The 72089-nt window shown below is 48.1% G+C and overlaps 1 protein-coding gene across 1 annotated transcript; it reads left to right on the top strand.

Moving 5' to 3' along the window:
- Positions 1-47433: 47433 nt before the first annotated feature.
- On the top strand, positions 47434-63113 carry LOC137417264 (HEAT repeat-containing protein 1; the record flags this gene model as incomplete). The annotated part of the gene is made up of 11 exons (XM_078769321.1): positions 47434-47671; positions 48033-48154; positions 49557-49685; positions 50034-50273; positions 54041-54161; positions 56181-56392; positions 56503-56555; positions 56743-56866; positions 60591-60734; positions 61791-62095; positions 62963-63113. Coding segments are annotated over exons 1-11 (1785 nt in total), but the record flags the coding sequence as incomplete, so codon positions are not given.
- Between the last annotated feature and the right edge of the window lie 8976 nt (positions 63114-72089).

Raw genomic sequence — 72089 nt, 5'->3', positions numbered from 1 at the left:
TCTGCCGTGGACTACCGGGTGCCACCGCTGGAGCCGCCTGCCACGGTCCAGGTCCCGCCAGGCGCCGATCCACCAGCCTCCGGACCATGCTCTCCAGGTCAGGGCCCCCTTCGGGGGCGGGCCCCCTAGGGGGGCCGCCACCCATCACGGGCCCTACCTGACGCACCGCCACTGCGTGGCGCTCGCCTCCCCGGGCCAGGGGCCTCACTGCTTCCCAACGGGCTGCAGCGTCGGCCGCCTGACTCATGGTCTGCGGGCGCCACATGGCGAGCTGTTGTCGGAGCTCCAGATCCGGAAGAGCCTGGATAAAGTGATCCAGCGCCAGGCTTTCCTGGGAACTCGCTGCCATGTCCGCGTGTGCAATCCCTACTGCGCGGCGAATGTCATGGGCAATCTCCCCGATGGTCTCCTGGGGCTTGCGTTTGCGCTGAGCAAGCTGAGCTTTAACAAGCTCGCTTTGCTGTTCAATGCCGAATCTGTTAATTAAGGCCGCACGGAGAGCTGACAGGGTGAGAGCACCCGGTGGTAAAGCTGTCAGCACCTCCGCCGCCGCACCGCGCAGTGCTCCCACAAGATGTACTCCACCTTCGTCCGGATTCCAACCGTTGCCTTTACACACGTATTCAAATTGCGCCAGATACGCCCTCAGAGCACTCTTGCCGTCATACGGTGCGAGTGGGACCTTGTGGGTGCCCGAAGGCCGGACCCCGTGCGTCACTCCTTGCGGGATCAGCGCGGGACTGAACCGTTCGGGCTCCCACAGTAAACTATTCCCGGGGGGCTCCCGCACATCCCCCATCCCACCAAACATTACCCCTCTTGGGGTCGATGCCTGGGTTGCCCTTCCGCAACCCGCTACCCATTCCATACCCGCACACCCTTGCTCACGAATACTCCTCTCACTCCCCATAGTCGGACCTCCTTGCACACCTCCTCGATCCATACACTCCGGACCAGTCATACACCTCACCATTGGTCCCTCACGAACACCCGGGTCTTCACCAACCCCCAAGCCGACCGAATCTCCCCTCACACCATATACATTTCCGAGTATATCACCACTCACCTCGGCACCTCGTCTTCGCACCTCCTCCGCCACCTGCAAACTCGTTATTTGGTTAGTGAGCACATCATCAGGATTTGAGCACAGACCTTGTACGTATTCCATCACTTCCTCCTTTATCTCCCTCTTAGTTTCCCTCCGTCTCTTCTTAATTTCACTCACCCCCTCTTCCACAGCCTCTAACTTTTGCTTCACCTCTTTCATTTCCCGGTGCGCCCCCTCAATTTCTTCCTCTAAGGCCACCTTGATAGTTTCTATGTGTGTCCTTACCTCCAGTTCTTTCGTCTCCATTGCCTCTGTCACCTCGTCCAACCTCGCTGTCAGTCCCTCATGTACTGTCTGACACTCCTTCTTTATGACTGCTACGTCCCTCTTTATTTCCTTCTGGGTCGCCTTCAACCCCTCGATCACAGCCGTATTCTTTTTTTACCTGTTCCTTCAACTCCCTTTGTCCCACTGTCAGCTGCCCCACCCCCTGCGTCAACTCCTCTATGCCACCTTGTAACTTTGCCGTTCCATTTCTCACCTCTTTCTCCATACGCTCCTCACCTCGCTTTACCTACTCGCGTACCCCCGAGACCCCCTCGCTCACACCTCGTCTGAGCTCCTCCCCCATTTCTCCCATCTCTTTGGTAGATGCTGTTCTCATCTGTTCCAAATCATTCCTCTGGGCATCCAATTTGGTTTCTAACCCGATTCTCACCTCCTCTATCTGATCTCCCATCTGTTTAATTTCCTGGGCGGATTGCTCCCCTATTTCCCTCAATTTGCCTTCCATAATATTTTCTAACCCCCCTAACCCATTCTTCACCTCTTTCATCTCGTTGTCTAACCCCTCAAATTTGTTGTCTAAACCCTCAAATTTGTTGTCTAAACCCTCAAATTTAGCTTCTAGCCGTTCACTGGTACCCCTTGCTTCGTCCCTCATTCTGTTTTCCAAACCTCCGATTTGGTTTCCCATTTCTGCCCTTGATTTGTCCATCTTTTGCCTTCTATAATACCCTGGTGTTGGGTTAGCGGCTAGGGTGCCGGCTTAGGATCCAAGGATCCTGGGTTCGAATCCCGGTCGATCGCTGAATTAACGCCAGGGGGGTTGACTCAGCCTGTCATCCTTCCGAGGTCGGCTAATTGAGTACCAGCTCACTGGTAATTCCCTGTTTGTCGTTAAAGGCGGCAAAAAGGGTTGGCGTCAGGAAGGGCATCCGGCCGTAAAACATTGCTTCAAAAAGGGGACCGAAAAACAACAACAACCACGGTTCCCGAAAAAGGCCAACCCCCGCTTTGCGGGGAAAAAAGGCCTCTAAAGGTGTTTTTTTTTTTTTTTTTTTGTCCATCTTTTCATCTATTTCTTTACTTTGCACCACGAAGCATGCCCTGATTTGCGCCATGAAGGCCTGCATGTCGCCCACCCCCATCTGCGCAGCGGGCGCGGCCACCGCGCACTCGTGCGAGGTGCCATTTTGTGTGCCTGAAACCTCGTGCGCAAGGGCGCCATCTTGTGTTTCTACAACCACGTGCGCGAGAGCACCATTTTGTGCACCTGAAGCCCCCTCAACCACATCCTCATTTCTCTCCTCCTCCATTTCCTCCCTCTGGTCCTGGGTTACCCCTAACCCCTCTTCTAATTCCCCCACCGGCATCCTGTCGCCTTGATCATCCATGGCACGATTTTAAATTTGGGATGTTAAAATTAAATTTTGGCTGCTCGAAATTTTGAGCGCGCTATTCGCGCTTCAGGTCCAAATCTCGCTCCTGACACCAAATGTTACGGAACCCAACGTCGGCCTCTGTTCCCCTTATCGAGGGGGGATTAATCCCCTCTTCTATGACTGACCGACGTGGTCCCTGACGCTGCACAGCTCCCTCCGGAGAGGCAGGTGCGCAACCCCGTTCGCGACCGCGGACAGATGTTAATTGCCGAGGGGTTTTAGCAACCGCGGCACGAACTATCAACAAGAAACTAAACCTGATCCTTATGCGTTGGCCAAATCGTGCCACAGGTGTGCAATGATGGAAAGCTCTAAAGCGACCGGAAGAGCATGAAGAAGAAGAAGACAAAGTAGGGAATAACAGGATTTATTGAATATCTTGTATACAAAAAAAAAACTGGATTTATTACTATTTACACACAACTAAGCAGAAAGGAAAGGAAATGCAATTTACAAGGCAATGGAAGGAGCAGGAGACATAGTGCAATCATTAACTTAACTACACAGTCTTACTTATAAACCCCAAGACAACATGAAAGACAGACGAACAATCAGACTTACACGAATGGGGAATTTCAGATGGATTGGCTGGAGGGAGAGGAAGGTTCAGCTCGGACCGAAGCACGTTCGGGCCGGGAGGGAGCAGCCGCCGCCCTCTTGATCGGTCTCGCACGGCGCGTTCCTTCGCGGCCACGGTCGATACTGCTGTTGAAACCCGAAGCTGCTGTGGCTGAAGCTGCTGCGTGCCGCTGCGTCGCGTGCTCTTTCAGGGATTCCTCCGCCTCATGCGCCGCGTGCTCTCCACCGGTTCATCTGCCTTCTTCCTCGTATCTCATCTGACGTGGGGGCGTTGCGTGACGGGTTCTCTCTCCGACGCATCTCCCTAAGCAGTCCCTCACTCCTCCTTTTATTGCCCTCCCCGGAATCAAGCCGCGGGCTACGAGGGCACGCCTACCGGTTCGCTCACCGCGGTGCTGATTGGTGGTTAAGGGCTCTCTGACTCCAACTTTTGATGATGATGAGGTGCCATGCCTTTCTTCCCCGAACAGAGCACATGCTCAATGGCGGCAATTGCAGACAACCGCCCAATGCAGTTGGCAATGGAAGCTCTTGAATATGAACGGGGATCTATCTTATTTAATTGATGCAACGCAATGAATTAGTGGACCACAGAGCCTTATACTGACATTTACTAAGGACATAACTACTGAGGGAGTCTATGATTTGCTACGTGTGTGCGATGGCCTAACTACGGACGACCTTTGATCTTTACAATTGGAGGGTGATATTTACAAGAAGATTTACAGCATACAAAAGGGGAAAATTTACATCGAATTACCACAGTTCCCAAATCCTCAACTATATATATATATATTGTTACGGACGCGGTTTAGATGTTATTTTGACCGAGCGGTTGGTATGACCGCGACCGAACAGTTATTCCCCGACTAGACCCCGATTCCACCCAGACGTTGACCAAATCGTGCTATGCTAAATCAATGATGGAAAGGACACAACGACTGGGATAGATGAAACGACGCAAGGGGTACAGTTCTCAAGACCTCCGGAGGAGGGTATAATTACAGTGGTGGAGAAAAGGGGGTAGATTACACGGCAGAGTGAGGTAAAAGACACAGAAGAGATGGGCACTTAATTACCGTCTTATCTTATCCCAGACAGACCACAGACAAACGGAACAAGGCTGACTTACACAGGGATTGATGGCAGGAAGGGACAGGTAGTCGATAGCACAAGGTGCACCTTGGCTCGGGGACAGGATAAAGCACGGTCCAGTCCAGAGATGCGGGGAGGCCTCACAGCGCTCGGAGGGTACGTCTTGCTTGCTCCAAGCTCAGCGCGCATCTGACGTCACCTCCCTCTTCCTGCGCATGCTCAGCGGGGAGTGACACGCCCTCGGCTGGTTGGCTCCGCCCCCCTGGGGCCGGTCCGCCGCTTCCATTGGGTGCGGGGGTTACCGGGCTCCGCCCTTGACGAGGAGCTGACAGGGAGCCCCTATTTGGTAACCCCGTCGAGCACATGTTCGATGGCGGCTCGTTGGGAAGGCCTCATGCCCTCCCAACACCCCCTACCAACCAAGCCGGAGTGAGGACGCGCACTCCCTGTGCACGCCGCCGCCGTTGCTGTTGTTGTTGTTGTTGTTGCTGAACCATGAGGACGAGCTGCGGGGAGGTATCGGGAGGTCCTAAACTTCCTAACGGTGCCATACAATCACATTCTGGTGCAACGAAGGGTCAGAATTAATGGAAACGAGTCCTTAACTGACATAGACTAAGAATAACTAGCAAGATGTCCGAAAGTTGTCTTACATGAGATGCGGTGAACCTGGGCACGACATTTAATGGGGGAAATAGGGGGAGGTCGGGTCTACAGAGTGTTTACAGAAAATGGGACTAGGGAATGGGGGATTGGGGATAGTTGGGAAGTATTGAGGAAATAGGGGAATATTTACAAGCGGATATGGATGGATGCAAATCCCATATCCGCAACATTGCACCCTTCTCTACCTCGGGGCGCCCGACCCGATAAATTTTTACCTACTTTAGTGTGGCACTCAGATGTAGTTCCCTCTACTATTAACTCAACCCTGAGTGCGACAGTTTTACAGATGTTCACAAATGAGTAAATATGTCCCCCTGCGACGTTGCACCCTTCTCCTAACAGAAACACACCCACAGGATAACCGAATCGCGGAAAGCATCCTCAAACTAAACATACAGCCGGTAGGGAGCCTTATTTATACAACACTGATATTTACACTACGATCCAGGACCTATTCTTTGAGGAACACATGCAGATGTTATGCATAGGGAGAGCACGCATGCCAGCATCGATACACCAACCCACGAGTGCCCTGTGGCCCTACGGCCTTTAATAATGTGCAGAGCACCCCGTCCAAGCACCAAAAGCACCACCCCATATGCACAGTCAGCACCATCCGGTGCACCAATAAAGTGTTCAATAACCATGCACAGTCAAGTGTCCATGGTCACCGGTGGTGTCGCAGCCGGCCGATGTTCTGCCGCTGGTCTTGCCTTCTTGGAGTGCACTTGGCCTTCTGGCTTCTTTAGAAATAAAGAAAGGCGCCAACCGCGTCCATTTCTTAATTGTGGCCGTCAGGGGGCCAACTAAAAGTGGTTCACCTGTATGGCATAGGTGCCACGTTGACCCAGAGGTCCATCCACGGGTGGTGCTTGACCGCAAAAGAACTGCGGTCCATTGTGGGCGGCCACAAAAATTGCGGTCCATATGGTGTATCGATCCAGGCAGCAAGCAGCGGAAGTGCAGGCCCACAACTGCGGAGCCAGCACCTCTCTCTCTCCTCTCTCTCTGCCCCAAAGCCAGATCCTCGGAGGTGGGAGACAAAAGAAGACAAGTGAGTAAGGTGGTAAGGGCGCAAAAGTGCACGCAATTCAAGGTAATGCACACTGGGGGCACATGGGAACCAGGTGAGACAGGTACGTTCCTACCGTACGCCCCCCCCCCCACCAGGTAACCTACATTGCCCCTCCCTTACCCCTTACTGTATCCACAAAACACAACACTACCCATAAACATCTACTTTACACATCAACAAACGTCCCTACTGTCTTCCCCGTTCCTCCCATAAACCAAATTCGTCTTCTCTCCCTCCTAACCAATCAAATTTGCCATCTCCAACTCAACATCAAAATTTGCCATCACCAATTCATCATCAGTCCCTCCTAAGGAGGGAGAGATGGAATCACCCCAATGTCTCATCCACGTCGTGATGCGTCTCACAAATCCACACAGCAATTCTCCTTTCCTGCAACACAGAACAAAGGAACACAGGTGTGGAGTCATCATCACCACCTCACGTAAGTGGCTGCGTATGGTGCGACAGGTTCATCAATCCTAACTATTTCCTAAATGACTTTAACAACTTTACATTACCCGGGGTCTTTCCCTGCCAATCCATTGGCCAACTTACACTATGGGTTCTAAAAACCAATTCCCATTGACCAAACTGTGGTGCTTCTCAATTTGGGGTCTCACTCCCCCGATTCAACACTCGGTGACCCGCACAATTTCGGTGGCTGGGTCGTGTGACGCTCCCAGCTGGTCCGCCCACCTGCACACCTCCACCACTGTTGTTGCCTACCGAGCTCACCTGCTCCTCCCCCTAACCTAACTAACTGGGGAAGGCCCTCTCGCACTCTCACCCCCTCAGTGCCCTCTCTGGCACGGGCTGCCCGATCCACACCCGGGATCCTCAGGCACCCACTGACACTAACGGCTCCCAGAGCCCACCTGCGGCCTCACCTGGCCGACATCTAACAGTGGCGGAGTGCCCAACCATTCACACTCATACTAACAGGCCACACGACCAGCCAATTTCACCACACCAATGCACCCATCCACAATACCATTCTGCAACCGCACCACAAATGCCAATATCCAACCACAATTTACCTATACCCTCTACCTAACACTTACACTACCCGCCCCGGGTATCCGTGATGGGGGTCCACTCTTCCCCCATCCACACCTTCGCACCACGCACACCACTCCTTACCACTTACTCCAACTCTCTCCACACCACTCATTCTCTGCTCCATATATTCCACACACCTGCACTTGCACACCTGTGCTCTCATACTTGGTGCCGCCTGCACCCTTCTCTCCCCCAAGCGCATTCGCGCTGATCCACAACACTCACTACTCATACACTGCTCCACACACCTGTCCAGTTCTCACACAGCATCCTCTCATCTAACTACTCCCCTCTGAAACTTGCGCTTCTCCGTCTTCCCTTACACTCAGCGCTCCCACGTCATTATCAACCACACTAATCTACCTGCGTCCTCTCTGCAGGTATCCTTGTCATTAACTAACCTTAACGTTACCTAATGTCATCTTCGCTAGATCCCTACACACAATATCCTAACCCACCCGGGCTAGTTTTCACTGCCATACACCGCATAATCTATAGCGCATTTGCCCCCATCTGTGAGGGATGGTGGATTGGCCATCCCATCACATGGGGCATCTCCCACTACCAATTTTGCACATCAAATTTCAACAAATCAAAAATTTGCCAAACACTACCCATCATCTGCCAATCATTACTGCCAATCATTACTGCCAATCCTTTGCCAATCATTACTGCCAATCCTTTGCCAATCATCAAATTTTGTTTTCCTAATTTCGGGGCCAAAACACTATCCTCGTCATTACAGTCTACTTACTAATGCCTCTCGGTGCGCCAATTCACTTCTAAAGCTCGGCTTCGTACAGCCAAGCCATGAATGCGGGTTGTTTGGTGCCAGCGGCTGGATACGTCCCGCATTCGGTGCAGGGAAGGAGGTTTACCCGGGCCGAGGTCCCACGCACCATCTCGGCACGGAGCCATCCCATGGCCCGATCTCGACCTGCCGGAATGCCTCAACAAAAAGTGGTCGCCATGACGACCCTTCCTATCGGGCTGCCCGCTCCGCCTAGTGGAGCACGGACGCGGCCGTTCAAAGCGAGGCCCAGCGTGGATCGCGTACGGCGGTCCTTTCGAACCCGCCGTGGCTCGGATCCCCGCTGGTTCTCGCGGCACGCGAAGCCCGGCACGCACCGAGGGCCCGATTCGGCTATAAGTCGCTCTACCCGCTAACCCGGTTACCGTCGATGCCTCACCTGCATGCTTACACGCATACGCTACCCCTTTCTTGCTCATACATCCAGCCGTTTCCCTGCTCTTGGTCATTGCACCTTCTCTTACACACCCAGGTACACTCATTCCACTCACAGACCTGGTCACACACCTGACCACCGAACACCTTGGCACACATTCGTCGCTCGCACACCTCACCAACACACCTCTTCGCGCCCCCTCCTCGGTCACCTCCTCTGTGACGATCACAGGTGTGCTCTCACTCGCACACCCAACCACGTGCCTCACTACCAATTCCAGCGTGCATTCCCACACACGCTCTACCATTCCAGGTGTGCTTCCTTTCTCACCTGTCACAACCAACTCACGCTTCGTGTCACTCTTACTACTCTCCCCTCCACTCTTGACAGCGCACTCACCCTTACTCTCGACAGCGCACTCTTTCCTCATGCACCTGTCCGTTACACACCTTTCTTGCGCACCCTCTTGCGCACACTCTTTCGTTACTTCCTCCGTAACACTCACCACAGGTGTACACTCTTCCTTACTTTTGACAGCACACTCTTTCCCCATGCACCTGTCCGTCACACATCTTTCTCGCGCACCCTCTCCCGTTACATCCTCTGTAACACTCACCACAGGCGTGCATTCTTCCGTTACATCCTCTGTAACACTCCTCACTACGCGCTTCCATGTGCTCCCTCGCACACGCGCTACGACCGACTCACTCTCGACAACACCCTCACTCCTTGGCGCGCACTTTTTCCTCACACACCCCAGAGTCGGACTTTCTCGCACACCTCCTTTTTCGCACACCAGACCTGTCGCACACTTCACCAACGGCCTCTCACGAACACCCGGGTCCATCTCGACCCCCAAGCTCATTAAATCACCTGGCGCATCATACGCACGACCATATTGGTCACCACTTACACCGGGTCCTCTTTCTCTTCGCTTCTCCTCCATCACCTGCGAATCCCTCATCCGGTTAATGAGCACATCATCACGATCCGAACACAGACTTTGGACCAATTCTTTTACTTCCTCTTTGATCTCTTTCTTATCCCCTCTCCGTCGCTTCTTAATTTCGCTTACCCCTTCTTCCACTTCTTCTAATTTCTGCTTCACCTCTTTTATTTCCCGGTGCGTCTCCTCAAGCTCGTCCTCTAAGGCCACCTTGACCGTTTCTATGTGCGTCCTCACCTGCCGGTCCTTCGTCTCCATTACTTCTACCACCTTGTTCATTTTCCTCGTCAGGTCCTCATGTACCGTCTGACACTCTTTTTTAATTACCCCTACGTCCTTTTTCATCTCCTTCTGTGTCGATTTTAAACCCTCTATTACCGCTGTGTTCTTCTTTACCTGGTCCCCCAACTCCTTTTGTCCCACTGTCAGTTGTTCTACTCCCAGCGTCAACTCCTCTATACCACCTTGCAATTTTACAGTCCCCTTTCTCACCTCCTTCTCCATGCGCTCCTTACAGTGCCTCACCTCCTCGCGCACTCCTCCGACCTCCTCACTCACACCTCTTCTGATCTCTTCTCCCATCACTTGCATCTCCTGCCCAGATGCCACCCTCATCTGCTCCATTTCCTCCCTGTGAGCATCCAATTTAGTTTCTACCCCCATTCTGACCCCCTCTATCTGCTGCCCCATTTGTTTAACTTCCCTTTCCGCTTGGTCCCTCATGTTCCTCAATTTGCCTTCCATACTAGTTTCTAACCCCTCTAACGCCTTTTTCATCCCTTCCATTTGATTCTCTTGAGCGGCCATTCTGTTTTCTACCCCCGTTAACCCATGTTTCACCCCTTCTATCCCATTGTCTAACCCCTCAAATTTCTTGTCTAATCCCTCAAATTTCTTGTCTAATCCCTCAAATTTCTTGTCTAATCCCTCACCGGTACCCCTCGCTTCGTCCCTCATTACCCCCATTTGGCCCTCCAATCGCTCACCCAGTCGCTCAATTTGGCTCCCCATACTCATCTGTACAGCTGCCTGTAGCTGCGCAATGAGGGCCTGCATGTCAATCCCTCCCACTTGTGCAGCGGGCGCGGCCGCCGTAGCCATCTGCGAGGCGCCATTTTGCGCGCCTGTAACCTCGTGCGCAAGGACGCCATTTTGCGAACCTGCCGCTCTCACTGCTTCGCTCTCCTCATGTCCCTCAATTTGGTCCTGGATCGACCCTGCCTCACTCTCCTCTACCGGAACCCAGCCGTCTTGATCTGCCATAGCGCGACTTTCAAAATTCGGGTTTTTTTTTTTGTAAAACAAAATCAAATTTCGGTGACTTTATAATTTTGACCAAATTTTTTTCTAGATGTTTAAAAAAAAATTTGGTTCGGGCCTCGAATCCCACTCCTCGACACCAATTGTTACGGACGCGGTTTAGATGTTATTTTGACCGAGCGGTTGGTATGACCGCGACCGAACAGTTATTCCCCGACTAGACCCCGATTCCACCCAGACGTTGACCAAATCGCGCTATGCTAAATCAATGATGGAAAGGACACAACGACTGGGATAGATGAAACGACGCAAGGGGTACAGTTCTCAAGACCTCCGGAGGAGGGTATAATTACAGTGGTGGAGAAAAGGGGGTAGATTACACGGCAGAGTGAGGTAAAAGACACAGAAGAGATGGGCACTTAATTACCGTCTTATCTTATCCCAGACAGACCACAGACAAACGGAACAAGGCTGACTTACACAGGGATTGATGGCAGGAAGGGACAGGTAGTCGATAGCACAAGGTGCACCTTGGCTCGGGGACAGGATAAAGCACGGTCCAGTCCAGAGATGCGGGGAGGCCTCACAGCGCTCGGAGGGTACGTCTTGCTTGCTCCAAGCTCAGCGCGCATCTGACGTCACCTCCCTCTTCCTGCGCATGCTCAGCGGGGAGTGACACGCCCTCGGCTGGTTGGCTCCGCCCCCCTGGGGCCGGTCCGCCGCTTCCATTGGGTGCGGGGGTTACCGGGCTCCGCCCTTGACGAGGAGCTGACAGGGAGCCCCTATTTGGTAACCCCGTCGAGCACATGTTCGATGGCGGCTCGTTGGGAAGGCCTCATGCCCTCCCAACACCCCCTACCAACCAAGCCGGAGTGAGGACGCGCACTCCCTGTGCACGCCGCCGCCGTTGCTGTTGTTGTTGTTGTTGTTGCTGAACCGTGAGGAAGAGCTGCGGGGAGGTATCGGGAGGTCCTAAACTTCCTAACGGTGCCATACAATCACATTCTGGTGCAACGAAGGGTCAGAATTAATGGAAACGAGTCCTTAACTGACATAGACTAAGAATAACTAGCAAGATGTCCTATAGTTGTCTTACATGAGATGCGGTGAACCTGGGCACGACATTTAATGGGGGAAATAGGGGGAGGTCGGGTCTACAGAGTGTTGTTTACAGAAAATGGGACTAGGGAATGGGGGATTGGGGATAGTTGGGAAGTATTGAGGAAATAGGGGAATATTTACAAGCGGATATGGATGGATGCAAATCCCATATCCGCAACAATATATTTATATTTATATTTATATATATATATATATATATATATATATATATATATATATATATATATATATATATATATATATATATATATATATATGTCAAAGGTCAACTCAAGGTCAACCTTCCAAAATCATCATTTTTCATCTGAAAAATCGTCACTTTTCTTCCTGTTGACCCGAGCTTTGATCAAAATTGTCAATTTTAATCTTGATGAAATGAACAATTTGCTGCATCAATGGAATTTTTTTTCTTTGGGGTGGGGGTGGATTTTGCAAGTATCGTGCTCCGCATGACGTCTTCTTGTTTGTTTGTTTGTTTGTATGTTTGTCTGTGAGTGCAATAACTCACGAACGCTTTCAGCTGTCTTCATCAAACATACCAGAGCATTCCAAAGGATTAAAGTGAGGCCATCAATGTTTTTCGACTATATAGGTCAAAGTTCAAGGTGACAGATGATTTTCATCATACCTGTCAGGCTGCCACCTGAGGCCCTCTTGATTGTTTTTCTGTCTGTTTATTTGTGAACAGGGTATCCCTCAGATCAGGATCTGAGAATTTTTATAGTGATTCTTCACCATCAAGAGTTAGGGCAAAAAATAAGAAGAAGATATATAGCAGGATATCTGAAAAGGTTTTGGATGGATTCGGATGAAACTTGGTGGAGTTTCCTGCGAGGGGCTAAGTTGATAGATATATATATATATATATATATATATATATATATATATATATATATATATATATATATATATATATATATATGTGTATATATATATATATATATATTGTGTATGTGTATATATGTGTATATATATATATATTGTGTATGTGTATATATGTGAATATATATATATATTGTGTATGTGTATATATGTGTATATATATATATATATTGTGTATGTGTATATATTATATATATATTGTGTATGTGTATATATGTGTATATATATATATATGTGTATATATATATATATATTGTGTATATATATATATATATTGTGTATATGTCGGTCGAAGACCTCAAGGGAAGGAAGAAGAAGAACGATCAGAGCAACAATGTTTAATGAAATCGATTACAAACACACAGTGTGGAGCAAGGCTCGAGAATGCACCGCCTGACATGCAGCGGGCAATTCCTCAAGACACTCGCTGCAAAATAAGCAAAAAGGCATTTCGTATATAGCAAAATATTAGACAAGAATCTGCGCTAAAGACAAAGCAAAACTGGGCCGTAAAGACCCACCTACCATCGTCCCTTCCTACAGAAGGCCAAACTTAGACAAAAAAGATGTAAGCATAGGATAGGGTGACCCCTTTTGGCCCTTTATCTAAACACATCAGACCCGAGCGCAGGCCGAAGGAAATATTCTCATAATACCTTCAATGGTTTTCTTGACACTAGGCAAAATAGTAGATTTAATGATTGAATACACATGCTGAATACACAACAATCAAAGGATATGTAATGTCTATATTTCTTTCCAAGGTTGGTTATGTCCTTGATTTAGGAGACATACTGGAAACTACAAAGATATATAATTAATTATTCCCTTTGTGAAGAAGGCGTTTGGCAACATGTTTTCCCTGTACGTGGGTGGTGAGCATACTATCTACTGTCTGGCACATACATTCAAGGACTTGTTTACTGGGCTAAGGATCCACCCTGCACCTCGAGCCTCGAAACCACATTTTGTCCACCCGCCTCTGCCTGCAGCTGAGTTCAAATCAGTTTTCAGAAGCACGATATATAATTTCAGATGTTATGATCAATTGAGTCATGGGGTTTAAACCCTAATGGCTAACAGTTCCTCCCTTTGTCTTTACATGACAACTCCTTGGAAAGACACCGTATAACCCAGTGGTCAGCATCCCAATTAGTCACATGCCAGGCGCGACACAGCGTCACGCATGCTCAAAGAAAGATATCGGCCCTAACTGGCCGTCTAACATTCAACGCATAAATTGTTAGCCATAATTCGCGACGACGGCGCCTGGTTAGGAGATTGCTGCCGCCCGGCCAGATCCCGAATCCACCCTCGGCACGGCGTAGGTGCGACCCAGTTGCCAGCCAGATTTGGGGCCCTCCTTATGCAGGCGTGGTCCTCGCGAATCAGGGCAAACAATCGACGTCCAATGCCATCAAGCCTTGTACATGTGATTGCTCTGTGGAAGAAAAGGAGGCACATTCGTCATCACCAATATCCATCTCCTCATAATCACAAATCTCCATCTCCACATAGTCTGTATCAACGTCAGTATTCAAAGTGTTGGGTGTCTTAAGCTGAGACGATCCCAAAGTGGTTGTTACGGGTGGTGTAAGTGGTGGTGAGGGTGGTTCTCCCGGATATCCCGGATACATGTTTGCCATCCGCTCCTCACTGCTGGCATAATAGCAATAGCTCTTAAAAGAACCTACACTTTCTAAATCACAGGTTAAATCATCCCAACTAAAATCATAATCATTATCAGAATCCCAAGCATCAATAGGTTCATCGATTGCAAGCCAGGAATCATAGATCCCTAAAGCCACATCCTCTTGCCACGAAACGTCGAGGCCATCAACCCAATCGTGGGGGTCCGAGACGATAGAGTTGGCCGGTTCACCAATGGCCTTTGGATCCTTCCCATATAGTGAAAGTAACATCCCGTTGGTGGTGGTGGGTGGGGTCCATCCTGTGAAACATTTTCTCACACAAATCATGATTAGGGATTTCATTATAACTACGGTGAGTACGATTCCCACGATTATGGCCAGGCCTGTCAATAGCCATTTTACAATGACCCCTGTCCATCCTCTGAACCAGGCTGATATGCTGGACCATACATTATTGGCTTCTTCCCTTTCCTTTCGGCTATCCGTGAGATCCTGGGTCGCGGCCTTAAGCCGAATGATTGAGGCCTCTATGCCTTCCGAGTGATCTGGGATATATGTGCAGCATTTTCCATCGATCACCCCACATACTCCTCCCTTTTCTGCCAACAACATATCCAAAGCCACTCGATTCTGCATCACCATCGTTCGCATATGCACTAATTCGTCTTCCAATTGTAGTTCTGCGATTCGGGTTTCGTTTCCAATTCGTTCCATTACTAATGCGAGACTATCTATTCGCCAATCATTCATAGTCACTCCCGCTTGGGGAAAAAATGCTCCTAGTAGGACCTGCCACCAGCGTCCGTCCAGTCTTACTGTTCCATCCGGGTTCCAAAGAGAGAATCGTTTCTTCCTCTCGTGGGTAGGGGTGTACCCTGTTTCATTAAAATGATCTACCAAATTTACCTTGGGAAAAATGGATCCCAGATAACAAGTCCCTCCCCACTGTTCGGGTAGGTATGGATATGCCTTATTTCCGCAAATAAACATCACTCCATGGGGTGGGATAAGGGCCGAGGCCATGCATTTACTGATCTCAACGCGGGTGGCGCTTGGTGCTCCCCAAGATATGGTTAGCTTGGTTACGTTATGCTGGGCTTGGTCATCTATGGTTATTACAAGGGGGCCTCCCTTTTCTCTCCCTCTGGTGTCGGATGGCAGGGTATGGGTGCATTCCGAGGTTCCCATCTGAACGTGTCCCTTTCCTATAAGACACACCCGTTCCTTTTGCTCTGTCACCCAGACTGGATCAGGTGGTTTGTCTAACAAAGCCTGCTTAATGGGTGGGGTATATCGAAACTCCCGGGAACACACTGCTGGGGATTTTGGGCCTATCAGTTCCAAGGTTGTGGTCAGACATGGGGTACGCAAGGGTCCTGAGCACATATCTCGTACGGACAGGGGCAGCACTACCATTTCTATCCCTGTCGTACTGGTGTGAGGAAAATGCATACACACCCAACAACGTGATCGGTTCTGTACCTTCGCCATTGCACGGGTCACTGTCCAATACCTATTTTCCTTTGGCTTTTTCTTGCTTTCGATCCGTGGGTGCGGAATTAATATGTGTGAGATGCATGGTGGCCTATAGTCGTACGGGGAGCTCTGTGACGTCATGAATTCACATTGTAGTAACAGAGTAGTGCCGCTGTTCAGTAATACATGCGTGGTTAAATTGTTCGAGTCCTTTCCCCATTTGTAACCTGCCCTGGCCATGTTTACTATTGGTGCGCCGCCTTGTCGTGGCGCTTGCTTCAAACGACTGAGGGCAGCAAAACCTGTCTTCCTTCCATGTGAGTCTGTGTACAACGCCCTCCACATTATCCGTGTCCATACGTCTTCCTTTACATGGCAGCAGGGTATATTTATCCTCTGACCCCAGATAACTCTCTGCCGGTAGACCTTAACGGTTTGGTCGCCATATGCATATGTCTCCGTGTTCGCCCATGCCCTCATGTCCCCCCACTTGAGGCGTGACACGGCAGGTGCAGTGCTGGCAAAGCGGTATATTAAACTAAGTGTGATTGCCACCCCTAACAGGCGGTGGTGCAGCATCCTCGATCTGTGGTGGTGCGTTTGAGGTGTCTGTGTTTGTGGGTATGGCCAACTTACAATGTGTGGCATGTACCCAGGACGACTTGCCCTCACAAAACACCGCTGTTGGTGTGATCAGAAGAACTTGGTATGGCCCCGTCCACCTTGGTTCGAGCGCAGTCTTACGGGTGAAATGCTTCACCAGCACGTAATCTCCTGCCTCGAAGGTGTGGATAGGCTTGCTTGTTGGCTCCGGCAGGGCCTCCCGAACACGTTCATGTATGCTGCGCGCCACATGGGACAGACCTATGCAAAACTTTAAAAGCATGTCATCCATGATAGGTAATTCAAGTGCTGCCATATCCACTGGCGCCGATACCGGCAAACTCATGGGCCGACCCATTAATATCTCGTGCGGAGAGAGACCAGTGGTGCGCCCTGGAGTAGAGCGCACGCTCATTAACGCTAGCGGAAGGGCCTCCGGCCACTTGAGGCCTGTCTCGTCGCAAATCTTTGCCAACTTACCTTTCAGTGTGCCATTCGTTCGTTCTATAAGTCCCGCCGACTGCGGGTGGTAAACACAGTGGAACGACTGTATCACTCCCAAGGCCTTTAACACGGCTTTAATGACGTCCCCTGTGAAGTGCCCGCCCTGATCGGATGACACTTTCTGCGGGATGCCGAATCGACATATAAAGTGCCGCAAAAGGCACTTGGCCACCGTTATAGCGTCAGCCTTGACGCATGGGTAGGCCTCTACCCACTTGGTGAACATGTCCACCACTACCAATACATGCTTAAAGGACATACAAGGCGGTAAATTGAAAAAATCGAACTGGACATGACAGAACGGCCCGACCGGAGCCGGGTGACCCGCGTTGTGGCGGCGCCTGGGGGGAGCCCCCCTATTATGCCGTTGACATATAGCGCACGAGCGACAGACCATGGTAACCACAGCCGAAAGGCCTGGTGCTGCCCAGGTGGAAGTGACCTGCCTCATCACCCCCCTATGGCACACATGGCCATTTTGATGCGCCATGCGTGCCAACCATGGCAATAAAGCTCGCGGTGCCACGGGTTTGTCATTAATCGTCCACATTTGTCCTTCTGCGGGGCGCTGAGCTCCCAATTTAATCCAATCTTGATGTTCTACGTTTGAGGCCGCGGCTTGTAATTGTATTACATCGAACTCTGTAGGTGCGGATGTCGGAACGTCTGTCTGGACGGTCGCTTTAGCGCCCTGTTTGCGCGTAACTACTGGCATATTATACCCAACCTGTTGGTTTGCCGCTTGTGCTGCTGCTTCGTCGGCTCGGGCGTTTCCACGGGCCACAGCGTCGTCTGTACGCTGGTGACCTCGGCATTTAACTACAGCTATTTCACGTGGAAGCATAATACTATGAAGCAGATTACGCACTAAGTCCCCATTTTTAATGAGTGCTCCCGCTGAAGTGAGGAACCCTCTCATTTTCCATATGGCCCCTTTGTCGTGGACCACTCCGTGTGCGTATGCCGAGTCAGTATAAATTGTCACTGCCTTTTCCTCGCTTACTTCGCACGCTCTCGTGAGTGCGTACAGTTCAGCTTGTTGTGCTGACCAGGTGGGCGGGAGGCGGCCGCTTTCGACCGTCTCTGTATCCGAGCATACTGCGTACCCAGATAACAGGGATCCGTCCCAAGCCCGTTTGGCTGAACCATCGACGTAATAGGTGTGATCGGCTTCCTGTAGCGGTGTGTCCTGTAAGTCAGGCCTTACCGTTGATATTAATTGGACCACGTCCGTACAAACGTGCGGGATTCCCTCCTCCTTTGTTGGCAAAAGTGTCGCTGGGTTAAGAACGGTGCACCGCATCACCGTCACGTTAGGTGCCATAATTAATGCCGTTTCGTATTGCATCAGTCGAGTGGCTGCGAGATGCTGTGTGTTTCGCTGTTGTAGTAGCGTATGGACGCAATGCGGTACCTGTAAAAGGACCGCATGTCCCATTACTATGTCGGCCGTCCGCTCAACTGCGTATCGGGCAGCCGCCACGGCTTGTAAGCACAGCGGAAAGCCTTGTTCTACCGCATCAAGCTTTTTGCTGAAATAGGCTACCGGACGTTCCCTATCTCCATGAGTCTGAGTTAACACGGATTGCGCGAATCCCCCTACTGCATGGGTGAAAAGTGTGAAGGCCTTTTTATAGTCGGGAAGGCCCAAGGTTGGGGCCGTTACCAGGGCTCGTTTGAGTCCTTCGTAGCAGCGTATTCGATTGTCCGTCCAGTTCACCATCCGTGGCTGGTCGTTTTTCGTCGCCTCATACAGAGGTTTTGCTAGTAACGCATAGTCAATTATCCATGTACGACAATACCCTGCCATTCCCAAAAATCGCAACACCTCCCTTTGTGTACGAGGCAACGGGGTTTCCATGATGGCCGTGACCCGGCTCGCGTTGAGCTCGCGTCTCCCATGCGAAATCGCGTGTCCCAAGTATGTAACTATCTCCCGCACAAATTGCAATTTTTCCCGGCCTACTTTGTGGCCTTTCTCGGCTAGCGCATTTAACAGCGCTAGTGAATCCGTCTCGCAGGCTGCCTTGGATGGAGAGCAGATTAATAAGTCGTCGATGTACTGCAACAGCACCGAGCCGCCTTCCAACTGGACATCCGCGAGATCGCGGTGCAGCGCCCGTGAAAACAAGGTAGGGCTATCTGCGAAACCCTGCGGAAGCACTGTCCAGGTGAATTGTCTCCCCCTAAAGGTGAAAGCGAAGAGGTACTGGGACTCTGGAGCTATTGGCACTGAAAAGAAGGCGGAACACAAGTCTATGACTGTAAAATGTGTAGCCTCTGGCGGAATGGAAGTCATCAGAACTTCTGCATTTGGTACAACCGGATGAATACCCTGAATTATTTTATTAATCTCCCGCAAATCCTGCACAAATCGCCACTTTCCTGTCATTGGTTTTGGCACTGGGAAAACGGGGGAGTTACATGGGCTATTAGTTTCGATTATTATTCCCTGCTGCACGAGCGATTCTATCACCGGAAAAATGCCTGCGTCAGCCTCGTGCCGAAGTGGGTACTGCCGAATGTGTGGTAAAGGTAACCCTTCTTTAATTGGAATCACCAACGGGGGTGCATCCCTAATGCGCCCTACTTCATTCTCGTGTTGCGCCCATAGTGACGGGGTGACGGTGTCGAGCAACCCATCGGAGTCCCCTGGGGTCGTGGGGACCGCTCTAACCATGTGTGCCGCTTTGGGTGGTAGTTCCACCATCTCAAATCGAACTCGTCTGTCCTGAGGTGCCAAATTAATTATGAACCCTTCATTGTTGTCCAACACATGGACCGTTCGGTGTTCAACATTGTATCGACGCCTTACTGGCGTTTTCCGCAGTCGGTCCATCATCCATCCAATGCTCTCGGGTGGCCATCCTCTGGCGGTGCTAAGGGTAACATGCGCTACCATCCCCTCGGGGTACTTAGCCTTTGATCTCTGGCGCGGCGACAAGGTTACCGTAATCCCAATGCCCTCTCGGCCAATCCATATGTGTGATAATTGAAGATCAGAGGTTTCCCCTAAAGCTGCCGCAACCATGTCTAAATAATAATCATCGCTTCCAGTCGCGTCATAACATGCGGTGCAGTGCGGCGGGTTGTATTTCAATTTTGTGGCTATGTGGTGTTCTTCTAGCCAATCACGAATTTCTTGCGTCTGCGCGCCAATCGTGTCGATCACATGGGTCCATGTTGCTAGAGCCCCTTCCTCCAACCGCCACCAATACACGGTGGGGCTGGCGCGCTGCAATGCCATCATTAACAAATCGCGGTTCGATTCTCCGACGTCGACGTATACACCTTCTTTGGTGCACGCAATGTTACAACCTAATCGACACAGCAAATCCCGTCCTAGTAAATTAGTTGGGGCAGTAGTGGTCATGAGAAATGCATGCTTAGCTTCTAGCGGTCCGAGCATTACTCGGGTCTCCTTTGATACGGGGAGAGCTTCTAATTTTCCTGAAACGCCCTGGATTTGGACGCTCTTGTGTGTGGGTTTCAAAGTAGGTAGTTGTCCCTTATTGATACAACTGCGAGTCGCACCAGTATCCACTAAGAATTCTAGTGGTTGTCCATTTACATCTAACGTCAAGGTCGGTTCCTCATCTGGGGTCATTGTTATCAATGGACATTCCTTTGGCGGCCCGCATTCGTCCCGTCAATAGGCGTTTCCATATGACGGCCCTTGCTGTCCCTGGGGTCCTCGTGGTCCCCTTGGATAATTTGGACAATCCCGTCTCCAGTGGCCCATTTGTCCACATTCAAAGCATGCCCCTCTCCCTGGGGGTCCCTGTCCTGGACCCCCCTGTTGGTTTTGTTGGTTTGGCCTTCGCCCCCCTTTGTAGGGAGGTGGGCGCCTTTGCCCTCCCCTCGGTATTTGTTGGCCTGGGGCACAAGGCCCGTATGGCATGCCCGAATTGGGGGTAACCCATGGGGTGGGGCCCATATTGGAGGGTCCCCATTGCGGTGCCCATCCTGGCATGGGTGTTTGTGGTGGCCAATAGGCCGGCGGGGGACCTAGCACAGAACATGGTGGAGCAGCCCATTGGGGTTGTTGGGGTTGTTGGGGTTGTCTCCACGTCTGATTCCCTGGCCCACTAGGCCCTTGTGGTCCCCGGGGTACTTGCATCACAGCTGCCTGCAGTGCCGGACCGAGTGTCTCGTCATCACTTGACTCACTCTCACTGTCACTTCCCATTATTTCTGCCCCCTTTTGTTTCTTCTTCTTGCTCCCCATTGTTTTTGTTGCTTGTTGCTGGGCCAATTTTTCCCTTACCAACATCTGCAACATTTCTTCTTTAATTTCCTTCTTTTCCTCCGAGGAGGAGCCCGGACATTGTTCGAGTTTTGTACATAATTCATTGGTCCCCATTCCTTTCCAACCGAAAAGGACGGCATGCACTTGTTTTTTTAATGCGGGCCGAAGCCCTTCTACTAGGTAATTGTTCACCAGGGGAGCGGGTAGGTCCTCGACTTGGATTAATCCTAACCCGCCCCATCGAGCTATCGCTTTTTCTATTCTCTCTCGATAGTCGCCGATAGTCTCTCCTGCTTTTTGTTTTATGTTCCCAATTTTTCCCCAATCTGGTCCCCCAGGTGGCGCGAGCGCATTGCCAATGTTGGTCAGGAGATGATTTTTCAAAATGACCCAATCGTTTCCGGTCATGGGTGGCATCCGAGCCATGGGGTCATCTATTGGCCATAATGAAAGGGTTTTAGCCTTTGCCCATACCTTTGGTGGCAATATAGATGCTCCCAAATGACAAATATCTCTCCAATCCGGGGCGTGCTCTGTAATCCAGTGACGGAGCAATATTACTATATCCAAAGGTTGGTCGATCAACATTTCCTGAACCCTCTTTTGCATGGCCGTTAAATCAGATTCTTTCCAAGGCACACGTTCCCTTACTACCACGCCGTTTGCATCTATTCCCACGCATCGCATGGGGAACACTCCCTTTGTTTCTATCGCACGTTGCACTGGTGCCTGATACTCCACTAGTGAAGGGTATACTTTCTGACCTGGACCTATCGGGGGTGGAAACCCCGGGGTGTCTGTGCCGCTATCTCCATCGTCCTCGACTTGAGGGGCTGATGGTTGTGGGGTCTTTTGAACTCTAGGGGGTCTCCCATTTGTTTCCCCTATAGCGCCCTGGTGTCGGGTACGTGCCTTAGATCCTGGGACTGGACCATGGGGGGGATAGGAAACAGGGATTTCATCTTCCTCATCCTGTTCCTTCTCATCGGAATTAATCCGGGCTACCATTAGCCTCTGACTTGTCTGCGCTGCGAGCGCCTTCATCTGTTTATCCTGCTTCTTTCGACCCTGTTTGCGCTCATCCTGGTATTTGCCCAACTCTCCTCGCAAACTCGCTTGTCTGGAGGCTGCCTGTCTCTTCAAGGCCTCCACCTTCCACCAACTATAGACCTTCCATGAATCAGGTGGGAGTCTCTTCTTCTTCTTCTCTAGGGCATCTAAAGCCCCATATAGCACATCTAACCTGTCTATTGCAAATGACCCTTCCTCTGGCCAAGGCGTATTCAAACCCTTGGTCAATATAGTCCATGCCTTGCCCGGTTGCAAAGCAGCATACCCATAATCTCTTTTCATGTAAAACGCTGGAGTGTTCTTCAACGGCTCTCCCTCCTTTCCTACCTTATTACCCATTCTTCCTACCTTCTTGGGTTAATCCCTCCTGGTAGTCCTAAGATCGGGTCGCCCCCCGATCTCTAGCCTTAAACGCAGTTCTCACGCCGGAGTAACTTAACACCTATTATCTATCACCCACATATGGGTCTACCTGCTTCCCACGCAGGAAGCTTACCTGAGGGGTATCCCTCCTTATCTCGGGCGCCCTGTATAATCGATTCGTTACCCACTGCTGCTCTGGTTAAACTAAATATAGTTCGGAATACAAGCCAGGTAGTACAGCCGACAGAGGTCCACACATCCAAAGTAAGGCAGGAGGCTTTCAATTTCGATGTGCAAAAATGCTTACCCAAATTGGATGCCGGCAGGGCCCCCTTCCCGACCTGGGACGTGAGGAACCACCTCGTCTGCACACCTGGATGATCCCACTCCTGACACCAGATCTGTCGGTCGAAGACCTCAAGGGAAGGAAGAAGAAGAACGATCAGAGCAACAATGTTTAATGAAATCGATTACAAACACACAGTGTGGAGCAAGGCTCGAGAATGCACCGCCTGACATGCAGCGGGCAATTCCTCAAGACACTCGCTGCAAAATAAGCAAAAAGGCATTTCATATATAGCAAAATATTAGACAAGAATCTGCGCTAAAGACAAAGCAAAACTGGGCCGTAAAGACCCACCTACCATCGTCCCTTCCTACAGAAGGCCAAACTTAGACAAAAAAGATGTAAGCATAGGATAGGGTGACCCCTTTTGGCCCTTTATCTAAACACATCAGACCCGAGCGCAGGCCGAAGGAAATATTCTCATAATACCTTCAATGGTTTTCTTGACACTAGGCAAAATAGTAGATTTAATGATTGAATACACATGCTGAATACACAACAATCAAAGGATATGTAATGTCTATTTCTTTCCAAGGTTGGTTATGTCCTTGATTTAGGAGACATACTGGAAACTACAAAGATATATAATTAATTATTCCCTTTGTGAACAAGGCGTTTGGCAACATGTTTTCCCTGTACGTGGGTGGTGAGCATACTATCTACTGTCTGGCACATACATTCAAGGACTTGTTTACTGGGCTAAGGATCCACCCTGCACCTCGAGCCTCGAAACCACATTTTGTCCACCCGCCTCTGCCTGCAGCTGAGTTCAAATCAGTTTTCAGAAGCACGATATATAATTTCAGATGTTATGATCAATTGAGTCATGGGGTTTAAACCCTAATGGCTAACATATATATATATATATATAGTGTGTATATATAGTGTGTGTATATATATATATTTATATATATATATATGTGTATATATATATATATTGTGTATGTGTATATATGTGTATATATATATATATTGTGTATGTGTATATATATATATATTGTGTATGTGTATATATGTGTATATATATATATATTGTGTATATATATATATATTGTGTATATATATATATTGTGTATATATATATATATATTGTGTATATATATATATATATATAGTGTGTGTATATATATATATATATATATATATATATATATATATATATATATATATATATATATATATATATATATATATATATATATATATATATATATATTGTATATATATATATATTGTATATATATATATATATTGTATATATATATACAGTGTATATATATATACAGTGTATATATATATACAGTGTATATATATACATTGTTGCGGGTCGCGGACAAGATGTTATTTTGACCGAGCGGTTGGTATGACCGCGACCGAACAGTTATTCCCCGACTAGAACCCGATTCCACCCAAACTTTGGCCGTATCGCACCGCAGCTGCCCAATCTGGAAAACTCTAAAACGACCGAATGCAAAGAGGAAAAGGAATAAGACGAGAAGACGTACAGAAGAGTAATTGGATTTATTATTTACACATATAAGTAGGAAGCAAAAAGAAAGCAGTCACGTTTATTTACAACACATAAGACGCAGGTGACACAGTGCAATCTTTAGCTTATACAGACTTAATTACCTACCCAGGACAGAACAAACGAAGACGACTCACACGGGGAATGATGACAGGAATTGGCTGGAAGGAGAGGAAAGTCCACTGGGTCCGGCAGCACGATCCGCACGTTGGGCAGCCGCCGTTCCTTCGCGGCCCTGCTCCGAACTGCCGTCCAGGTCCCTAAGCGGTTGGCGAGCGTTGTTGCTGCTGCTGCTGTAGACGCTGCCGCTCGCGAGCAAGGTGACGAATAGCAGGCTTGGTGCTTCCTTGAATGATCTCTGCTTGTTGGACCTCACAACTCAGCTCTTTCTTGGACCCTCTCTCTTCTCAGCTCATCTGCCTTGGACCTCCTCTCGTCTCAACGGCTTGGGCTCCCTCTCGTCTGCCTGTAAAAGCTCATCTGCCTTGGACACGCCCTGCCTGCGGGTTATATAGGCCCCGCCCCTCAACCTTCGCGAACCTCCTCGATGTTTCTCTCCACACCCTCTCCAAGTCCAACCCCTTGTTCGTGGTTGGTTGAGTGGGGCTGACTCACTCCTCCCCTCTATGACGAGGTGGGGACCCGCCTTTCTTCCCCAACCCTGCCTCGTGGTCAATGGCGGATGAAGGGAAAACCGCCCAACATGCGGTTGGCAATGCGAATTGCAATTGACGAAAAGGGGGGAATGGAAGTGTTGGGAGTGGGAATGAAGGGAATCTATCTCTTTTCACTGGTGCAATGGAGTATTTCAATTAATGGGAGACACAGCCTTACCCTAAAACACATAATAAGATATAACTATTGAACAGGGGTATTCTATGATTGGCTGTGGTGTGGATGCTTTATGGACTAATTATGGGATGCCCTTTGACCTTTACACAGCTCCGGAGGCAGGAGGCGCAGAATAAACAATAATAATAATTCACACAATCAAAAAAATATACAGTCCTCATATCCGCAACACTGCACCCTCCTCCTCTTAGGCACGTCCCGGGCCTCCAACTTTTATTTAGTGTGACACGTAGGTGTAGTTCCCTCTACTTTTAACCTGACCCTGAGTGCGACAGTTTTAAAACATAAATAAATGTGTCCTGCTGCTCCATTGCACCCTGCCTAACAGACTTACGCCCACAGTTAACCGAATTGCGGAATGGTCTTCAAACTACACACTGACGGTGGGGAGCATTATTTACAATGACGCTATTTTTATTTACAAGACTAACCCAGGACCTGTGATTGTTCTTCCTGGGGGGTGGGGGGGGGGGGGGGGTGGAGACAGTCTGCTCTGCATCAATGCACCATGAAAGCACCCAAAAACGCACCAATACACCCCCAAGCACCAATCGGTGCAGTCACCACAGTTCATCAGTGTTCAATAATAAAAATAACCAAACAACCCCTAACCCTGCAGGTGATCTCTTGCTCTTCGGCTCCCTCTGCTGGCTATTATCATTTCTTCCAGTTGTTGTCATTCCTTTGCTTTGCCTACTGGCGGCCTATTTGTATTAAAACTTGCACCCAATGTGTCCATTTTTATTTTCTTTATTTATGGCCCACAGGGCCGACTACGTGTGGTTCACCTGTGGGGCATCGGTGCCCTGTGGCCAAGGTCCGCCAGCAAGATTTCGGGCCCTCATGGCCGGTTCCAGCAGAGGGGCCATGCCCCAACCCATGGGGTCCATAAGTGGTGCTCGGCCACAGACATGTGGTCCATAATGTGGTGCATCGATGCAGACAGCTGGTTCTGAGAGTTCCGGGCGCACAATGGCCGACTCACGCACGCCCCCCTCGGCGCCCAATGGCGCACAGGTCATGTGGGAGACAAAAGGGGGATGAGAAATGAGCGAGGGGTAAGGTCACAAGGGTACACGTCAATAAGGCAATGCAAGGCGAAATGCGTACGGAGAGCGAAGTGAGAAAGCTCGTCCCTACCGTACGTCACCCCCCTGTCACCTACACTACCCTTGCCCTTACCCCATATGTACAAAATCTACACATTTACAAATTCGTCGCTAATGTCTCGTCTCCCCATATTTCTCCAATACCAAATTCGTCACCACAATCCCTCCAACCAAAATTTGCCATCACCCAATTCATCATCAATCCTCATAAGGAGGAAGAGATGGAACAACAAAGCACAATGTCACACCCACGTCATGATGCGTCTCACAATCCAAACATTTGCACAGTAAAAAATAATCAAAACATGGCATGGTGTGGAGTACCTGTCACCTCAGGTGAGTGGATGCAGATGGTGCGAGGAGACTCCAATCCTAACTATCCTCTAAATGACCTTAACACACTTTACACTACCCGGGGTCTCTCCCTGCCAATCCATTGGCCAACTTACACTATGGGTTCTAAAAACCAATTCCCATTGACCAAACTGTGGTGCTTCTCAATTTGGGGTCTCACTCCCCCGATTCATCTCCCGGTGCCCTCGCACAATTTCTGGGCTGCGACGTGTAGCTCTCCCAGCAGGTCTACCCACCTGCACACCTCCACCACTGCAGTTGCCACCCGAGCTTACCTAGCTCCTCACCCTAACCTAACTAACTGGGGAAGGCCCCTCCTGGCTCTGTCACCCCACTCGGTGCCCTCTGGCACTGGGCTACCCGGGTCCGTCCTCCGGATCCTCGGGCCCCATCCACAACAACTACTACCACAATATTGGCTCCCAGAGCCCACCTGCGGCCTCACCTGGCCGACATCCTCACAGTGGTGGAGTGCCCAAACCAACTACACACACTAACAGGCTACACGCCCAGCCATTTCCACAACACTAATGCACCCATCCAATCACCATTCTTCCACCCGCACCACAGATGCCAATATCCAACCACAATTTACCTATACCCTCTACCTAACACTTACACTACCCGCCCCGGGTATTCGTGATGGGGGTCCACTCTTCCCCCATTCACACCTTCGCACCATCCACTCCACTCCATTGTTTCCGCCATGCTCACTCCACGACCATCCATTCCAATACTCCATTTATTCCACACTACCATTCTCCATACCTGTTGTTGCACACCTGTTCAGTTGCACACCTGTGCAATCACACCTGTTCAATCCTCAACCACACGGCATCATCTCATCTAACTACTCCCCTCTGAAACTTGCGCTTCCCAGTCGCCCCTTTAAACTATTGCGCTCCCACGTCATTATCATCCACTCTACTCTACCTGCGTCCCCACTACAGGTGTCATTGTCACTAACTAACCTTAACGTTACCTAATGTCATCTTCGCGAGATCCCTACACACAATATCCTAACCCACCCGGGCTAGTTTTCACTGCCATCAACCCCATAAAACTAGTGCTCCTTTGCCCCCCCCTGTGAGGGATGACAGAGTTGCCATCCCACCACATGGGGGGCGTTCCCACTATCATCCCCCCCAGTCCTCTGACGCTACGAGCCCCCGTCGCAAGAGGTACTGGGTCCTGCCTTGGCATCTAGAGCCGAGGCGATCCATGAGGGCGCCTGCTCGCCGGCATAAGGTCTTATCCGGTCGGCATGGACGATCCGAGGGGGGGCCCGTGGCCCCATTTTGATTTTAATGACCACGTCACAGATTTGCGACAGGACGACTCCCGGGCCTTGCCAGGGGGAGGTGAGTTTTGGGCACCTGCCCTTCCTCCTCCGGGGATTAAAGAACCAAATCTTCATCCCCGGAGCGTATTGACTCCCCTGGCTCCGGTCGTCGTACCTACGCTTCATCTTGGCCCCCGCCAGATGGAGCTGGCGGCGGGCCAAGGCATGGACCCGCTCCATGCCTTCCTCCAGGCGACGTGCGTAACCCTCCCTCGGCGGTGTATCCGTGGTGTCTGGCACGGGACCGCATAGCAAGTCGGCGGGAGCCCGTAACTCCCGCCCATACATAAGCAACGCTGGACTGCATGCGGTGGCCCCGTGCTGGCTAGTTCGGTAGGCCATCAACAGGTACGGGAGATGTTCGTCCCAGTCATCCTGACGGGTGGTGGTGAACAATGCCAGTTGTTGGATCAATGTTCGATTGAACCTTTCCACCATCCCGTCAGATTGTGGCCGCAAGGGCGTGGTCCTGGTTTTCCGAATTGACAGGAGTCTGCACACATCTTTTAGCAATTGAATTTCAAAATTTCGACCCTGATCGGTGTGCAGCTCCTGTGGAATCCCGTGCCGACATACAAATCCTTCTACGAAGGCCTGTGCTACCACCCCTGCTTCTTGGTTGGGGAGGGCATAGGCCTCCGTCCACTTGGTGAAATAGTCCATTACAACGAGGATATACTTATTACCTTGGCGGGTGCGGGGCAGCGGTCCTAGAATATCCATAGCCACCCGCTCAAGGGGGGCCCCCACCTGATGTAATTGGAGGGGGGCCCTCATCCTCCGTGCTGGTCCCTTTTTGGCAGAACAGGCGTCGCATCTCCGACACCAGTCCTGTATGTCGCGCCCCATATTCACCCAATAGAACCTCCGGCGGACCCGAGATATTGTCTTTGTCCTGCCCAAATGGCCGCCGGAGCGGGTACCATGCACCTGTTGTAAGATGACGTTCTTGAATTTGTCTGGGACTATCACCAGCCAGGAAGTTCTATCAGAGGGAACCTCCACCCACTTGCGATATAAGATGTTGCCTTTCAACTCCAGGGTCTGCCACTGAGCCCAATACGCCTTTGTTCGCGCCCCGAGGGGGGTGACCTCTTCCCCCTTTGGTCTTTGCCCCAATTTGACCCAATTGAACACCGGCCCCAGGACAGGATCCTCCTGCTGGGCCGTGCTCCATGCCAAATCTCCAAATTCCTCGTTCGCGGTTAGTGGCAAAATTGGCCCTCTCACCCGGGTTGCCCGGACGACGAGAATCGGGGCAGAATCGCCCAATTGCTCCCTCTCCTCGTGTCTCGCACAAAATTTGCAGTTTTCCCCCAGACAAGGACGCCGAGAGAGTGCGTCCGCATTACCATGGGCCTTCCCGACCCTATGGGCCACATCAAAATCGTACTGCTGCAACTTTTCCAACCACCTTGCAATTTGGCCCTCCGGTTCCTTGAACCGAATGAGCCATTGCAAGGAGGAATGGTCAGTTCGAACCAAAAATTTCCGCCCGTACAGGTACGGGTGGAAATGGTTCATGGCAGCCAGCATAGCCAATAACTCTTTGCGAGTGACACAATAATTTCGCTCGGGCCTACTTAAGGCCCGACTATAGTAACCAATCACTCTCTCCACGCCCTCCTGTGTCTGAGACAAAACTGCGCCCAATCCTTCCTGGCTCGCATCCCTGTCCAGGGTAAATGCCCCATCGCTAGTGGGGTAAGCTAGAAGGGGTGCGGATGTTAGACACCCCTTCAATTTTTGGAAGGCCTCGTGGCACTCCCGTGTCCAATTAAATCGCGTCCCCTTCTCCATAAGCCGGTGGAGGGGACGGGCCAACTCCGCAAATTTTGCCACAAAGCGCCGGTAGTAGGAGCAGAGTCCTAAAAATCCCCGCACCTCTTTGATGGTACGTGGTGCGGGCCACTCCTCTACCGCTTTAATTTTGTCTGGGTCCGTTTTTACCCCCTCGCGGCCGATCACGTGACCTAGATAGGCCACCTCTCTTGCAAACAAAGTGCACTTACTCGGGTTCAGCTTTAACCCTGCCTGTCTGAGGCACCCGAACACCTGGTCCAAATTAGCTACTGCCTGGGGGAACGTTTTGGCATGTACTAGGACGTCATCCAGGTACACCAGGCATGATTGCCATGGCATGCTGCCTAGTACATGTTCCATCAATCTTTCAAAGGTGGCGGGGGCGTTACACAAACCAAACGGCATCACAGTAAACTGATACAGTCCCTTACCTGTGGAAAATGCCGTTTTCTCCTTCCCTGCCCTATCCATCTCCACCTGCCAATACCCACTCTTGAGGTCCAAAGTTGAGAACCAATTTGAGCCCGCAATGGCATCGAGGGTGTCATCAATCCTTGGCAGGGGATATGAGTCCTTGAGTGTCACGTTGTTTACCTGGCGATAGTCCACGCAGAACCGCGTGGTCCCATCCTTCTTTTTGACCAGCACAACAGGTGACATCCAAGGACTTCCCGAGGGCTCGATCACACCTGTCGAGCATTTTTTCAACCTGCTCGTCAGCTTCCGCCCTCTTGCTCCAAGGGAGCCGTCGGGCGGCCTGACGAATAGGCCGGGCCTCACCGGTGTGGATCTGATGTTTCACCAGGCCCGTACGTCCAATATTCTCGGTGGACAAGGAGAAGAGGTCCAAATGGGACCCAACCAGTTTGTGTAAGGCCTCCCTCTGGGTACCTCCCAACTCTACACTACTACGATTTACCATCTCGCAAATGGGATCGGGCCAATTCCTAGAACTTATTGAAGGCTCCCCCTGGGGCCGGCTCGGCTGGACGTTCTCGCCCCTCACTGACGCGACTTCTCTAACTGGGGTGCAGCCAGCTACCTTCGTGCCCCTCACTATAGTGCGTGGTTGTGTGCTAATATTAATTACTCGGACGGCCACCACCGGCCCGTCCGTTTTTACAAGGGTACGGCCCATGATTAAACCAGGTATGGATAGCGCTGCCACCGGTTCGACCAGGCTGCAGGATTCCTGCCATGTCGGGCGAGCTGACGATCGGGCCGGCACTATGGCCTCGGCCCCCGGAGGGATGGTCACGGCCTCAGGAGCCTCCAGCTCCACCCTCTCGGCCATGCTCACCCCCTCCAATGGTAGCTCTGCCACTCCCCATCGCAGGATCCCCCGACTCAAGTCGATTTTACAACCGCATGGCAGTCAACAAATCCAACCCTATTAAGCATGGGTCGCACACCTCCGCCACCCAAACCTCTATCTCTTGCTTTACCGATCCCAACTTGAGGGTCACAAAACCACGCCCTATGATCGGAGCCGTTGCCCCGGTAGCCAACTGCAAACTATGATTTTCCAGACGCTGGATTTTACCCCAGCCGTCTGCACTCGAATTAAGGACCACGGGGCTGATGATCGTGGCGCTGGCTCCCGTGTCCACCACGGCGTCTACCCCCACGCCGGCAATTTTGCACCGAATTGTCAAACTACCCGTCCCAATTTGGCCACAATGAATGACCTGTCGCGTCAACGAGGGCTTCTCCCCATCCCCTACTGCCGAACACCGCCCTGCATGCCCGGCACGTTCTAGTTTCCCGGGCCCTGGCGGGGGGGTGTCTGAGGTCGGCTAGGCCGATCTATACGGGGTGGAGTTGAGGGCATCGGTTGGCGGGAAACGTCCCGGCGCGGAGCTCGACACTCCCATGCACGGTGACCCATCCGAGCACAATTATAGCACCTCACCTGGTAAGGTGCTTGCCTCCGGTATTCCAAATTCCCCCCCCTGTATGTCCAAATTGGGGTACTCTGTCGGTGACTACCGGGTGCCACCGCTGGGGCCGCCTGCCATGGTCCAGGTCCCGCCAGGCGCCGATCCACTAACCTCCGGACCATGCTCTCCAGGTCAGGGCCCCCGTCGGGGGCGGGCCCCCTTGGGGGGCCGCCCCCCATCACGGGCCCCATCTGACGCACCGCCACTGCGTGGCGCTCGCCTCCCCGGGCCAGGGGCCTCGCTGCTTCCCAACGGGCTGCAGCGTCGGCCGCCTGACTCATGGTCTGTGGGCGCCACATGGCGAGCTGTTGCCGGAGCTCCAGATCCGGAAGGGCCTGAATAAAGTGATCCAGCACCAGGCTTTCCTGGGAACTCGCTGCCATGTCAGCGTGTGCAATCCCGACCACGCGGCGAATATCGTGAGCAAGTTCCCCGATGGTCTCCTGGGGCTTGCGTTTACGCTGCGCAAGTTGAGCTTTAACAAGCTCGCTTTGCTGTTCAATGCCGAAACGATTAATTAATGCCGCACGGAGGGCTGACAGGGTGAGAGCACCCGGTGGTGAAGCCGTCAGCACCTCCGCTGCCGCACCGCGCAGTGCCCCCACCAGGTGTACTCCACCTTCGTCCGGATTCCAACCCTTGCCTTTACACACGTACTCAAACTGCGCCAGGTACGCCCTCAAATCACTCTTGCCGTCATACGGCGCGAGTGGGACCTTGTGGGCGCCCGAAGGTCGGACCCCGCGCGTCACTCCTTGCGGGATCAACGCGGGACCAAACCGTTCGGGCTCCCACAGTACGCTATTCCCGGGGGGCTCCCGCGCGTCCCCCGTCCCTCCAAACACTACCCCTCCTGGTGTCGATGCCTGGGTCGCCCCTCCGCAACCCGCTACCCACGCCATACCCCCACATCCTTGCTCACCAGCACCCCCCTCACTCCCCATAGCCAAACCTCCTTGTACACCTCCTCTGTCCATACACTCCGGACCAGTCATACATCTTACCATTGGTCCCTCACGAACACCCGGGTCTACACCACCCCCCAAGCCGACTGAATCTCCCCTCACATCATATACATTGCCACTCACCTCCGTACCTCGTCGTCGCACCTCCTCTGCCACCTGCAAACTTTTTATTTGGTTGGTGAGCACCTCATCATGATTTGAACACAGACCTTGTACATATTCCATGACTTCCTCCTTTATCTCCCTCTTAGTTTCCCTCCGTCTCTTCTTAATTTCACTCACCCCTTCTTCCACCTCCTCTAATTTTTCCTTTACTTCCTTCATCTCCCTGTGCGCCCCCTCTATCTCTTCCTCTAACGCCACTTTAACCGTTTCTATGTGCATCCTCACCTCTCGGTCCTTCGTCTCCATTACTTCTGTCACCTCCTCCAACTTCTTCGTCAACCCCTCATGTACCATCTGACATTCCTTTTGTGTCGCTATTAATTCGTTCTTAATGTCCTTTTGTGTCGCTTTTAAACCCCCGATGATTGCAGTGTTCTTTTCCACTTGGTCCGCTAGTTCCCTTTGTCCTACTGTCAGCTGCTCTACTCCCTTCGTCAGACCCTCTATGCCCCCCTGTAACCTAGCCGTATTATTCCTCACCTCTTTCTCCATACGCTTCTCACCTCGCTTTACCTCCTCGCGTAGCCCCGAAACCTCCTCACTTACACCTCGTCGTATCCCCTCTTTCATCTCCTCCATCTCTTTTGTAGATGCCACCCTCATCTGTCCCAATTCATCCCTCTGAGCATCCAGTTTACTTTCTAACCCGATTTGCACCTCCTCTATCTGGTTCCCCATTCGTTTGATTTCCCGGGCAGATTGTTCCCCTATTTCCCGCAATTTGTCCTCCATCCAATTTTCTAACCCCATTAACCCATTTTTCACCTCTTTTATCCCGTTGTCTAACCCCTCAAAATTATTGTCTAACTTCCCAAATTTCTTGTCTAACCCCTCACCGGTACCCCTCGCTTCGTCCCTCATTGCCCCCATTTGGCCCTCTAATCGCTCACTATCAGACCTCATTGCTCCCAATTGGTTTCCCAAGTCATTCCTCAGGTCTTCACTTGTCTGGACCATGAGCGCCTTTATTTGTTCCATAAATAGGCCCCAATCCATCGGCGGCGCTGCTACGGTCACGGGCGCGGCTAAATTTGGCGCCACAATAACCATGTGCGCGAGGCCGCCATTTTGTGCGTCTGATACTCCCTCAACCGCCTCCTCATTGCTCCCCTCCATTTGATCCTGGGTTACTCCTAACCCCTCCTCTAGCTCACCCACCGGCATCCGATCGCCTTGACCAGCCATGGCGCGATTTCAAAATTCGGGTTTTCCTTTACAACAACACAAATTTCCAGCACTTTGTAATTTTGAGCGCGTTAAGCGCCCTTCGGGCCTCGTATCCCACTCCTCGACACCAATTGTTGCGGGTCGCGGACAAGATGTTATTTTGACCGAGCGGTTGGTATGACCGCGACCGAACAGTTATTCCCCGACTAGAACCCGATTCCACCCAAACTTTGGCCGTATCGCACCGCAGCTGCCCAATCTGGAAAACTCTAAAACGACCGAATGCAAAGAGGAAAAGGAATAAGACGAGAAGACGTACAGAAGAGTAATTGGATTTATTATTTACACATATAAGTAGGAAGCAAAAAGAAAGCAGTCACGTTTATTTACAACACATAAGACGCAGGTGACACAGTGCAATCTTTAGCTTATACAGACTTAATTACCTACCCAGGACAGAACAAACGAAGACGACTCACACGGGGAATGATGACAGGAATTGGCTGGAAGGAGAGGAAAGTCCACTGGGTCCGGCAGCACGATCCGCACGTTGGGCAGCCGCCGTTCCTTTGCGGCCCTGCTCCGAACTGCCGTCCAGGTCCCTAAGCGGTTGGCGAGCGTTGTTGCTGCTGCTGCTGTAGACGCTGCCGCTCGCGAGCAAGGTGACGAATAGCAGGCTTGGTGCTTCCTTGAATGATCTCTGCTTGTTGGACCTCACAACTCAGCTCTTTCTTGGACCCTCTCTCTTCTCAGCTCATCTGCCTTGGACCTCCTCTCGTCTCAACGGCTTGGGCTCCCTCTCGTCTGCCTGTAAAAGCTCATCTGCCTTGGACACGCCCTGCCTGCGGGTTATATAGGCCCCGCCCCTCAACCTTCGCGAACCTCCTCGATGTTTCTCTCCACACCCTCTCCAAGTCCAACCCCTTGTTCGTGGTTGGTTGAGTGGGGCTGACTCACTCCTCCCCTCTATGACGAGGTGGGGACCCGCCTTTCTTCCCCAACCCTGCCTCGTGGTCAATGGCGGATGAAGGGAAAACCGCCCAACATGCGGTTGGCAATGCGAATTGCAATTGACGAAAAGGGGGGAATGGAAGTGTTGGGAGTGGGAATGAAGGGAATCTATCTCTTTTCACTGGTGCAATGGAGTATTTCAATTAATGGGAGACACAGCCTTACCCTAAAACACATAATAAGATATAACTATTGAACAGGGGTATTCTATGATTGGCTGTGGTGTGGATGCTTTATGGACTAATTATGGGATGCCCTTTGACCTTTACACAGCTCCGGAGGCAGGAGGCGCAGAATAAACAATAATAATAATTCACACAATCAAAAAAATATACAGTCCTCATATCCGCAACAATATATATATATATATATATATAGTGTATATATATATATATATATATATATATATATATATATATATAGTGTGTATATATATATATATATATAGTGTGTATATATATATATATATATATATATATATAGTGTATATATATGTGTATATATATATATATATATATATAGTGTATATATATATATATATATATATATTGTGTGTATATATATATATATATATATATATATATATATATATATATATATATATATATATATATATATATATGTGTATATATATTGTGTATATATATATATATATATTGTGTATATATATTGTGTATATATATATATATATATTGTGTATATATATATATGTATATATATATATATATATATATTGTGTATATATATATATATATATATATATATATGTATATATATATATATATATTATATATATATATATATATATATATATATATATATTGTGAGGCAGTTGAAGGAGAAGTACATGGAGAAGAGGAAGAGGTTGTTTCTTGGGTTTGTTGATCTGGAGAAAGCATTCGATAGGGTTCCACGTGAAGTAGTGACATGGGCATTGAGGAAGTTAGGAGTGGTGGAAGTTAGGAGTGGAGGAATGGTTGATCAGAGTAGTGATGGCAATGTACAAAAGAGCACGCACAGCTGTAAGGACGAAGGATGGGAACAGTGGTGAGTTTGAGGTGAAGGTGGGAGTACATCAGGGGTCGGTACTAAGTCCACTGCTATTTGTAGCTGTGATGGAGGTGCTGGTTCGGAACGTAAAGGAGGGTTTACCATGGGAGTTGTTGTATGCAGATGATCTGGTGTTGATTGCGGAAAGTATGGATGGACTGAAGGAGAAGATGAACAAGTGGAAGGAATGTATGGAGACAAAAGGTCTGAAGGTGAATATCGGAAAAACGAAGGTGATGGCATGTGGTAAAGCATGTGGTGAGGTGGAAAGAACTGGGAAGTGGCCGTGTGCTGTGTGCAGGAAGGGTGTCAGAGTGAATTCCATTCAATGTGCAATGTGCGCTGAGTGGGTTCACCAAAAATGTAGTGGTTTGAGGGGGTCGATAACCAGTGTGGCAGCTACATTCAAGTGTAAGGTGTGCACAGAGGGAGCTGCAGATGGAGGAAATGTTGAGTTGGAGCTTGGAGACGGCGTGAAGCTAGAAGGTGTGAAAATATTTTGTTACCTAGGAGACATGCTGAATGGAGAAGGTGGATCAGACCCGACAACGGTTGCGAGAGTGAGATGTGCATGGAAGAAGTTTCGGGAACTGAGTGGCATGCTGACGAGGAGGGGAGTGTCGTTGAAGCTGAAGGGAAAGGTGTGTGCTGCATGTGTGAGAAGTGTTATGATTTATGGGAGCGAGACATGGGTAATGAACGTCGAGCAGCAACGAAGGCTGGAAAGGGTGGAAATGCGAAGGGTTCGGTGGATGTGTGGAGTATCGTTGAGAGAGAGGAAGACAAATTATGAATTGCGAAAGATGATGGGAATAGAGCCTGTGATGGATGCTGTGAAGAGAAACAGTTTGAGATGGTTTGGTCATGTGTTGAGGAAGGATGAAACTGACTGGTTGTGAAGAGTGATGGAAATGAATGTAGAAGGAAGTAGAGGACGGGGAAGACCGAGAAAGACGGCTATAGATGGTCGAAGAAGAAATGCGGGCAAGGGGGTTAACATGGGGAGATGCAGAAAATAGGGCAAAATGGAGAAGATTGTCATGGGGACCGCAAGGCTAACCCCCGCTCTTGCAGGGAAAATGGCCTTAAAATGCCGTTGTGTGTGTGTGTGTGTGTGTGTGTGTGTGTGTGTGTGCGTGCGTGTGTGTGCGTGTGTGTGTGTGTGTGTGTGTGTGTGTGTGTGTGTGTGTGTGTGTGTGTGTGTGTGTGTGTGTGTGTGTGTATATATGTTTGTATATGTATGTATATGTATTTATGTATATATATATATATATATATATATATATATATATATTTTATAAACAGGAATCAAATTCCTGCGAGGGGCTAAGTGTGAAAAAATTCTGACCCAATGCGGGGCTCGAACCACGGACCTCCGTTGATAACGCGTCAACAGCCCACTGCGCTATTGAGCCAGCCGCAATCTCCTCAGAACTTTTCCACGAACACTTTCAGAACACTGCGAGCTTTATCATGGCCGATGTCTTACGTGCCTGCGAGGCAGACCCCGAATGTTAGCGTAAGTATATGTATGCGTATATATGTGTGAATAAGTAGAAATGCATTGAAGATTAATTCATCTTCGATTTTATAAACAGGAATCAAATTCCTGCGAGGGGCTAATGTATGTATATATATATAAATATATATATATATATATATATATATATATATATATATATATATATATATATATATATATATATATATATACAGTGGAACCTTGACTTACGAGTTTAATTCGTTCTGTGACCGAGCTCGTAACTCAATTTGCTCGTTTCTCAAATCAAATTTCCCCATTAAAATGCATTGAAATGCTATTAATCCGTTCCAGCCCGCCAAAAACCACACCAATTTTTTTTAAAATATGCAGTATATATAAAAATATCTCGCGCTTTATATTTCACCTGTATGCAGCATACAAGTTGGCAGGATGGCCTGGACTGGAGGTACGCACACTTGACTCTAAACTGTCCAGCCTGGGTTTGAATCCCGACCCAGCTATAACCTGTCATGTCGGTGTTTCACAGGCAGGGTGATTCATCAATGTGTGTACCGCTAAACTGGGCGCCCCGTTTGCGTCCCATTAGTTGTTGGATGTTAAGGATCTCACCGTGTCTTCCACAAAGAGAAGGCGAGCTATCGCCGGCACTCTGAACAAGTTGTGGCCTGGCATGCACTTCTCCTCTGCCGTTATATACGTCCTCCTCGGCATCTTTTTCCAGAAGAGCCCTGTCTCGTCACAGTTGTAGATTTGCTGGGGGATGTATCGTTCGGCTTCTATCAGTTCGGCAAAAGTTATAATAAAATCTTCAGCTGCCTTCACATCTGCCTCACCAAGTCGACAACACGCACACCTCGCTCATGTTTTTCGACGATTGCGTGTTTTATATCCAAGCACATCATCCTCTTCTTCTTCTCAGTACTGCCCTTGGCACTCAATTACTTAGGACCCATGGTTAAAACGAAGAAATTTTCCAAAATAACCAACATGCGAAAACAAAACAGCAGCGATATACGGCAGATATGCTTGCACGGCAAGATAACCACGTGACCGGAACCCACCTGGTGGCGGCTGGCGTAAGCTCCAAAATAACCAACATGCGAAAACAAAACAGCAGCGATATACGGCAGATATGCTTGCACGGCAAGATAACCACGTGACCGGAACCCACCTGGTGGCGGCTGGCGTAAGCTCCAAAATAACCAAAATGCGAAAACAAAACAGCAGCGATATACGGCAGATATGCTTGCACGGCAAGATAACCACGTGACCGGAACCCACCTGGTGGCGGCTGGCGTAAGCTCCAAAATAACCAAAATGCGAAAACAAAACAGCAGCGATATACGGCAGATATGCTTGCACGGCAAGATAACCACGTGACCGGAACCCACCTGGTGGCGGCTGGCGTAAGCTCCAAAATAACCAAAATGCGAAAACAAAACAGCAGCGATATACGGCAGATATGCTTGCACGGCAAGATAACCACGTGACCGGAACCCACCTGGTGGCGGGTGGCGTAAGCTCGTAACTCAGATCTCGGCTCGCATCTCAAAGCAATAAACCGCCCGAGCGACGGCTCGTATCTCGGAAAACTCGTAAGTTGGTGCACTCGTAAGTCAAGGTTCCACTGTGTATATATTTATATATATATATATATATATATCTATATATATATATATATATATATATATATTATATATATATATATATTGTTACAGACGCGGTTGTGGATGTTGGTTTACCGAGCGGTTTGGTATGACCGCGTGTGCACAGTTTACCCGATTATACTCGAACGTTGGCCGAGTCGCGCTACGCTAAATCAATTGAGGAAAGGACACAACGGCTGGGTTAAAATGACACGACACCAGGGGTACAGTTCTCAAGACCTCCGGAGGAGGTTATAATATTTCGGAACGTTAGATTACAAGGACGAGAGAGACAGCATAGGAAGGTAGGCACTTAAATACGGTCTTATAGTAGCCCCGACAGACGACAGATAAACGGGACAAGACTGACTCACACCGGGATTGATGGCAAGGAAGGGCAGGTAGTCGAGGCTCAAGGTGCACCTTGGCTCAGGGGCAGAATCGACCCGGTCCGGTCCAGAGATGCGGGAGGTCTCTCTCAGCGCTAGAAGGTGACGTTCTTTCTCCAAGCTGGGGGCGCATCTCACGTCACGTCCGGTAAGTGGCTGCGTATATCCGGCGGGGAGTGACACGCCCTCGGCTCGTTAGCTCCGCCCCAGATGGAATCGGCCCGCCGCTTCTTATTGGGTGCGGGGGGGGGTTACCGGGCTCCGCCCTTGACGAGGAGCTGACAGCCAGCCCCTTCGTGGTAACCCCGTAACCTGGAGGTAACCTGGAGCACATGGGCAATGGCGGCTAACCGAGCCGGAGTGAGGACGCACACTCCCCGCGCGCTGTTGTTGTAGTTGTTGTTGTTGTTGTTGTGGTTTCATGAGGAAGATGGGAGGAGGTATGGGGAGGTCCTAAACTCACTACTGGTGCCATACAATCACATTCTGGTGCAACGAAGAGTCAGAATTAATGGAAACGAGTCCTTAACTGACATAGACTAAGAATAACTAGCAAGATGTCCGAAAGTTGTCTACGTGAGATGCGGTGGACCTGGGCACGACATTTAATGGGGGAAAAAGGGGAAGGTCGGTTCTACAGAGTGTTGTTTACAGACAATGGGACGAGGGAATGGGGGATTGGGGATAGTTGGGGAGTATTGGGGAAATAGGGGAATATTTACAAGCGGATATGGAGGCCAAATCCCATATCCGCAACATTGCACCCTTCTCTACCCTCGGGGCGTCCCGACCCGATAAATTTTTACCTATTTTAGTGTGGCACTCAGATGTAGTTCCCTCTACTATTAACTCTACCCTGAGTGCGACAGTTTTACAGATATTCACAAATGAGTAAATATGTCCCCCTGCGACGTTGCACCCTTCTCCTCACAGAAACACACCCACAGGATAACCGAATCGCGGAAAGAATTCGCAAACTAAACATACAGCCGGTAGGGAGCATTATTTACAAGACTACGCTGATATTTACACTACGATCCAGGACCTGTTTTTGGAGGAACACATGCAGATGTTATGCATAGAGAGAGCACGCATGCCAGCATCGATACACCAACCCACGAGTGCTCTGTGGCCTTACGGCCTTTAATAATGTGCAGAGCACCCCTTCCAAGCACCAAAAGCACCACCCCATCACAGTCAGCACCATCCGGTGCACCAATAAAGTGTTTATAGTCACCGGTGGTGTCGCAGCCGGCCGATGTTCTGCCGCTGGTCTTGCCTTCGTGTGGTGCACTTGGTGTTCTGGCTTCTTTCAAAAATAAAGAAAGGCGCCAACCGCGTCCATTTCTTTATTGTGGCCGTCAGGGGGCCAACTATTAGTGGTTCACCTGTATGGCATAGGTGCCACGTTGACCCATAGGTCCATCAATGGGTGGTGCTTGGCCGCAAAAGAACTGCGGCCCATGGTGGGCGGCCACAAACATTGCGGTCCATATGGTGTATCGATCCAGGCAGCAAGCAGCGAAAGTGCAGGCCCACAACTGCGGAGCCAGCACCTCTCTCTCCCCTCTCTCTGCCCCAAAGCCAGATCCTCGGAGGTGGGAGACAAAAGAAGAAGACAAGTGAGTAAGGTGGTAAGGGCGCAAAAGTGCACGCAACATTAGGTAATGCACACTAGGGGCACATGGGAACCAGGTGAGACAGGTACGTTCCTACCGTACGCCCCCCCCCACCAGGTAACCTACATTGCCCCTCCCTTACCCCTTACTGTATCCACAAAACACAACACTACCCATAAACATCTACTTTACAAATCAACAAACGTCCCTACTGTCTTCCCCGTTCCTCCCATAAACCAAATTCGTCTTCTCTCCCTCCTAACCAATCAAATTTGCCATTTCCAACTCTCATCACAATTTGCCATCTCCAACTCAACATCAAAATTTGCCATCACCAATTCATCATCAGTCCCTCCTAAGGAGGGAGAGATGGAATCACCCCAATGTCTCATCCACGTCGTGATGCGTCTCACAAATCCAACAGCAATCCTTACTTCCTGCAACACAAAACAAAGAAAACACAGGTGTGGAGTCATCATCACCACAGGTAAGTGGCTGCGTATGGTGCGACAGGTTCATCAATGCTAACTATTTCCTAAATGACTTTAACAACTTTACATTACCCGGGGTCTTTCCCTGCCAATCCATTGGCCAACTTACACTATGGGTTCTAAAAACCAATTCCCATTGACCAAACTGTGGTGCTTTTCAATTTGGGGTCTCACTCCCCCGATTCATCTCCCGGTGCCCTCGCACAATTTCTGGGCTGTGGCGTGTACCTCTCCCAGCGGGTCTACCCACCTGCACACCTCCACCACTGCAGTTGCCTCCGAGCTTACCTGCTCCTTACCCTAACCTAACTACCTGGGGAAGGCCCTCTGGCGCTCTCCCCACTCGGTGCCCTCTCTGGCACTGGGCTACCCGGGTCCGTCCTCCGGATCCTCGGGCCCCACTGACACTAACGGCTCCCAGAGCCCACCTGCGGCCTCACCTGGCCGACATCCTCACAGTGGTGGAGTGCCCAACCAACTACACACACTAACAGGCTACACGCCCAGCCATTTCCACAACACTAATGCACCCATCCGCAATACCATTCTGTCACCCGCACCACAAATGCCAATATCCAACCACAATTTACCTATACCCTCTACCTAACACTTACACTACCCGCCCCGGGTATCCGTGATGGGGGTCCACTCTTCCCCCATTCACACCTTCGCACCATGCACACCACTCCGTACCACTTACTCCAACTCTCTCCACACCACTCATTCTCTGCTCCATATATTCCACACACCTGTGCTCTCACACCTGGTGCCACCTGCACCCTTCTCTCCCCAAGCGCATTCGCGCTGATCCACAACACTCACTACTCATACACTGCTCCACACACCTGTCCAGTTGCACACCTGTGCAATCACAAACACACGGCATCATCTCAGCTAACTACTCCCCTCTGAAACTTGCGCTTCCCAGTCGTCCCTTTAAACTATTGCGCTCCCACGTCATTATCAACCACACTAAACTACCTGCGTCCCCACTACAGGTATCGGTCACTAACTAAACTTAACGTTACCTAATGTCATCTTCTAGGGCCCTATCAATATCCTAACCCACCCGGGCTAGTTTTCACTGCCATACACCCCATAAGCTATTGCGCATTTGCCCCACATGGGAAGGGTGGCAGGGATGCCACCCTTACCCACTGGGCCCTTCGCTCACTACCAATTTCGCACATCAAATTTCAACAAATCAAAAATTTGCCAATCACTACTCATCATCTGCCAATCATTACTGCCCATCCTTTGCCAATCATCAAATTTTGTTTTTCTCTAATTTCGGGGCCAAAACACTATCCTCGTCATTACAGTCTACTTACTAATGCCTCTCGGTGCGCCAATTCCTGTCCAAAGCCCGGCTTCGTAAAGCCGAGCAATGAATGCGGGTTGTTCCGTGCCAGCGGCTGGATGCGTCCGGCATTCGGTGCAGGGACGGGGGCTTACCCGTGCCGAGATCCCACGCACCATCTCGGCACGGAGCCATCCAATGTCCCGCTCTCGACCTGCCGGCACGTCTCACCAAAACGTGGTCGCCATGACGACCCTTCCTATCCAGCTGCCCGCTCCACCTAGTGGAGCCTGGACGCGGCCGTTCCACGCGAGGCCCGGCACGCACCGAGGGCCCGATTCGGCTATAAGTCGTTCTAACCGCTGCTCCGTTTAACGTCGATGCTTCACCTGCATGCTTACACCCCGCAGCCCGTTCCTTGCTCACACATCCAGCCGTTCCCATGCTCCTCGTACCTTTCCTTACACATCCAGGTACTCTCATTCCACTCACAGACTTGGTCACACACCTGACCACCGAACACTTTGGCACACATTCGTTGGTCGCACACCTCACCAACACACCTCTTCGCGCCCCCTCCTCGGTCACCTCCTCTGTGACCATCACAGGTGTGCTCTCACTCGCACACCCAACCACGTGCCTCACTACCAATTCCAGCGTGCATTCCCACTCACGCTCTACCATTCCAGGTGTGCATCCTACCATCCCAGGTGTACATCCTCGCTCACCTGTCACAACCAACTCACGCTCCTTGTCACTCTCACTACTCTCACCACCACTCTTGACAACGCACTCACCCTTACTCCCGACAGCGCACTCTTTCCTCATGCACCTGTCCGTTACACACCTTTCTCGCGCACACTCTTGCGCACACTCTCCCGTCACACCCTCTGTAACACTCACCACAGGCGTGCATTCTTCCTTGCCTTTGACAGCGCACTCTTTCCCCATGCACCTGTCCGTCACACACCGTTCTCGTGCACACTCCTGCGCACACTCTCCCGTCACACCCTCTGTAACACTTACCACACCGCGCTTCCATGTGCTCCCTCGCACACGCGCTACGACCGACTCACTCTCGCCAGCACCCTCACTCCTTGGCACGCACTTTTTCCTCACACACCCCAGAGTCGGACTTTCTCGCACACCTCCTTTTTCGCACACCAGACCTGTCGCACACTTCACCCACGGCCTCTCACGAACACCCGGGTCCATCTCGACCCCCAAGCTTCTTAAATCCCCTGGCGCATCATACGCACGACCATATTGGTCACCACTTACACCGGGTCCTCTTCCTCTTCGCTTCTCCTCCATCACCTGCGAATCCCTCATCCGGTTAATGAGCACATCATCACGATCCAAACACAGACTTTGGACCAATTCTTTTATCTCCTCTTTTATCTCTTTCTTATCCCCTCTCCGTCGCTTCTTAATTTCGCTCACCCCTTCTTCCACTTCTTCTAATTTCTGCTTCACCTCTTTTATTCCCCGGTACGTCTCCTCAAGCTCGTCCTCCAAGGCTACCTTGACCGTTTCCATGTGCGTCCTCACCTGCCGGTCCTTCGTCTCCATTACCTCTATCACCTCGTCCAACCTCGTTGTCAGTCCCTCACGTACCATCTGACATTCCCTCTTCGTCGCTATCAAGTCATTTTTTAGGTCATTTTGTGTCGCTTTTAACCCTCCTATTACCGCTGTGTTCTTCTTTACCTGGTCCGTTAGTTCTTTTTGTCCCTCTGTCAGTTGTTCTACTTCCTGCGTCAGGTCCTCTATGCCCTCTTGCAATTTTACAGTCCCCTTTCTCACCTCCTTCTCCATGTGCTCCTTACAGTGCCTCACCTCCTCGCGCACTCCTCCGACCTCCTCACTCACACCTCTTCTGATCTCCTCTCCCATCACTTGCATCTCCTGCCCAGATGCCACCCTCATCTGCTCCATTTCCTCCCTGTGAGCATCCAGTTTGGTTTCTACCCCCATTCTGACCCCCTCTATCTGCTGCCCCATTTGGTTAACTTCCCTTTCCGCTTGGTCCCTCATGTCCCTCAATTTGCCTTCCATACTGTTTTCTAACCCCTCTAACCCCTTTTTCATCCCTTCCATTTGATTCTCTTGAGCGGCCATTCTGTTTTCTACCCCCATTAACCCATTTCTCACCTCTTTTATCCCGTTGTCTAACCCCTCAAAATTATTGTCTAACTTCCCAAATTTCTTGTCTAACTCCTCAAAATTATTGTCTAACTTCCCAAATTTCTTGTCTAACCCCTCACCAGTACCCCTCGCTTCGTCCCTCATTTCCCCCATTTGGCCCTCCAATCGCTCACCCTGAGCATCCATCCGGTTCCCCATTACCCCCATTTGGCCCTCCAATCGCTCACCCTGAGCATCCATCCGGTTCCCCATTACCCCCATTTGGCCCTCCAATCGCTCACCCATTTGTTCCATAAGGGCCCTCATTTGCAGGAGGAAAAGGTTCGAATCCACCAGCGGCGCTACCACGGTCGCGGGCGTGGTCGCCGTGGCCATGTGCGAGGCGCCATTTCGTGCGTCTGCTACCCTCACTGCTTCGCTCTCCTCATGTCCCTCAATTTGGTCCTGGATCGACCCTGCCTCACTCTCCTCTACCGGAACCCAGCCGTCTTGGTCTGCCATAGCGCGACTTTCAAAATTCGGGTTTTTATTTTCGTAAAACAAAATCAAATTTCGCCGTTATAATTTCGAGCACGTGAAACGCGCTCTGGATCGAATTCCACTTCCCGACACCAAAATGTTACCCTAATGGTACAATTGGTGTTCCAAAATTTGGGCCTAACTTAATTTAGTCCCAGGTCCGAATCCAACTCCTCGACACCAAATGTTACAGACGCGGTTGTGGATGTTGGTTTACCGAGCGGTTTGGTATGACCGCGTCTGCACAGTTTACCCGATTATACTCGAACGTTGGCCGAGTCGCGCTACGCTAAATCAATTGAGGAAAGGACACAACGGCTGGGTTAAAATGACACGACACCAGGGGTACAGTTCTCAAGACCTCCGGAGGAGGTTATAATATTTCGGAACGTTAGATTACAAGGACGAGAGAGACAGCATAGGAAGGTAGGCACTTAAATACGGTCTTATAGTAGCCCCGACAGACGACAGATAAACGGGACAAGACTGACTCACACCGGGATTGATGGCAAGGAAGGGCAGGTAGTCGAGGCTCAAGGTGCACCTTGGCTCAGGGGCAGAATCGACCCGGTCCGGTCCAGAGATGCGGGAGGTCTCTCTCAGCGCTAGAAGGTGACGTTCTTTCTCCAAGCTGGGGGCGCATCTCACGTCACGTCCGGTAAGTGGCTGCGTATATCCGGCGGGGAGTGACACGCCCTCGGCTCGTTAGCTCCGCCCCAGATGGAATCGGCCCGCCGCTTCTTATTGGGTGCGGGGGGGGGGGGGGGTTACCGGGCTCCACCCTTGACGAGGAGCTGACAGCCAGCCCCTTCGTGGTAACCCCGTAACCTGGAGGTAACCTGGAGCACATGGGCAATGGCGGCTAACCGAGCCGGAGTGAGGACGCACACTCCCCGCGCGCTGTTGTTGTAGTTGTTGTTGTTGTTGTGGTTTCATGAGGAAGATGGGAGGAGGTATGGGGAGGTCCTAAACTCACTACTGGTGCCATACAATCACATTCTGGTGCAACGAAGAGTCAGAATTAATGGAAACGAGTCCTTAACTGACATAGACTAAGAATAACTAGCAAGATGTCCGAAAGTTGTCTACGTGAGATGCGGTGGACCTGGGCACGACATTTAATGGGGGAAAAAGGGGAAGGTCGGTTCTACAGAGTGTTGTTTACAGACAATGGGACTAGGGAATGGGGGATTGGGGATAGTTGGGGAGTATTGGGGAAATAGGGGAATATTTACAAGCGGATATGGAGGCCAAATCCCATATCCGCAACAATATATATATGTATATATATATATATATATATATATATATATATATATATATATATATATATATATATTACAGTCATGCGTCGCTTTACGTCCGTCCGAACAACGTCTGATCGCTTATACGTCCGTGGCCCATAAAAATAATAAGGATGGCTCACAATTGCTGAATGCTTGGAACAAGAACATTCATTGGAACCAGTAGGGGATGTGGATTGCAATGCGATTCTCCTTCTTGCTTAACTGTAATTCCCTCTTGAATCAGCAGTTTCTGAAATTTTTTTTTGATGTTGGTTCAGCTCTTGAAAAGTTCTCATCAAATATAAAGTTGGATTTTTTTTTTGGAGAGTTGAAGGTGTAGGGAACAGGTGTCCCTCAAAAATAAGAATCCAAATGAAGTACAGTACATGTGAATGATTTTCATTTATTGTCTCATTGCTTTTATTTATCTGTCATGTCAACGAGGGATGTTAATGTTGTGCTTTGCACGTCTTGACAGTTGCCTTGAGTCAAAAGATGTTGAAACAGAAGATTTGGAGTATCCTAAGCAGCTGGTGCTCGCTTGCCTTCAGAACATCTGTTCCAGACTTAAACCAGGTGCCGCTTCAGAAGTGTCTTGTCGAGAACTAGTTTTGTGGTGCAGTGATGTTTGCCTCGAGGGCAACGGTGGCTTCCATTTGCCAATGTGGCTGGAGTGTTAGACAAAACTGAAGTTGTAATTTATTTATCAGGAAATTATGAGGAAAAATCCATGTTAAATCTCCTGTTTATTTAATATGAATTATGTATCATTGAATAAAAAAAAATAAAAAAAATTCTAAGACCTGACATTGAGTAACATTGAATGAGTAACCATTATATTGTGGCAGCCAGATTGAAGACAAAAATAATTATAAGGGTTTTTTTTGGGGGGGGGGGGGGGGGGGTTTGTTTGCCTGACACCCTGCACCATATGCAGGTGAGATGTGTGAAGATCGTTTCAATGTGGAGTTGGTGGTTCAGTGTGTGCGAACGTCGCACGTGCCACAGACGTATCACTACGCGCTGCTACTTCTCTCTACAGCTGCCTCACTCTTCCCGGTGCGTTCACCTGACCAAATGCTTAAATTGATGCTTTATCAGTCAGTTATATTGCCCTTTGGTTTGTGTGTGTTTGTGTGTGTTTGTGTGTGTGTGTGTGTGTGTGTGTGTGTGTGTGTGTGTGTGTGTGTGTGTGTGTGTGTGTGTGTGTGTGTGTGTGTGTGTGTGAGACTGAAAATCAAAGACAAAACAAGGGCTGGACCGATCTCCACAAAATTTTGCATACGTGATCCTCGTAGCCAGGGTCAGGTCATGTGCACAACCCCCTCCGCTACCTCACTTTGCAGAGACTACTTACGACTGACCCCTGCTGCAGACAGAGCGAATTATTATATTAGCCATGCCAAAATTTATTTGCCCCACCTCCCACACTATCCACCCCACCCTCCAACTTCCAGGCTGCTGCCAAAGGGAGCGGGTGTTTCTATACATATCGCCACCTGACTGATAATAGGTTTCTGGGTATTATTTTATTAAAATGTGAAATCCTTTAACATTTACTTGTTTTGTCCAAAGCCATTGGTGGTATTATTGAGTGGGGAATTTATCCTCAGCTGGAGTTAAAGAGCTAGCTTTCAAAATTAATATCTTGTGGGATCTTTATATCTCTATTTTTAAAGAGCGATTGATTAAGACGGATGCGCTCTTAGTGTTTGACCATGGAAAGGGGTGGGTGGGTTAGTTTGATGATTCTTCCAGAGTGGCTGGATTGGGGTAACCCTGAAATCATGTCTATGGGAGATGACCAAAAGAGATACAGGCAGAAGAGCACGTACAGAGGAGAAACAACAGCAAAAATTGTGAATTCGGCCACTGATGCCGTATGGGTCCATAAGCAAAGCAGGGTTGAGGATTTTTTTGGGCTGGAGACACAAAGTCAGTTTGATAGTGGATGCAGGTGTGGTACAATGGGGACAGAGGGTGGGTTGAGTGCATGAGATTTGGAAGCAGACTTTGAGCAGAGTCCTCTGTGATACCAATTGAGGTCTGGGGAGGTCCACTGACTAGGGTCCACTGACTAGTCTGGGTTCGACTACTGATCTTATAAACTTTTAGATTGGTGTTTTCGCTGATGAACGTTAAACTTGGTTTCTAGTCTGCTGGTGTTAGTTGGTGGACATTAAAGATTCTTTGGTGTCTTTTGCAAAGAGTAGGCGACCTATTGCCGGTACCCTGGACAAATGATAAATTCCTCCCCTGACTACCAGTTGGGAAGGCAAAACACTCTGTGTAATCCTTTCCGTGGAACTTCTTTGGTAGCCCTGAACCTCCATTCGTCTAGAGCACCTAAGATCGAGGTTTAGGTAAATATTATAACTGGTCATTTCTTATTTTTGGTGAGTTCTGGTATGATTTGTACTGCGAGCTTTCTTTGTACCCTCCATTTGCTGTTGTCCATCAGGAGAAAGTTTTGCACAACATAATGCCGATCTTCACATTTGTGGGGTCAAGTGTGCTTCGCTTGGATGATGCTTTCAGTTTCCAGGTTGTGTCAAAAACCATCAATACCTTGGTTCCTATTCTCATTGACGTAAGTATCTGTTTGTTTATGATCAGAATTATATCTACTCTTTTATTTATTGACCCAATTATTTTTATCCCTTCTCCACATAATCTTTTGAAAATATGAGATGCACAATTATGATAATTGCTTGAAATTGAATGTGAAACAACCTCACCCCCACCCTTCCACCTTCAACCACACCCCTCTCCCTTTCCACCTTCAACTACACCCCTCTCCCTTTCCACCTTCAACTACACCCCTCTCCCTTTCCACCTTCAACTACACCCCTTTCTACTTTTATTTCTTTTTCACTTTCCTTTATTTTTTATTTTTTTATTTTTCAACCAATGGTGTGAATTTTTTTCTCCACCCTAGGCTTGTCACCATGAAGACGACAGCATCACTGGAGAGTCTGACTTGGTGGTTGACATCAGCGTATGTCGCATTCTTCGTGTTTTTACCGACGCAGTACCACACATTCCTGCTCACCGTCGCCTGCCTGTTATAAAGCAACTTCTGGAAGCTGCTGGGCCAAAGGCTTACCTGTGGGCCATGATAAGCCTGCTATTCGAGGGCCAGACGCTCCATGCTGCTGACCAGCATGACGTGGATAAGGTACATGACCTCATTGTAAATTAATCTCTCACATAAAGTTCTGAATTGTGGACAAGATGTTTTTAATGAACTCGTACGATTCTCACACATTTGAAGGCACATCCATCGACACATTCACTTCAAATGATATTTGCTGGTTATGTATGGTGTATGGTCATATAACAGTGTATGGTCTCTGAAATGTATCCGTTAGGGAATATTATTTACTTAATCGGCTTAATTGGTCAGGAATATTCAGTCAGTCCCCGTGTGGAGCTGGAGATGGGGATTTGCAATCGCTTCTGTCTCCCCTTTCTGTCTGTCTCATAACTGTTTTTACCATTTGAGCTTTTGTCATCAAATTTTCAACAAATCTTTATTATGAAAATTTGGAGAAAATAATTAAAAATTGGGTCAAAATGTGAAAGGGCAAAGTCGTCGTGATTATAAATAGCCTTATTAGCAGCGCATCAAGCACGAGACGGCGCTTTTTTAAAACCACTTCCTTGTTTCTCTATTTACCATTGAGCTTCAGTGTATGTTTCCAGGCCACAACATTTTTTACCATTTGAGCTTTGTCATCCAATTGTTAACAAACCTTTATTCTGGGAATATGGAGAATGAATAAAATGTTTGAAAACATTTGACTCTCGTTTTCGTCTTTAGTTTGAGTACAAAACGCACGTGGACGGACTATGCATTTTGAGATGTTTTCTCTTTTTATTTTGTTTTTAATCGAGACGTATGATTAATTGGTGAAAACTTTCCACCTAAAATGGGCTTTTTGTCAGATTTTGTTTTCTTCGTGTAAAATATGAGTCCCCATGTGATCATATGGGGTGTCAATCGGTATAATGTCTGCTGACGTCGAATGGGTTTAGCTTTCATTCAAATGTTATTGTTCTCCTTTGGGCTGGCCTGTTTTATGTTCCCATTTGAACTCAAGGCTCGTCATTGATATAAGGATCTCAGGTTCAAATCCCATATGTTGATTTGTCCATTGTTTACTAATGCCCTTGTAGTTTTAAATATGCACCGATTTCACCATTTCTATTTTTGCCACGCATATGATTTATGTACAAGCTCTATGAGCTTTTGACCATTGAAAATATGAAAGTACCACAAATATAGGAAGACCAATTACATCGATATTTACGCAGCGCAACGCCACGCCACACTGTTGTAAAATTAAGTCAAGACCTCTTTCCCAGATACGAGGCGTTATTGAAATCTATCTCCACTTACCCGATAACACAAAATAAAAGAATATAATTAGAACTACAAAGAAAGAATGAAATTGCATTCCCAACTCACCTATAAGCAAGCAACAATTAAGATTCCCATCTTACCTTACTCAAGTGTCTGCTAACAGAATACAGAAATGCAGCAAAACCCCACCTCCTTCCTACTTCATTCCATTATATATCGACTCCTCAAGTATCATCCCACAACCGAATCTTCATCTTCATATTCCATCACATTCTCCCTCCATTAAAAAACAAGCTAGCAAGCAAATAGCAAATAAACAAAGAAACAACGTAACAGAGTGCAGATACCTACCAACCAAAACGAGTGGGCGGCTGGCACAATCTACCAGAACTGGTACGATAAACCCCTTCAGTCCCCGGGTCCCTAAAACTCGCAAAAGGAGGGTCACCCTCATCGGACCGCTTTCTTTGAGGGCTTCCTGACACCCACGGGACCGTAATCTCAGGAACCTTGGCATTACCTTAATCACATCACCGACCGAACCATTCCGCGACTCTATTCTGACGGGGAAATCCGAGATCCCGTCAACCTTGTCGTCCTAGTCAGCTCGCTGATTCCTTTCTCTGCAGGGCGCGAGATGTCGGACTGATACAGTCGTCTCGTGTCCGTCAGGCAACCTAACCTAACGTGTGCGTATTCTGGATTTGCTTCCAGGATTTCCACGCGATCTACCAACAGCTCATATTTACTTTGTCTGACCGCTCGTCTCAGTAGAGCTGGACCGGGCTCTGTCAACCAAGTGGGTAGCGCTTGCCCACTAGCACTACGTCGCTGGAATTGAAACAAGCGCTTGTGCGGCATTTCATTTGTGGCGGTACAAAGGAGGGAATGGATGGCGTGCAGCGCCTCAGGCAATACGTGCTCCCACAGCTGCTGAGGCAAACCGCGCATTTTCAAACTCATTGTCACGGCTCGCCAAATGATGCCATTGTATCGCTCCACCAGATCATTATCTCGGGGGTTGTACGCCATGGTATGGCTAGAGGCTACACCTCGATCCTGAAGAAACTGCTTAATCTCCCGAGACAAAAAGGCTGTACCCCTATCCAATTTAACAAAAGCGGGATACCCGGACAGTAAAAACAATTTCCGGAGACATTCAATAACCGTCGCGGATGACATGTCCACACACGGGAAGGCGAACGGAAAGCGGGAGTACTCGTCGACAACTGTAAGGATGTATCGGTGCGTCCCTGTAGCCAGCAACGGACCTTTGAAATCCACGTTCAAACGCTCCCAAGGCCTTCCGGCATGAATCAGAGTTCCCATAGGTGGTCTATAAAAACTCGGTGAAACCTCTGCACACACAGAGCACGTCTTACAACGATGACGTACTTCATCGATAGAAAAGGGCAGATTCCTACTCCGCACAATGTGGGCCAACCGCGTGACCCCTGGGTGGCAAAGCAATTCGTGAATAACACGCAACTCGCCGGTGGTCTTCCCAGAACAGACAGGTCGAGATAGAGCATCAGCAGCCAGATTATCTCGTCCCGGTCTATACACAATGTCAAAGCTGAATTTGGCTAGTTCAATGCGCCAGTGAGCGATCTTCTCATTCTTGATCATCTGCGGATGCCGGCCGTCAAACATAAATTTGATGGACTGTTTGTCCGTAATCAACTGAAAATGCTTGCCTTGAAGGAAATCGCACCACCTTTTGACCGCTTCTACAATTGCATAAGCTTCCTTTTCGATGGCAGAATGTTGCTTTTCACTGTCGGAGTCCAAGAAAAGAAAGCGACTGGCCTTCCAGCTTGATTGAGCGTCTGTCTCAACCATGAAAGGAACAGTCTCGTCAATCGAGGTCACAACAGCACTCGCTATGTCGTCTTTCAGTTGTTGAAAGGCAGCCTCCGCGGCCAAGGCAGCCTCCGCGGCCAAGGGTTGTGGAAATATTTTACATTCTACCAGTGGTCTGATCTTCTCTGAAAATCGTGGGACCCACTTAGAAAAATGAGCAAACAAACCCATGGCTCTGCGCAACGCAGTGCGGTTAACCGGAGGGCCCATATCGAGCAAAGGTTTCAGCCGAGCAGAGTCAGGCCGTATCTCCCCTCCGACCAATTACATCAATATACGCAACGCAACGCAACAATTAATTCGAGACCTCTTTCCCAGATACAAGGCTTTATTGAAATCTATCTTCACTTAGCCTATAACACAAAATAAAAGAATATCATTAGAACTACAAACAAAGAACGAAATTGCATTCCCAACTCATCAAAAAGCAAGCAAGTGACAATTGACATTCCCATATTACCTTACTCAAGTGTCCGCTCACGGAATACAGAAAGGCAGCAAAACCCCACCTCCTACTTCATTCCATTATATATCAACTCCTCAAGTATCATCTCACAACCGAATCTTCTTCTTCATATTTCATCACTCACATATACACACATGCACATACACACACATACACGACTGGAAATACGATAAATGTATGTGATCCAAATTGTGATGTCGATTAGCTCTCTTGCTTTAATGTAGTGTACTGTTTGTGCTTATTCTCACAGGAGTGGGAAGTGGAAGGAAAGATGGAATTTGCTGTTTCGCTGTGTGGCGAGTTTGAAGCTCAAATCCAGTTTTTCACTGCAGCTAAACTTTTACAATACCTTGCCTCTTCACCATTTAGCGGTGAGTATGCACTTTGGAGCTTATTTTCACATGGTGGTAAAGATATTCCTTGTTTTACACATTGTGGTGATGATATTCCTTGTTTTTCACAGCATGGTATAAATATTCCTTGTTTTTCACATCATGATAAAGATATTCCTTGTTTTTCACGTTGCTTGCTTCTGCATCGTGCTCCTGGTATATTATTTCAATCCCGTGGCCCACGTTGTCATAAAATATATATTTAGACATCAATTTATATTTGATGCAAATATATTCAAAATGATGTACAAAATATACAACATTTACGGAAAGCTCACCTTCCTTTAATTATGAGTTTACAGTCGTGGCCAAAAATATTGGCACCCTTTGGACAAAATAACTGCAGTCAAGCGCTTCCTATAGCCATGAATGAGCTTTCTACACCCATGAATGAGCTTCCCACACCTCTCTACTGGCAGTTTGGCCCACTCTTCTTGTGCATACTGCTCCAGTTCTCCCAAATTTGAAGGGTGCCTTCTCCCAACTGCTGTTTTCAGATCTCCCCACAGGTGTTCAATGGGATTTAGATCTGGACTCATTGCTAGCCACTTCAGAACAGCCCAGCGTTTTGTCTTGGACCATTCCTGGGTGCTTTTTGAATTGTGTTTGGGGTCATTGTCCTGCTGCAAGACCCATGACCTTCAACGGAGACCCACCTTTCAGACACTAGATTGAACATTGCGCTCCAAAATGCCTTTGTAATCTCCTGATTTCATGATGCCATGCACATAATGAAGGCACCCTGTGCCAGAGGCAGCATAGCAACCCCAAAACATCACTGAACCTCCTCCATGTTTGACTGTAGGGAAGGTGTTCTTTTCTTTGAAGGCTTCATTTTGTTTTCTGGAAACATAGAGATGATGTGCTTTACCAAAAAGCTCTAATTTGGTCTCACCTGAACAAGCCAAAATCAGTCTGGGAGAATTTTCTGTTGACAGATGTGTTTTGGAAAACTCCAGTCGGGTTTTTTCAGCAGTGGTGTCCTCCTGGGTCTCCTACCATAAAACCCCCTTTCATTGAGTTGGTGACGGATGGTGCGAGTTGAAACTGTCGTACCTTGTATCTGAAGGTCAGCTTGAATCTGTTTGGCAGTTGATCGAGGTGCTTTCTCCACCATTCGAACAATCCTTCGCTGCAATCTTCGATCAAGTTTTCTCTTGCGGCCACGTCCAGTAGGTTGGCTACAGTGCCTTGGGCTTTAAACTTCCTGGTAACATTGCGTACGGTGGACACAGGAACATCAAGGTCTCTGAAGATGGAATCGCAGCCTTGAGATTGTCCATGCTTGGCTACAATCTTGTGTCTGACCTCCTCAGACAATTCTTTGGTTTTCTTTCATTCCTCCATGCTCATTGCGGTACACACAGTGACACAAAACAGCAGAATGACTCCTTTTCTCCATGCAAACTGGTTGAATGAGTTATTTTTATATTGCAGGCATCTGCAACTCACCGCAGGTGAGTTCAATTCCAAAGTAAAGGAGAATCACCTGCTTGAAATCTAATTATTTCTTACAACTTTTAAAAGGTGCTAATTATATTGTCTGGGCCATTTTAAAGATTTCTGTGTGGAATAAGCTAAGATTTAGTAATTTTTCAGCTGTTTTTGTTTTGTTCCACTGCAAACCAAAGAAATACAAATGTGGATACCAAAATATTTTTTAATTTCAACAATTTCCTGGAGGAAATGGTGCATTATTTGAAAAAAGTGCAAGGGTGCCAATATTTTTGGTCACGACTGTACAGCCTTAGCTGATCTCACTTACCATCTCCCATTTCGGAACCTGTATGTGATGTTAATGATGATTATTTCAATAAAACCATCAAACATAAGGGTTTTATCTTTGATCAGACACATTTTTGCAATTTCCCATGACTGATACGTACATACATGAGCTTCTTCAACATTCACGCACCTTTTAATCATTTTCACCATTTTGTACATTGCACTGTATTTCGGATACAACTGAAGTGCTTATTTTTAAAAAATCTTTGTTAGAAACGAAACCTTCAACTCCACAAAGGCAAGCCAGGCAGAGATCTCAAAACCACAGTAGATCATCAACCATCTCGGCGGGTGCTGTCCGAAATCGAGCTGCTTCGTCTTTGTTCGACGTCGCAGCGCACACTCAACGCCAACTCCATCAGTTTATGTACTCTCTGTTCTCCTTCCTTCCAAAGCTTCTTGCCTCGCATGCATTTCTTCATAAGGTGAGTCGCAGCGTATTCTTGTTTTACTCTTAGCTCTTTGTTTTTGTTTCCTGTCTTTTGTTTCCTCCTTGTCTGTCACACATTCTTGATCTCTTCCTGTTTCTTCAAAGGTGGCGCAATGCAGTGAAGCTGAAACAGTTAATCTACAGCCTCTTCAGCAAAAGTAAATGTTCTTCTATTACTCCCTGTACAGCCCTAAGCTCGATCATGGCTTTTGATGTAAAAAAGAAAAAGAAAAAAGTAAGCTGTTCATTTGAGCGGCATGGCTTTGGTAAGCGGGCAGCATGTGATGCCATACTCTGTAGTTTTAGAGCCGAGTGCTTGAGTTTATCGGTTTTTTTCTTTTGCAGCCTTTTACAAGAGAGCCTGCACTTTGTCCACCTGGCATCACAAAACTCTGAGCAGTGCAATGAAAATCAGGCAGCCAAGTTCTGGAAGGCCATGTTAAACCGTGCTTGCAATACTCTCGAAAAGGTAAAGTGGATCCCGTTTGGTTGTTTTTATTGTAATTACCAATTGTTACCTCGGCTACCCATGGTGGACGGAGGTTATGTTTTCACTCCTGAGTGTTTGTCTGTCTGTCTGTGATCACGATATCTCAAAACGTTATGGACGCATTCTGGTGAAACCTGGTGGACAGGTTGGGTGTGTGACAAGGACAAAGTGATTCGATTTTGTTGAAGATCTGAATCTGGATACTGGAATTTTTAAAATCTGGATCTGAATAAAATGAGAGTTTTAAAATCTAACAAGTGATTTTTCACCATTGAGAGATGGGGACAAAAATGATGCATTGCACGATGTCTCAAAACGTTTTGGGTGGGTTATGACAAAACTTGGTGGATGTATTGGTTAAGGACAAGAACAAGCTAATTAGATTTTGGTTCAAGTCCCGATCCAGAACCGGCCCATGACTGGGATCCAAAATGTAAACTGTTCAGCGTGGCGGAGGTATGCGCTCTTCCAAGTGCCGTTCTAGTGTGTTATGTTTTCCTTCTCCAAGCAGTGTTTCTATAACTCTCATTAAAAGTAGGGATAGGTGAGATTCAGTTTTAATTGGATGCTTTTTAATCTTTACATAAAAATGGCTGACAAAAACCTTCTGTGGGTATTGCAAGCATTTCAACAAACACTGATGTCATAGCAATACTCCTTGCCTTCTATAGTTAGTTTTTGGCCACCTCCTGCCCTTGTGTTAGCATCCTGGAATTCACCATGGAGATTTTAATAGTCACTACCACTCATGGGGATAGTGACAACAACATTGCTGGTGAACAGTTGTCTGATTGGGTTTCGGCAAATTACCATTTCCTCCTGTGCCAAACAACTCTGCTCCTTCCACTCATGCAGATGGAATTACAACCCTGGTCTCTGCTTTGTATCAACTGATGTCATCGCAGCCCTTAATGGGATCTCGTAAGATACTCCGCCATTTCATTCACATCAAACACCACCCTGCCATCATCCATGTTGGGATTGAAGTGCCACTCATCTCATCAATGCCTCGATGGAACTTTCGTAAATCCAATTGACCAGGTTTTGCCCCAGCATTAGATGAGAAGATCACCTCTGTTGATCCTATACCTGAGAATTATAAAGTCCTTTGTTAAGTCCTTAAATCTGCTGCCACGAATATCCGTCGCGGTGACAGAAAAGTGTTAACCCCTTAATGCTGGCTTCCAAAAAATGAAGCCCTTTTGAAGGAGTATGAGACAACTGGAAACCCAGACAAAACTACTCAACTTCTCTCATCTCTTGACTCTACGTACCCTCAAAGATGTATTGAAACTGTACAGTGTAGATTTCACCCATTCGAGCATGAAAGCTTGGAATCCTCTCCACCACCTTCGTGCTACGAGCCCACTCCAACATGGCCCACCTCAAGTCACTGCGAATGCTGTAGCATCAAATTTCCTCCAGAATTACAAAGGCATCACGTCCAAGCAACATAGGACCAAGGTACATAAGGAACTTTCTGCCCCCCTGGCCACACAACCTACTACCTCTGTTTGGCATCCCCATACATACACCCTTCATGAAGTAGAAGAGGCACTAAAATCAACAATGTCTGGGAAAGCAGCTGGATGATGCATACGTATCCAGAATTCCTAAGGAACCTAGGGGCTACAGGTAAAGCATGGTGTGCTTCCTTCTTTATTGGCATCCATCAGTTTGGTGCCATGCCTTCAATGTGGAGAGATGCTAAGGTTATTGCCATACCCAAGCCAGGGAAGCTGCGAGATGACCCTTCGACCTACCGACCAATATCATTACTCTGCACATCATGCAAGTTGTTTGAGCGTCTTCTGCTAAGCCGTATCTCTTCGCTAGTTGCGCCTTCCATCCCAATGGAACAGGCATGATTCAAACCAATGAGAAGCTCTGTGGATCAGGTCCTGGCTTTTACAATGTACATTGAGACTGGATGCCAATGCTCTTTCAAGAGTCGTGTTGCCTTGATCGATCTGTCAGCAGCTTATGACACAGGTGGGTGGAGACATGGGTTCCTTCTCAAGATAACAAAGTTCCTTCCCTGCCATGCAACCATGCGAGTACTAGCATCTATGATTAGCAACCGTCATTCCAGAGTCTTACTTGGGGGATATGACCAGTACACCAAGAACTCTGAATGATTGTCTCCCCTAAGGATCAATATTAGCCCCGATGCTTTTCAACATACCGTATGTACAAGTGACCTACCCATGACTACTTCATGAAAGTTTGCTTATGCTGATGATCCCGCTCTTGCCTACCAATTGTGAAATCCTGATGATGTGAGCAGAGTTCTTACTAATGAGTTCAGGGTTGTGGATGAGCATTTCACCAAATGGAGACTCCACCCCGATCCATCAAAAACTGGTCATTGCCTTCCATCTGAGCAATCGCCTGGCTCACGCCAAACTAGATGTCTCCTTCTGTGGTAAGTCAGTCCAGAATGAACCACACCCGATATATCTTGGAATCGCTCCAGATTGCAGGTTGACATACAGGGAACATCTGCAAAGGGTTTGTGAGAAAACGAAGACGATAGTGAACCTCTTCCGTAAGGTCGCTGGCACTACCTGGGGAGCTGGCACACACGGCCTTTGCACTTCTACACTTGCTCTAGTGTATCCCACTGCAGAGTACTGTTCACCTGTCTGTGTTGTGAGCAGTTACACGAGGAACCTTGATGCTATCCTGAACTCTGCCATGCAATGAGTATATGGCACACTGAAGTCGACCCCTATACCTTGGCTCCGTGTGCTGACTAACACCACACAACTGGACATTAGCAGACTTGCACTAACATCCTGAGTGCACCTTTCGATACAATCCAATGCTGATCTGTCAATCTACGAAAAGCTACCGAATCGTCCAAAACTTCGATTGAAGTCATGAAAGCCTTTCTAGATTAGGGGAACTGCAGTCGCCAATACTAATGATAAGGAGTTGTGGCAGAAACAATGGGGAAAGGCATCAGTCCAAAATAGCCAGCTAATTAATTCAAAATCCCACAAAGGAGACCCCATGCTTTTACCTACAGAGATGCCATGGAGTGGTCTTAACCAACTGTGAACCCTACATGGAGGAACACCCATCGTGTGTACCTGTGGCCATCAAGATCAGACAGTCCTACATGTAGTACAGGTCTGTGTGCAGAGGAGATTCAATGGGGCCTTTGCAGAACTACACAGGGCCACTGATGCTGCGATCAAATGGCTCATTAGTAGATCTTCAATTATAATTACAAGATCGTACGAAAGAAGAAGATAGTAATACTTTTCTGTATACTCTAAAAAGATGTTCCACTAACAGAATGATTGCTGAATTGTAACAGGCCTTAAGCTTTGGAAACATAATAGGGCTTCAAAATTAAGCTGATCCATTATTTAAGCATTTTTGTTTCTTTTTTGCATTGTTTGCATTGTTTTTGCATTGCAAGCATTGTTTCTTTTTTGCTTGTTTCTCAAATTTTTAAATAAAAGGAAATTCCAATGAATTGAACTTGTGTATCCGTTTGTTCTGTTTTTCCGTAAACGTGTTCTTATCAAACCGCAGCACACAAGTCGTTACACGTAAAATGCTCTCTAGGAAAGACCTGCACGAAGTGGTTCGATAAGTAGCAAACAAAAATATTTTGATTGGGATTTCAAGTCATTTCATTGTTGGATTTCTTTGCATTAATTGCTAACCAGCTGACATTATGTACCGCCAGGTGAACCAGCTGTTGTCAATCAATTCGTTTGTCCCAGCTGTGCGAGCCATAATGTCTCATGAGCACCCAGCGGTACGGCGAAAGGCCATCGAGTTGCTGAGCATCAAATTGCAGACCCGTCAAGGTCCCTGGAGTGACGATCAGGTGAAGCCATTTTGTTTGTCAATGTGTCTTGGACCGTTTGTATTGACATTTTCATGAAAAATAACACATGATTAAACTGGCTGTACCTGAGGCCACATTTTTGTTTTTCATGACGTAATTATCGGCCACAAACCTTCAGGAAAAGTCATCTTGCTCTACAACTGTATACTTTTGGCTTACTTGTGGCCAAAGTTGGTATTGCACCATATTAATTAATTCTATCAACTAGCGTGACTCGGGGCGCTCCGTGTGCCTCACCACACGTCGTTTCAGAGGGGTAGGCATCTTTGACCATTTTGGTGTCTTTTGGGTCGTCAGGACCATTTGGGACCTCAGGGTCTTTTGGATCCTCTGGGCCTTTAAGGGTATTTTGGGTCTTTGAGGTGTTTTGGGTCTTCAGGGTCTTTTGCGTCTTTGGTGTCTTCAGAGGCTTTTGGGTCTTAAGGGTCTTTGGGATCTTTAGGGGCTTTTGGGTCTTAAGGGTCTTTTGGTTTTTCTTGGTCTTTAAGGGTCTTCGGAGTGTTTTGGGTCTTCGGGGTGTTTTGGGTCTTCAGGGTGTTTTGGGTCTTCGGGGTGTTTTGGGTCTTCGGGGTGTTTTGGGTCTTCGGGGTGTTTTGGGTCTTCGGGGTCTTTTGGGTATTCAGGGTATTTTTGAGCCTCAGGGCCTTGAAGGGTATTTTGGGTCTTTGGGGTGTTTTGGGTCTTTGGGGTCTTTGGGGGTCGGGGTCTTCAGGGTATGTTGGGTCTTCAGGGTATGTTGGGTCTTTGGGGGTCTTGGTGGTCTGAAGGGTCTTGGGGGAATTAAAGGGTTGTCAAAGGTCTGAGGGGTCTCAGCAGTCTTAACGCAATTAAGAGGGTTAATTAAGAGGGTGGTTATTTTATTTGAAGAAGAAGAAGAAGACGTTTTCATCGCATATAAACATACATACATACATACATAGCGAACCATATACGTTTGCTCTATTAGAATAAATAGATATATAATTCTGCATGAATTGACACCTTTAATTTAATTTTTATTGCTGAACATCTAACTTTTTGCTTCGAATCTTTTAGGCCGAGCTTCTGATGAGTGTTCTGGAACAGTTGCTGCTGATTGCGTGTGGCACGTCCAAGCCAATGGATGGTGATGAATCTGGACAGGAGCAGGCATTAAATCGGCAAACTGCCCTTCTTGCTTTAAAACTGCTGTGCCGTGCTGTTGGTCATGGACAGAAGGAAGGCTTTGCACCTGTCATTAATGCAATGCTCACCTTGTTGGACGAGGAAGACCTTGATGGCAATGTGGGGGCCGGTGCCTTGCTGTGTGCCGCCGAAGTCGTCGGCTTGCTTGGAGTACATGCCGTGCCACATCTTCCAAGGTCTGACAAATGTTGTATATACATGTGTTGGGATTAAAGGGTTATGATAGGGCAATGTGTGTGGTGGATGCTTAGGATCCTGGTGTTGGGCTAGCGGCTAGGGTGCCAGCTTAGGATCCTAGGATTCTGGGTTCGAATCCTGGTCGATCGCTGAATTAACACCAGGGGGGTTGACTCAGCCTGTCATCCTTCCGAGGTCGGCAAATTGAGTACAAGTTCACTGGTAATTCCCTGTTTGTCGTAAAAAGGCGACAAAAAGGTTTGGCGGCAGGAAGGGCATCCGGCCGTAAAACATTGCTTCAAAAAGGGGACCAAAAAACAACAACAACCACGGTCCCCGAAAAAGGCCAACCCCCGCTTGCGGGGAAAAATGGCCTCTAAAGGTGGTTATTTTTTATTTATTTAATGTGTGTGGTGGATGGTTGTAGAATACAAGCAGCAGAATATCTTTCCAAAATGCAGGTGTTCTTAATCCATTGGTGTACACTGTCTATTGTTTGAGATATTCACCTGCATGTGTTTTCAGCCGTTATTTGGTACAAGGTAGTTACATTAAAAAAGCTATTTATAAGAATCTTTTATGGTCAAGATAATCTTTGATCTCATAATTTTAAATTCTAAGATTCTGTGTAGTCAAAGTTTTGGTTATTTTTCAGCACTTAGCTGTCCTATATGGATGCTACAATCTAAAATTCCTTGTAGTTGCCAATGTTGCTCTGTGAGAGGGAAGGTCCATCAATTTGCATTAACTGCTGAAGAAATGATGCAGGAACATCTCCGCCATGTAAACTTGGCCTAATTCTGAGAACCTCAAAAGTGTACAAGTTGACCTGTTGGAGAATGCTGTTCCTTCCTTGTCTCACGCAGACTGTTACCAGCATTGTTGGGTGCGCTTCGGGTACAGACCGAGTCACCGTCTCAAGAAGCTCACCTGCTCAGTGCGGTCACAGCCCTCCAGCGAATCTCTGCTGCCCTACCACGTTTCCTGAGCCCCTATCTTTTGAACATTGTTATGCAGGTTAGTTTGAACTTCCTGTATGTTTTCTGCCATGTGGATTCAGCACTTTATGAAGATTAGTGAGACATTTATAGATTTGGCACTTTTTCTTCTTAATTCACTGAAATAAACTAATCACATAAAATGACACAAAAAATAAATAAATATTTTCTTAAACCTAATATTAGATTTTATGAATACACAGTGAGTTTATTTAATAGTTTAGCATAGCATTTAAATAGAGTTTATAGTGAGATATTTTTTTTAACGGCATAGCCCATTCGGCAAAGCCGTCTAGAACTGTTTGTCTGTCCGTATGTATGTATGTCCCCTCAAACGTATACCAATCAGAGCGGAGGATCTGGCCACATGACAGGGGTGATGTGATGTCATTACGGCGGTACGACAGCTGACTCCACGCACCGCCATTTTGATTCCTATGCCATTCAGGCTGGACATATCGTTGAACCTGTCATGTATCACGATCTGCATGCTCTACCTTTACGCTTTTCATTCAGTGTGAAACACAAACAAACACAATGAAACACATGAAGTAAAACACGTGAAAATAAGGATCTTTTATAACACAAGATTATTATCGTGGCTGTGGTTGTTGTTTGTGGATTCTTTCTGTGTAGTTTTATATATTTTTATATTGCTTCGCAAAAATCACGACTGTATATATAATTTTGTATGCTCGTTCCGTGTCCTTCTAAAAGGTTTCTACTGTCGTAGAATAATAAATGTTTCGGTTTAAACTGCTCTGTGAATAAACCATACATTAGTGCTTCTCCCTCTTCTTCAAACCGCAGAGAGGCTTTTAGAACTATAATAATAATAATAATAATGCATTTATTTTATATAGCGCTTTTCAGGAAGCCCAAAGACGCTTTGACAGAGTGCAAAACATAACGCATAGCAAAACATAAAGACAATTGCAAAAAAAGAAGAATCAATAGGGAAATATTCAAAGCACAAAGGAGGGAGAAGGAGAGGAGATAGTCAGGGGTTAGATGCTGTGGGTTAAATGTTGAATGCAGTGTTGAACAGGTGGGTCTTGAGTGATGTTTTGAATGTGGTGAGTGAGGAGGAGTCTCTGATGGTGTGAGGTAGCGAGTTCCAGAGGGTGGGAGCAGCGATGGAGAAGGCCCTGTCCCCCCAGGATCTAAATTTGGTCCGGATGGGGGGGGGTCAGGAGGTTGGTACCAGCAGAGCGGAGGTTGCGGGTGGGAGTGTGTCTGGAGAGGAGGTCAGCCAGGTAGGATGGGGCCAGGTTATGGAGGGCTTTGTAGGTCAAGAGGAGGATTTTGTACTGGATTCTCTGGGAGATGGGGAGCCAGTGAAGCTTGTAAAGGACGGGGGTGATGTGGTCACGGGTCCGGGAATGGGTGAGTAGACGGGCAGCGGAGTTTTGAATGTATTGGAGTTTATTGGTGATTGTTGAAGGTGAACCATAAAGGAGGCTATTGCAGTAGTCCAGACGGGAAGTGATGAAGGCGTGGATGAGGGTTTCTGCAGCCACAGAGGAGAGGGATGGACGGAGACGGGCGATGTTTTTCAGGTGGAAGAAGGCTGTCTTTGTGATCTGTTTAGTGTATTTGTCGAAGGAGAGGGTTTGGTCAAAGATGATGCCAAGATTCCGGATGTGAGGGGAGGTGGACACTGGGAAACCGTCGATGTTGAGGGCAAAGTTATGGGTGGACTTGGTGAGCGTTTTTGGGCCAATGATGATTATTTCAGATTTATCACAGTTAAGTTTGAGGAAGTTGATTTGAAGCCAGGATTTTATTTCAGTGATGCAGTTTGTCAGGATAGAGTGGGTGGCGGTGGAGATGGACTTGGTGGAGATGAAAAGCTGGATGTCATCGGCGAAGCAGTGGAATTGGAGACCATGACGGCGGATTAAGTGACCGAGGGGGGACAGGTAAAGGATAAAGAGGAGGGGGCCAAGAACTGAACCTTGGGGGACACCTTGGGGGAGGGGAGCAGTGGGGGATTTGCAGTTATTGATGGAGATGAACTGACGTCTGTCAGAGAGGTATGATTTAATCCAAGAGAGGGCAGTGCCGGTAATGTTAAAGGTGGTTTCAAGTCGGGTGAGGAGGATGGTGTGATCGATGGTGTCAAAGGCAGCGCTGAGGTCGAGGAGGATGAGAATGTTGAGGTTGCCAGCATCAGAGGAGAGGAGAAGGTCGTTGGTGATTTTGAGGAGAGCAGTTTCAGTACTGTGGTTGGACCGGAATCCGGATTGGAATGTTTCATACAGGTTATTGGCAGAGAGGTGATGCTTGAGTTGAGTGGCTACAGCGCGTTCCAAAACCTTTGACAGAAAGGGTAGGTTGGAGATGGGTCTGAAGTTATTTAGGGTGTCAGGGTTTAGTCCAGGTTTTTTCAGAATGGGGGTAACAGCAGCAATTTTGAGGGATGGTGGGACGATGCCTGTAGACAGGGAGGAGTTTATTGTTGCAATGATAAGTGGAGAAAGAGCAGGAAGGGAGGCCTTGACAAAGCTGGAGGGGATGGGGTCAAGAGTGCAGGTGGCAGTTTTCATTCCGATGAGGAGTTCAGAGAGGTCAGTAGGGGAGACTGGGGAGAATTGAGACAGGGGATGGCAGGATAAGGGGGGGCAGGTGGTTTGAGGGGGAGCGGGTGCGGCGGTGGTCAAGCTGTTGTAGATGTTTTCAATTTTGCGTTGGAAGAATGAAAGGAAGGAGATGCAGTTGTCTATTGTGAATGACTGGGTGGTGGTGTTCAGGGGGCTGAGGAGTTTGTTTATTGTAGAGAAGAGTGCTTTTGGGTTTCCGGAGCCAGAGTGGATAATTTGAGAGTAGTAGGCGGAGCGGGCGCGGGAGAGGGCATCTTTATAGTGTTGTATGTGGTCCTTGTAGGCCTGGGAGTGAACTGTGAGACCTGTTTTATTGCGGAGTCTTTCAAGTTGGCGAGCACGAGTTTTCATTAGGCGGAGCTCAGGGGTAAACCAGGGAGCAGAATGGGTGAAAGAAACTGTTTTGGTTTTTATAGGCGCAATTTGGTCAAGGCAGGAAGAGAGAGTGTGGTTGTAGTAGTCAGTGAGGTCAGAAGGGGTGTGGAGGTCAACGAAGGGAGAAGTGGACATTTTTTCAGAGAGGGTCGATGAGAATGAGGCAGGTGAAAAAGCGTTTAGCTTACGGAAGTTGATAGTGCGATAATGCCTTGGTGCTGGGGTGGGGATGTTGATGGTCAGAGTGATGGCTAGGTGGTCAGAGAGAGTGAGGTCGGAGCCAGAGAGATGGTGCAAAATTAGTCCAGTAGAGCAGACAAGGTCCAAAATGTGACCACGGTTATGGGTAGGAAAGTTGACATGTTGAGTGAGGTTAATGCAGGTGAGTAAATCAGTGAAGTCAGTGGTTAGCGTGGAGTCAGTGGAGTCCATGTGGATATTGAAATCACCAAGGAGGAGGATTGAGGGGGAGAGGGAACATAGCTGGGTCAGAAAGTAGGAGAAGTCAGACAGGAATGATGGGTGTGGTTTGGGAGGGCGGTAGACAACAGCCATGACTGACTGTGTGTGACCAGAGAGTTTAAAAGCCAGGTGTTCAAATGATGGAGCAGATGAGATGGAGATGAGGTTGGTCTTGATGTCTTGTCGGTGAATAACGGCAATTCCACCACCTCGGCCCTCCGAGCGTGGTTTATTGATGTAAGAATATCCATTGGGTGTGGTGAGGTTGAGCGTGTAGTAGTCCAGTGGTTGTTGCCAGGTCTCAGTGAGACAGAGAAAGTCCAGTTTATTTTCCAGGATGTAGTCGTTCAGGATGAGGCATTTGTTGTTGAGGGACCGGGTATTGAACAGGGTGAGCTTGATGTTGTTTTGTACGGCGGGTATGAATCCAGGTGATTTGGCCAGGGTTCGCAGACAGAACTGGCACATTCGTGATTAAACGATTTTTTACGGCGAAGCTGTTTGGTTCCTGTGTTTACAGCGTTTGTCTCTCCGTATGTATGTATGTATGTATGTCCCTTACATACTTCACATAAGGGCTCTTCAAACATTGAAGCATTTCTTATGACTGCCTCTAACCACCCTGAGCTTGGGATCCTCGGGTCCTGAGTTCGAATCCCGGTCAGCTGTTGAATTAACACCAGGTGGTGTTGACTCAGCCTGTCATCCTTCCGAGGTCGGCAAAATGAGTACCAACTCACTGGTCCTCTCCAAAGGAGGTTGGTGGAAAAATTTGCACTCCGGCCGCTGTAGAAAACCTCATTCCGTAACACATAGTGCTTGCTATGTGTCGGGATGGTGCTGAGGTGACTTTGATAGTGTTGACTAACTGATCAACATATAGAATAAACCATATGGTGTCTCAATGCAAGCTCTTCACTTCCATGGTGACAGACAGCTTAGAGACTTAGAGTACTTCAAAATAATTTAATACTTACATTATTTGCTAACTTGCTACCCAGGTCATACTATCCTCTTCAACTAAAGTATCAAACAAGCCCGGCTACGCCACCGTTAGACTTTTGGTATTGTTTTCAAATAAATTATTCATAATTGAGACAAATGCTATGACTTCATGTGTTTGATTTTAAAAAAATGTTAATCCAAGGCTCATTGGAGGAGTTTATACACGAGTTGCATGGAGAGGAAATACATTAGTAGACATCAGTTTACTTTTACATGAACGACAATGGCATTAGTAGACTACAATGTTGTAGTACAACTACAACAGCTACATGGGATTTGAACTCTTGTCCTGAGCCTGCGGTTCAGATGGGAAGACCAATAGGCAAATTGTTAATTAATTATTACCCTCACCTGAGGAAAGGGTATTGCATTTGAGTCTGTTTGCTTGCTACTTGGCAAAAAAAACAAAACGTTTTCTTGCCAAGTTTGTTGATCACTCGTGTGTGTGTGTGTGTGTGTGTGTGTGTGTGTGTGTGTGTGTGTGTGTGTGTGTGTGTGTGTGTGTGTGTGTGTGTGTGTGCGCACGTGCGCGTGTGTCCCTGCTCACTTATGTTTGCCTACAGGTCACAATTTTAAACCAATCTTCACAAAACTTCACCAAATGGCAGAGACAAAATCTTACATATTTTTGAGGTCAAAAGGTCGACATCGGCCAAGTTATCATCCGATTGACTTGACATTTGAATAGGATTAACATCAGCTAACTGAATTCACCCACCAACTATTTTTGAGATCAAAATAGGCCAAAAGGTCAACAACTTTTTCAAATGTCTAAAATCCTCAATTTTCATCTGATTGACTTGAAATTTGAATAGGATTTTCATATCAGCGAAATGAATTCAACCACTAACTATTTTTGAGATCAACATCGGTCACAAGGTCAACATGGACCAAAGGTCAACCACTTTTCCAAAATTTCTAAAATCCTCAGTTTTCATCCGATTGACTTTAAATTTGAATAAGATTTGCATATCGGCTTTCTGAAACCAACCACCAACTATTTTTGAGGTCAACATAGGCCAAAAGGTCAACATAGGACAAATTTCTAGAATTGACAATTTTCATCCGATTAACTTAAGGATGCTCTACGTCTACTGAGTGTCATTCTAATTTGTTCTCTTTTGCCAAGTGTCGCTCTGAGTGATTTTTTAAATCTGGCTGTCTGTTTGTTTGTCTGCACAGAATAAATATGATTTTCTCTGCAATTGTTGGTCCAATTGACAGGAAATTTTCACCATAGGTGCAACTCCACCTGTAGAATTTGTTAATGATAATTATGATGTTATAGGTCATGTGGTATGGGCGCCATCTTGGAAAAACCGAAAAACTTTTCACCTCTATCTCCAAAAGCGTTGCATAGAAAAAATTGAGACATGGCTCATTGTAAAGAAATCTCCATGTGGAATAACATATGTTAATGATGATGTCATAGGTGCCTCCATTATGACGTAATAATTCGACAAGGACAAAACTTCATCCAATCAAAATGAAATTTCTTGAGCATCATCTAGGAATAAATTGGTGGAGAAAAAATAATAATGATGTCATTAGTCACGTGATTCGGCGGCCATATTTGTTTCACCACAAAAACTTTTAAAACCACTGAAAACACATCCTGGCGAGGGTCTGTAATCTGATTGCTCTTTTTAGTTTTGTTTTGTATTTGACAAACGGCATTAGTTATTCGGCAACTAGTTTGAAGTGAATTTAAAAGAATAAACTTTCAATGCATGTCATTGGTGGAGAAGGTAGATGTTATTTTGGTTATTACCATATGATAAGAAGGATATCGTATTGTTTTACATTACCAAATGATAAGGTGGATATCATGTTGGTTTGTTACCTCCGCCACAAAAGGTGGACGGAGGTTACGTATTCATCTCTGTCTGTCTGTTTGTCAAAAGTTTGGACATATTTGGACGAAATTTGGTGGACAGGTTTGGTTTGTGTCAAAGACGAATTGATTAGATTTTAGTAAAGATTCAGGTCAAGATACTATAATCTTTAAGCGATTCTTCACCATTGAGGGTTAGGGCCAAAAACGATATACCGTGAGACCTGGACATTCGCAGATTCAATATCTGCGGAACCCCGCATGTTTGTGGTTCAAAAAATATAACATGCTTCTACATTTGTGGCCTGTGCTTCACGTGTTCGCGGTGTTTTGTGGGCCCAAAAAAAGACGAAGAAAAAAGCATCCCCCACCGCCACATGAATAACAGCTCCGAAATAATCTTCCACGAGGCATGCATATCAGTGGGATACAACAGTCTCGTCGAGGTATGCATTCTGCCAAGTGCAGCTCTAGTTACCAAATTACAAGGTGGATATGTATATCATATCGTGTTGGTTTACTACTGAACATTTCGCATCAGTTTCTGATTTTGCACGAGTAGAATGAAGCTCGTACTACGCTCCTAACTCAGCTCAGTTTTGTCACTTGTATAAATTTGCTCATCTGTTTCTGATTTGGTAAATATATAGCTCACAGTCTAAAGGTGATCACAGCTGTTGTAAAAATCAGATCTACAACTTTGTCCCAAGAGTAGGTTTAATCGTAATCGTTCTCAAACAGCATCTAAAGGGAAAACCAGCAATCATTGTATTAGTGTTACTTCAGATAAATACAGGTGCATACAGGTGATATCTCGGCAAGCGAGCAGATAGCGTACAATGCAGAATCCTTACCATTCTACGGAAGCCCAGAGGTGCTATAGAGTTACATAGCGCAGAACTACCTTCTGCGCTGAAAGGCAGTCTCTTATAGGAGCCGTGGAGGAGTCGCGTCGTGGCAGTGAGGAGAATGACATCAGTGTCGTAACTTAGGTGACAATTTCATCACATTCTCCCCACGTTTAAAACTTGACTTGCAGGCCATGAATAGTAGGCACATATTGATAAACAGCAGAGGGATACATAGAAATGCAAAGAATCAAAACACATCTGAAAGGATGTTACTGCCAGTCATAACGCCCGGGGCGTCATCAATTCCCAATTACAGGGTTACTGCAATTCAACCGCGCACTCATAGTCTGGTTAGCAATCATTTTCTAGATATGCATATATAGAGAAAGGAAATCCCAAACAAGAAGATATTGAACAAAGCAAGCAGTGCACACCCCGTGGATCCCAGGGAGAAGACGAAGAGCCCGTTGGTGGAACCGTCGGACTGGACCCATCGAATTCCCGCTAGATTTGAGATTAAATGTCGCAGTAGTCTTACAGTGGTCGGCACAGTAGCTAGGTCGGATAATTTGTACCTTGTCGAAGAACGAATCGTCATTTGTCACACGGCGCATTTACAGGAAATCTCCACGTCGGCCTTTACCTGTACTAAGCCCCAGCGGATCATTCGTGATCACCAATCACTTGAAGTGATACATCGTTGCAACCGAGCAAGCAGAAGCCGCATACAGCTCCAATGGTCCATGTTGGATCTATGTTGGGTCCATGTTGTCATGGAATAATAGCGAAAACAGGAGTACACATCGAGGGAGAGAGAGCATGCTATGAACCATCCGAGTTCACATCGAGAGAGAGAGAGAGAGAGAGAGAGCAACGACATGAGCCATTCGGAGCCAATAGTTCGGAGCCAATAGCTAATGCCTCCCACGGCCGTCTGTCGTGAACTAAAGTCAAAGTATTTGTGTTTGTCGACGCGCGGCCGCAGCCCCTCACGACCAGGCCTCGCTCGGCACAGACGACGAACGTCCCCACGCACGTTAAAGTCAAACGTCAAAGAAATCTTACTCCCTTAACATCGCGATGCATGAGAATCGCGGAGAGTATCGCCTCCCGGTACCTTAATTAGAGTTAAGGTTACCGATTGAATGGAAGGAGATCGACTATACCAATTGAATGGGCTCAGATCTAGCTGGATCGCTCCACGCACTGACGCCATGGAGTTCCGCATGACGTGACGCACTGACGCACCGACGCCGTGGATTCGCACGCGATGTCCTGGATGGATTTGCCCTATCGACAAGGTACAAGAGAATGTTCTCATCCACCCCCTTATCCATGGATTTGCCCTATCGACAAAACCAAGAGAATGTTCTCATCCACCCCCTCATCCATCCCCACCTCCGAGATTGCAGTTGTGCTCTGTGTACCGAAGTCGAGCGACCTTCGCAGTCTCGGTCAGAGGGAAAGGAATACAGGCAACAACCGGACGAGGCATCTCGCAGTCTCAATCCTGGCGCGAATGTCGTGGAAACAAGCCAAGAGCGCTGTTCTGGAAACAAACAAGCCAAGCCAAGAGTCAAGGGCGAACAGGCGGGTGGGCACCACCGTGTCTAGCACAGGAGACAAGGGAGTCAGGCTCTGCGCTCAGTGTTATCACCTCATGGGTCACCGTGTACCCCGAATGCCCATGGTCCTAGCGAATAACGGTATGAGTCGTCGTTGATGGCTAGACGCCCCGAATGCACTATGGTCCTAGCGAATAACGGTGTGAGTCCTCGTTGATGGCTAGACGCCCCAAATGCACTATGGTCCTAGCGAATAACGGTATGTTCTTGTTGATGGCTAGACGCCCCGAATGAACATAT

Source organism: Myxine glutinosa, unplaced genomic scaffold, assembly GCF_964187855.1.
Source record: "Myxine glutinosa unplaced genomic scaffold, kmMyxGlut1.1 SCAFFOLD_2064, whole genome shotgun sequence".
NCBI lineage: Eukaryota > Metazoa > Chordata > Myxini > Myxiniformes > Myxinidae > Myxine > Myxine glutinosa.
Note: the sequence above shows the minus strand (reverse complement) of the source record. Positions and strands in the feature narration are given on the sequence as shown.